The sequence below is a fragment of the Primulina eburnea genome, chromosome 9, assembly GCF_022965805.1.
Source record: "Primulina eburnea isolate SZY01 chromosome 9, ASM2296580v1, whole genome shotgun sequence".
In the NCBI taxonomy this organism is placed as follows: Eukaryota; Viridiplantae; Streptophyta; class Magnoliopsida; order Lamiales; family Gesneriaceae; genus Primulina; species Primulina eburnea.
Genome location: NC_133109.1, coordinates 3,855,172 through 3,927,260, shown reverse-complemented (window position 1 = coordinate 3,927,260; position 72,089 = coordinate 3,855,172). Strand labels below are relative to the sequence as shown.

Genomic DNA, 72,089 nt, shown 5'->3' with positions numbered 1-72,089 from the left:
ATTTAAATGTTAGTTTGGTATTACCAACCATTTAAAGTGGATGCCTTGATTTATTATATATGAATATATTATAATATTAAATTCTTGGAACCATTTAAATGTTTGTTTGGTTTTACCAACCATTTAAAGTGGGAACCTTGATTTACTATATATAAATATATCATAATATTAATTTCTTGGTATCATTTAAATGTTAGTTTTGTTTACCAACCATTTAAAGTGGGAACCTTGATTTAGTGTTTACAATATATATATAGCACAATAAATACTTTGACACATTTATAAATTTTGGTATATATTATATACTTATAAGATAATAATATATAACATAATATAAATATGATTATTTAATATATTGGAACCATTTTATTAAGTGGATTTCAATAATGTTCGTTAATGTTAACTTTATTAAAATACTAAGAGTGGATCCTTTAATCTCAACTACTTAATTAAAATTTGAACAATTAAAAATTACCAATTAAAGATTCAAACAACTAAAAAATAAAAATAAAAATAAAAAGACATTGTAGTGGACTTGTAATTACCTTAGCTTTCCTGTGGATACGATATTTGGACTCATCGAATTATACTACTTGTGGACAACCTGCTCTTGGGAGTGCAACAATCAAAGTCGCAACAAGTTTTTGACGCCGTTGCCGGGGAAGTATAATTTAATTTTGTTTATAGTTTATTTTTCTTTATTTGAATTTTTATTGCTTTTGTGTGTTTTTATTCTTTTGCATTTGCATTTTCATGAGCATTTGGTCACGTACACTTAGTGGCCCTTTATTTTTACAAAAAATGGCGGAAGAATCCATCCAAGAAAATGAAGATGAAATTCAATCTCAACATGATCATGATAGACGAAGAACACTTAGAGATCACATGAATCCTACACGTACTAGTGCACCTTCATGTCTAGTTTTCCCTTTAATGCATCTCATTTCAATTTTAAGCCTGGTATTATCCAATTTTTACCCAATTTTCATGGATTAGATTCTGAAAATCCATACATGAATTTACGAGAGTTTGAAGAAGTGTGCAACACATATAATGATCTAAATTGTAGCATGAACACAATTCGACTTAAGCTTTTTCCTTTTTCTTTAAATGATAAAGCTAAAACTTGGCTACAAAATCTTAGATCGGGATCCATTCGAACTTGGGATGAATTGCAACAAAAATTTTTGAAAAAGTTTTTTCCATCTCATAGAACAAATTCTTTCAAAAGGTAAATCATCACTTTCACTCAAAAACAAGGAGAAACTTTTTATCAGTGTTGGGATAGATACAAAGAATTGCTTAATCTTTGTCCACATCATGGTTTTGAAATTTGGAGAGTTGTTTCTCAATTTTATGAAGGCTTAACACCTAAAGACAAGCAAATGGTTGAATTTATATGTAATGGAACATTTGAAGATAAAGATCCAAATGAAGCAATTGAGTATCTCGATTCATTAGCTGAAAATGCTCAAAATTGGGACACTATAGGTACAATCGAACCATCAAACAAGATTCAATCTCCTACATCTGGTGGAGATATGTACACTCTCAAAGATGAACATGATCTTCAAGCTAGATTTACCTCTTTGGCAAGAAAAGTTGAGGCACTTGAATTGAAAAAGAATGGTCAATTAAAATCTGTTCAAGAAATTGCGTGTCACATCTGTGATTCAAGTGATCATTTTACATAAGATTGTCCCACTTTGCCCTTTTCTTAAAGAATGTCTCCATGAATAAGCCAATGTTTTGAACAATTTCAAAAGGCCAAATTTTGAACATGTTCTCAAAATTACAATCCAGGTTGGCGAAATCATCCAAATTTTAGTTTGAGGAATGATAATGCTGCACAATTTTCACAACCACATTTCCAAAATCAACAAAATTTTCAAAATTATGCACCTTATGTTCCTCCACCTAAAAGAAATTTGGAAGATACATTGAATTCTTTCATTGCAAAGCAAGAGTCTATCAATACTCAAACTGCTCAAACCATGACAGATTTGAAAGATACTCTTGTTAAATTTGAATCTGCACTTAATGTTCATGAAAAAAAGGTAAATTTCCTTCACAACCTCTGCATAATCCCAAGGATCATCATTCAGAAACTGGAGCTTCTGGAACTCAACCGATGGATCGGGTAAAATCTGTTATTACCCTTCGAAGTGGTAAGGTTGTGGAAAAATCCATTCTTGAACCTTGTGAAGATGATGATAAATCAACTCCAAAGGGTAAGGAAGTGGAACCCATAACTTGCGAAGAGGAGGTTCAACAGACAGTGTCACCATCATTCTCTCATGCATTGAAAAATACAAAAAAATAAAATTTGAATTCTGATATATATGATATTTTTAAACAAGTAAAAGTTAATATTCCTTTATTAGATGCAATAAAACAGGTACCATCATATGTCAAATTTTTGAAAGACTTGTGCACTGTGAAAAGAAAATTGAATGTGAAAAAGAAAGCATTTTTAGCCGAACAAGTAAGTGAAATCATTCAAAATAATAATACTTTGAAATACAAAAACCCTGGTTGTCCTACTATTTCATGTATTATTCGAGAACGAAAGATTAAAAAAGCCTTGTTTGATCTTGGAGCTAGTGTGAATTTACTTCCATATTCAGTTTATCAAGAACTCAATCTAGGCGAGTTAAAAACTACTTCGTTAACACTTTTACTTGCCGATAGATCTGTTAAGGTGCCAAGAGGTATGGTAGAAGACGTGTTGGTCCAATTTGATAACTTTGTATATCCTGTCGATTTCATAGTTTTAGATACATGACCTATCGAAGCTTGTAATGCAATTCCTGTAATTTTGGGTCGTCCGTTTTTAGCAACTTCTAATGCTCTAATAAATTGCAGGAATGGAATAATGAAATTTTCATTTGGTAACATGACCTTGGAGCTTAATGTTTTTAATCTTTGTAAGCAACCACATGACAAAGGAGATGAAAGTGAAGATGAAAATATTATTGAAACTCTTGTGGAAGAAAACATTCAAGAAGGGACTACTCGTGACCAATTAGATATTTGTTCAATTGATACTGTTAAAGAAAATATTGAAATTGATCTTGATGATTTTATCAGGTATCACTCATTACCAAGATCAGAGAAAGAATTTGATGCAAAATATGAGAACAAAGACGAACCACCCATATTGGAGTTAAAACCCTTGCCAGAAGAATTGAAGTATGCATTTCTTGGAGAAGATGAAACATATCCGGTGGTAATTTCTTCCAAACTAGAAAGCGATCAAGAAGGTAAATTAGTTGATATGCTTAAAAGACATAAAAATGCAATTGGTTGGACACTAAAAGATCTCAAGGGCATTAATCCACTAATTTGCACTCACAAAATTCACTTAGAAGAAAATGCAAAAACATCTCAACAACCACAAGGGAGATTAAATCCACACATGAAAGATGTTGTGAAAACTGAAGTTCTTAAACTAATTGATGTTGGGATTATCTACCCTATTTCTGATAGTAAGTGAGTAAGCCCAACAAAAGTAGTTCCAAAAAAATCTGGCATCACAGTGATAAAAATGAAAAAGGTGAATTGTTAACAAGTCGAGTCTCATCTAGTTGGCGGATGTATATTGATTATAGAAAATTAAATGACGCCACTAGAAAAGATCATTTTCCATTGCCATTTTTGGATCAAATTTTAGAAAGAGTAGCAGGTCATCCATACTACTGTTTTCTTGATCGATATTCAGGTTATTATCAAATTCCCATTGCACTCGAAGATCAAGATAAAACTACATTCACATGTCTTTTTGGAACATTTGCATTTAGAAGGATGCCATTTGGATTATGCAATGCCCCAGCAACATTTCAAAGATGTATGCTAAGCATTTTTTGCAACAAGGTTGAAAATTGTTTGAAAATTTTCATGGATGATTTAACTGTTTTTGGGAATACATTTGATAATTGTCTTGAAAATTTGGAAAAAGTTCTAAAAAGATGCGAGGAAAAAGGTCTTATTTTAAATTAGGAAAAATGTCATTACATGATTATTTCTGGGATTGTTCTGGGACATGTCGTGTCATCTCATGGAATTGAAGTTGATAAATCCAAAGTTGATGTCATTTCCAATTTACCCCCTCCAAAAATCATTAAAGAAATTCGCTCATTTTTGGGACATGCTGGATTTTATAGGAGGTTTATAAAGGACTTTAGTTCAATATCTAAACCCATTTGTAACCTCTTAACAAAAGACACTGCATTTGAGTGGACTCAAGAATGTCAAAATGCTTTTGATGAAATCATTCGACATTTAACATTAGCTCCTATCATGCAACCTCCTGATTGGTCTTTATGATTTGAAATCATGTGCGATGCGAGTGATTATGCAGTCGGTGCAGTACTGGGTCAAAGAAGAAACGGTAAGCCTTACGTGATATATTATGCAAGTAGAACTTTAAACAATGCTCAAATGAATTACTCCACAACTGAAAAAGAACTACTTGCTGTAATATTTGCATTAGATAAATTCCGTTCTTATTTGATTGGATCAACGACTATTGTGTTTACTGATCATTCTGCTATTAGATATTTGTTGACCAAACAGGATGCAAAGCCACGACTGATACGATGGATTTTGTTGCTCCAAGAATTTGACATTGTGATCAAAGATAAAAAAAGAAACCGAGAATGTCGTAGCCGATCATTTATCGAGACTAGTAACAGGATCATCTTGTGAAGTGACACCAATTAACGATAATTTTCCTGATGAACATCTATTTTCAATTACTACTACACCTTGGTTTGCTAATATAGTAAATTTTCTTGTGACAGGAAAAATGCCACCGCAATGGAGTTCCCAAGATAAGAGAAAATTTTTGAATGAGGTAAAAAAAATTTATTGGGATGATCCGTATTTGTTCAAGTACTGCCCAGATCAAATTTTTTGACGTTGCATACCCGACAATGAGGTAAGTAGTGTCATTAAATTTTGTCATTCAGAAGCATGCGGAGGACATTTTTCTTCAAAGAAAACGGCTGCAAAAATTTTGCAGTGTGGATTTTATTGGCCCACTTTGTTTAAAGACACCCACGAAATCTGCAAGATCTATTAAAATTGTCAAAAATTGGGTGCAATTTCAAAAAGAAACATGATGCCTTAGAATCCTATCATTGAAATTGAAATCTTTGCTGTTGGGGAATTGATTTTATGGGACCTTTTCCACCGTCGTTTGGATACTTGTATATTTTAGTTACAGTTTATTATGTTTCCAAATGGATAGAGGCAATTCCATGTCGAACAAATGATTATAAAATCGTCATCAAATTTTTGAAAGAAAATATTTTTAGTAGATTCGTAATTCCTCGAGCTATAATAAGTGATGGAGGAACTCACTTTGTTAATAAACCATTTGCTTCATTAATGAAAAAATATGGTATTACTCACAAAGTAACTACTCCTTATCATCATCAAACAAATGGACAAGTGGAATTAGCTAATAGGGAGATAAAGCAAATTTTGGAAAAAACTGTTAACTCAAATAGAAAAGATTGGTCTCTGCGACTTAATGATGCACTTTGGGTATATCGAACAGCTTTAAAACATCATTGAATATGTCTCCCTATAGGTTGGTTTACGGAAAATATTGTTTTTTTCCTGTGAAATTTGAACATAAAGCTTATTGGGCGATCAAAACTTTTAATTCAAGCATGGATGATTGCAACAAATTGCGCAAATTACAACTTAATAAACTTGATGAACTCATAAATGATGCGTATGAGAATTCAAGGATTTATAAAGCAAAAATTAAATCATTTCATGTTAAAACAATTCTTAGAAAATCTTTTGAGATTGGTAAAAAAGTTTTGTTTTATAATTCTCGACTTCACATATTCCCAAGAAAAATACGATCAAGATGGACAGGCCCATATGTTGTAAAGCATGTGTATCTGTAAGGCCCGAGAAATTTATCATGTTAATCCAAAATGATTTGACGATGATTATTCTAATCGGACACGATTTTTGGATAATTGACATGATTGAGGTTATACGAACTTGAATGAAGAAGCCGGGCGTCGTCGCATTGTGAGCCAAGATTTTTGGCAGAATATGTGGCGCTCGGGCGGTAGAAAAACACCGCCCAAGCGCCGGTGTTTATCGAATAATCGTTGCGGGCAGAAGAGTTGGCGATCCCACCACTGTCAGGCACTTCTGTCACAAGATTACTCGTCTAATACCTGCTATCTATTCATCAAGAAAACAAGCATATCAATTCATTCATTGCAAATATATCTGCAATAAAATAAATTATGTGATTTAGGGAAACTCGAGTCAAACCTCACTCGAGTTGTGCAATCCTAACTCAACATGAAATTATACCTTTCGTTTGCAGTTTTGATCTTGAATACAGACTCTGTCAATCCCTCAATCTGGCAATGGCAATATCAATAATATCATATCATTATACCGCTATATCAATATACCGCTCAAATCGATACCAATCTGATTAATAATTCGAATCAACGGTATAACCGCCCAATCCCGATATCCCGGTCAATACAACACCACTAGATACAATAACCTAACTCATAACCATCAAAAATTACAAACAATAACTCCAAAAATCTGCACTGCCCTCATTCGAACAACATGCTGAATTTTTCAAACCAATTCATACAATGTCCGTTCTTCGATCCGGTTTCGATTACATGATCATTGTTATTTCAAGAACACATAATATCAGTCAAATTATGATTCCTCCAATACATAAATTTCAAAACATGTCAGAAATCAATGAAACTTACATCCTTTGGAAGCTTTTGCCAAGAAAAGCACGGAACTAGGCTCAGATCAAAAATCAGACGGCCAGATCTTGCATAATAAATTTTTTGAAATGAAAAAGAGCTTGAGGGGAAAGCTCTCGGTTGCCTTGCTGCTGAAATTTCTGAATTGTGTAATGAAATGGGAAAGAATCACACGTACAAATCAAATTGCATGGCTAGAGACATGTGTCAACTTTTCCATAATTGCACTTTAGTCCCTCAACTTTCCACTATTTGCAATTTGGTCCCTCAATAATTACGAAAGTGCCATCAAATTTAATTCAAATCTTTTTCCACTTAATTACCAAATTGCCATCAAATTTAATTCAAGTAGTTTTCCACTTATTTACAAAAATGCCATCAATAATATTTTCTTTTCGGGGTCTCGTACAATTGATAACATCTCGGGCCTTACAATTCTCCCCCTCTGAGACATGATTTCGTCCCCGAAATCACAAGCAATCCATTTTTTTTATATACAGATAATCATATTATATCTCAAATCAGATATAAGAAGGAGATGTACATAAACCACCATAACTTCATATCCACAAAATCACTCATGATAGAATCAATCTCAGAACAATGGCTATACAACATCCGTATATACCCATCAATAGTTCTTAATAACTCAATCTCGGCTTCAAATACCGACAGTCATCACCTGACGTTGGCATATTTCATATCAACTTCCGAGCTATTTTCATTTTTTTTTCCGAATCAGTTTCATTTTCCTCATCAGATTTCTAATCCTATCAGATTCAGTTTCAAGTATCATTGATATATAAATCACCATACAACGGAGATTAACAGTTCTCACTGTACAACATCTCAAATGATGTCATCTTAATACTCATCTGATAGCTCTCGCTGTACGAAAATTTATAAATGACAATCAATCCTGTCAACTAGTGCTAAAATCCAGCACTACAGTTCCTGGATATCTTCCAACATTAAGATAGTTCGTTCCGACTATCTTTCAATCTATAATTCATAGATGAAAAATCATGCTTAATATTCTGCCAAAAGTACAAAATTGAACGAAAATCACAGTCTGACATAGTCAACTTTGGCATTCAATACAATCTAACCTCTGTTTCTGACATAAATCCCCATCATCTGGTCATGTCTGTACCTCCTCCTGTATAATATAACATGTACAGATTTTAACAATCGTTCAATCACAATCACTATCTTGGCAAGATTGCAGTAGTGTCATCACACAATCCATAGAAATGTACTCTCATTTCTATTTAGAAATCAAGATCATTAATCTAAAAGTTTCTATCTTTCTGTCTTCATCTATCAGCGATTTAGACATTTCAATACAAATTTCGACATAACTGATTTCATCTGTTTATATCAAAACGAAATGAAGGGACACTTCTCTCAGTGACGTTTGCTCTGCCGAGCACCAGACTTACCTTTAATCATTTCAGAATATGTTTCTGTCTTCTAAACAATCCAATGGTTTTGCTGTTCAAATCAGTTATCTGATGAAAGTAAAAGGATTAGTGGCTGATGACTCTGAGAGGACATCGAAATTTAAGGTGTTCAATGCAAAGAACACGATGCCAATCAAACCCAAATTGGACATAACTCCTACTCAGTTTGTGCGAATCAAACAGGAAATTGGGACTCAGTTAGCTACTCCCAAATCAGTTAAGAAAGCCAAAACGTTGGCTCAGCTGAAGGTTGCCAAAAGGAAATTGGTATTGAGTGCATCAGAGTCAGAGAAGACTCCATCTCCTCAGATAGCGAAGAAGCCAAGAACTCAAAGGGTTAAAACAACTTCTGAGGTATCCATTCCTATAGATGCAATGATTTCCTTAACTGATCAGCAGCCTATAGAAGCAGTTCCTCTGCAGATCATTTCACAAGCTGCTTCAGTTGGTACTAAAAAGGAATCAGTTAGGACTCAAGCTCCTGTTATTCAAATATATCGACCTATTGGTGTAGCACATGCCAGACCCAAAGGCATAAAATTTGTAGAGCAGGTGGAATCTACTCGAACAGGACTGGAAATTCCTCATATCATGAGTACTGATAAAGGGAAAGGGAAATTGATTGTAGAGCCCAGACCCTCCAACCCAATTCAGACTCAAATTGACCTTGTTTGGGCAAAGGTGAACAGTTTTGCTGCTTCAAAGATTATATCCTATGATGCTTGGGTGGCCTTTCGTACTGAGGTTTTTGCCAAGCAATTGAAGAAGAAGTCCGAGCTGAGCAAATTCATCAAGCTGGAGGCCTTTGTTCTCCGAACAGTCAAAGCTGCCTCTATTGCTCAAGCTATGGAGAGGAAGAGTTACTTATTTGATCAGATGAGAGCGAAAAAGTTGGCTCAAATTGTTGCCAAGCTAAAAACCAACTACTTGCCTACTGGCCCTACTGTCTACGCTGATCAAGCTGTAATTACTCAGCTAGACACTGATCTTATAGGGCTACTATCTCAAATCAAGTTTTGGGAATTGAATCAAGAATTGGTTCTCTATCAAGGAAACTCGGATGATGACAACGAGGAAACACTTGAAGAAGCATCCTCTGACAAGACAGAACCATCATCAGCTTTAGTTCTTGTTCCAACTGAAGAGCCAGTTTCTGATAAGCCTCTTTCACCGCCAGTTGAACAACAACTGTATACTGAAGTTGAGCTTTATTTCGCTCATATTGATGAAGTGATTCAAGCTGTGGTGGAGGAATCTCATTTAAGTGAACCCGTTTCTGACAAAGTTGATCACTCTGCTGATCAAACTAATCCAGAGGTCACTATTTCTTCAGAAGAAACTGTTCAACCAGATCCATCTGCTGATCAGGTCATACCAACTGATGTGCCAGTCGATTCAATTAATCACCCTTTAGAAGCACCAGTTCAGGTTATGTCACCATCTACTGAACAGAATCCTTCCTCAGCACCTCGGGATCAAGAAGAAATCCCTGCTGCTGATAATTCAGTTCGAGATGCTGCTGAAACGATTTCAACTGATCAAACATTGATCATTTCTGAACTTACTACAAGTGAACCAAGAACTTCTCGACAATCTCATCCTCCATCTTCAGCAGATTTTGATCTCATTTTTGAAGAAGTCCAACATATGTAGGACAGTATGAGTCAAATAATTACTGCCATTTCCAAGATTCAAAATACGCAATTATCGCACAGTCTGAAGTTGGACGATAATCAGGAGTCTTTAAAAAGACTGAAGGATATACAATCTGCTGTTACCGCTCTTTCATTTGCAGTTGGTGATATTCAGAAGAATAGAGGCATTATTTCAAGTCTGACTGCCACTCAAAATTCTATTAGCCAACGGGTTGACAGTGTGGAATCTCTTATGACTCGAAAAATTGAACTACTGCAAGTCACAATTTCTACTGCTATTGAAAGCATGTCATCCTCTGTCAAGCTCCTTTCTACTGACGTTCGAAAGCTATGTTTCAAGATGGAGCTGTTTGACAAAAAGGGGGAAGAGATCAAGGAGATATTAGAACAGCAGAAGAAATAATAAGAGCAGTATCTACTGTATTTATCTGAAGAAATGAGAATTCAGCTGATTCAGTTTATTCGACATCTTATTTTATCTACTGTGAATTCAATCTAGTGTCACTTTCTATAGTTTTGTCAAACACCATAAAGGGGGAAATTGTTGGAAACGAAATTCCGGCGTTTGACAAAAGATTGACCAACTGATTCTAGCAACTGAATTGGACCAACTGATTCACGCAACTGAACACGTCATCAGTCAACTGATCGCTTCAACTAAAGTCTATTCCATCGTCAAATGATCTTTACCAGCTGATCTCTCAGCTGTACACGTCATCAGTTGAAAGCGACAACCGACAAATAGTACAGTCACCTGTGAACTGGTAGTGGCTCGCCGCATTTCAGAAATGAACAGTGTACTATTGTCAGGATATATTGACGTGGCAATCAACGGTTAGAATATTCAAATATCTTTAATGTTACCGTTGAGAGGGAAGCCTATAAATAGTCGAAGGCAGCAGCTGAAGAAAGAATCGCATTCTCAGTTATCTTACTTGCTGTTACGCTGCAAAAATATCCGCTCACATTCAGAAATCAAAGCTCACGCTTATCAGTTATATCAGTAGTATTCAAGACTACGTTCTAGAGCTTTCATAGCACTTTGTAATCGATTGATAGATTTTATAAGTTGTGCTAAGATCAGTTACGATCTTTAAAAGTGTTGTATACTAAGAGTTTCAGTATTGGCAAAGTGATAAGTCCAAACTGAAGTGGGTCAGTACACTGTTTTGTATTTGATCAAAGTCTTTTAGTGAATATCATATCTTCGTGATAGAAGGGGTGACGTAGGAGTTATTCAAGTCTCCGAACATCCAGAAACAAACTGTGTTGTTATTACTTTCAGTTATCATTTTCAGTTAGATACTCTATCTTTCAGTCAGTTAGTTTTCCGCAACTGTATAGTCGGTTTAAATGATTGTTATTGACCGACGGGATATTTAGATTCAGTTTGTAACACAACTGAAATCTGTTTGTCGAAGAATATTTTAAATTGAGCAGTGTTTATTCAACCCCTTCCCTTCTAAACAATCTTCACCCGATTCACCGATCCTTTCACGATGGTTTCAGCATGCATTCTTTCCATGTTTTCCGTCGTGTTATAAATGTGTTTCCCCATGCGTTCTCTGAAAGTTTGAGCGCCAGTGAATTCTGAAATGTTTTCACAGGACATTCGTTTGACTAAGTCAGACACGTTGTTGAGTTCTCATTGCAGAGTCTCAATCTGAAATTCCAAGTTGAATGTATCTGATTCTGGGGAGGGAGTTCGCTCAAGCATGCGTTGCTGAAACTCAATGAGACGAGAGTTCGTCTGAGTTAGAACAGGATGAGAGGTAGTCAATGCAGTAGAAACAAGATTAGTGTCCACCAAAGCAGTAGAAGAACTAGGGTCTGCTGAGCTTTCTTCTGGAAGTGTGGAGACAGTAGGTTCAGCAGCAACCAGTGGAAGAACAATTTCTTCAGTGGGAACGGCCAAGTCAGAGGCCAAAATTTCTTTTGTTGGTGCAATGACAGCCGGTGAGTCTGATGGTTCTGCAGTTGAAGGTGCAGAAGGCTGATCCAGAAGAATGTGCATTTCTGCTTGATGAGCAGCAGAAAATATCTCTAAATTTGGCAAGAGAGAAGTAGCATCTGGTTTTGCTATATGTTGCACTGGGGTCGGAGAAGGAGATGGTGGCAATGAAGTAGCCGGTGCTGCTTCCTGAGTAGTAGAGATCGTTGGAACAATCGACTCAATGACTTTTTCAACCGAAACCAGTTCATGTACAGATAACAGCGAAGAAGACGGAATGGGCCTTGTTGGAGAAGCAGGAGTACTGAGAGCAGAAGCCTTTGGGGAGGCTGTAGTCCTTTCCTCAACTGTCTGAATCTGTTGGAAGTCTGGAATAAGGCCAACGTGTTAAACAATAGGCTCGCCAAAGCCTTGTTCTTGAGCAAGAAGTTGCTCACGCATCTGTTTTAACTTGTCAGATAGAATCAAAATAACATTTTGATCCTGAACAGCGGTAGGAACAGTAGGATCAAAATTTGATTCAAGAACTTTCAGAACCGATTCTAGCTTCTGACATTTCAGCTGATCGAGGATGAAACTCCTTCTGCGCAAGGCCTCGATGATATTTTCCGTTTTTGCAAGCTGGAAAATTTTCTTCTTTGCGTTCATCATTTTGGCATAATTCCCTTTTGTCTTGAAGTAAGCAAAAGAATGGAAAATTTGGACCGTGTGCCACTCATCAAAGAAATTCATGTCATCATTTGCAGAGCTTTCGATTTCTGCCAGATGAAGATCAACACCGGTGGTTACAGTTGTTTTGTGTCCAAAAACTAGTGGTTCTTCGATCATTTTTCCTTTGCCTTTATCAGATGATGAAATAGGCACGATGGGTCGGAATGCAGAAGACCCGCGTGTTGATTCTCGAATTACTATTCCAGACGACGGCTTGAAAACAGAAACAGTAGATGGTGGTGGAATAGATGCAGTAGCTTGTACAGTCGTAGAAGCAATGGATCGAACAGAAGGAACCACTTCTGGAAATACCTGTCTGATAGGTACTTTCTCAATCTCAGACAGTGCTGCTGTCTTCTTGATCTTAAGAATGGTGCGAGCTTTCTTCTTGGTTGGAGTTGGTACGGGTGGTTGAACATCAGCAGCAGACTCTTCTGATGTTGTTTTGTCCGAATCAGTCGAAATGATCACTCTTTTCTTTGTAATTTTCCTTTGAGGTTTTTGAACCTCAGAAGCAGTTTCTCCAATTTCCTTTTTCAAGGCGACAAACTCCGCCACGGTTGGCTTAGGCCTTAAAGCAAGTACGTTCGCAGCATCAATCATAGTTACTGAAGCAGCATCTTGATCACTAGTAGAGGCGAAACCAGCATCCTTGAGCATTGCGCTGATTTGAACTGCGAATCCAGAACTTTTCCTGACAATCATATCCTTCATAATTCTAAAGAGGAAATGACTCCAGTCCACTTTTATTCCCTTAGTGATGGCAGTCATCACTTGAACCTTCTCCTTAGTCAACTTGTCGAAAGTGCCGGCTTTGATTAAAATGGTTTTTGCCACAATATCGGCCAGAATTTGATATTCCATTTTGAGTAATTTCTTGTGACAAGAGGGAGAAAATTCTTCTCCAGAGGCTGAGAACGAGTTGAGCGCAACAGACATATCTATCTTGGAGATATCAGATAGTTCAGAAATACCTGAGAGTGGAAGAATGAAGGTCGCTCCCAAAAGTGCGGCATCAATAGAGATGGATGCATCTCCTTGAGAATGAACAATCTTTCCTTTATGTACTGTCGCTTTAGCGTAAAATTCCAGGAGAGCATTTTTGTAAATCACAGCTGGTGCTTCCAGGAATTTTCTGAGTCCCGATTTCTCAATGTCTTGAAACATTTTTACGAGATTCTCATCCTTGATGTTGAGAACAGAAGCAAAATTTACTTGATAAGCGTTGAGAGTGTATGCTCCGGCCATTTCTGTATGAAGATAGAATCAGATATAATTTGCAGTAGTTAGAGATGATGGAGAGAAAGCAGTAGCTGAATAGTTATGAAACAGTAAAGATGAAAAGGTGAAATTTAAGATAAATATACAGCCGTCAAATAAACATAAAGACACGTGTCAGTATGTTTTTGGTTGAGTGTTTGAAAAGATTTGCAGAAACTGTCAGATATACGAATGATTTTGAAAATTTGAAAAAGGCGGGCTGTTCAGACGGTTACAAAAAAATCAGAAGAGGATTTGTCATTTTATGATAACGTCTGCTGGAAGTTTCAGGGTGCTGAAATATTTGAGCACTTTGACAAAAACCAGCAGACTTGTAGTTTATCGAAAAGACAAACATTCTATCTGTTTTCTGAAAAAAGGTGTCAAAATTTTAGTCTGACTAAGATATTGTTCCCCCTCGGTAAATGCAATTAATAAGTGGTCATTAAAGTGACAAGTGACTTTTGGCAATCTCTCAATCTGAACCGTTGAAAATGAACAGTCGCAAGAATCTTTGTTTCCTCTATAAATACCTGCACAACTTGAACGAAGTTAAACGAGTATAATCTAAAATGAAAACTCAAGTTAAAAGAGAGTTAGAGTCTGATCCAGGATTCGAAGCAAAAATGTTCAGAGAGAAGTTTGAGGATATCATTATTTACGTAATGATCCTTGGATCAAACTCCTGGAGTTGTAATATCAACAATCAAAAAGATTTGTTGATTCTATTTAGTCTGAGATGCAGTATCGATCTTGTCCAGAGGCTTTCTAATGCAATAAGAGAGTGCTGGTGGATCGATGATACTGATATTTTCAGTAGTACCCCTGCAAATCTTTTTCCAATACATTAGTGCTGACAAGACCCAAGCTTGCTAGATTCTTTCTAGGCTTTTAAGCTTGCTCGAATCTTTTCGGAGAAGATCATCTTTTTCTGTCGAAGATACTACGATCTGCTGATATTACTGAAAGCAAAAGTTAAATGTAAAGTTTTTGGTTAAGGAAGAACTTGTAGATCTACTGCTTTTATTTCTGCATCGTGTAATGTACTGAAATGGTTTCTAATAAAGTTTCAGTTTACGTATTTGACTTTTCCCTTCTGCTTTTCTGCAAATAACTTACTGTTAGTTCAATACGATAAATAATCGAGTAAGAATAAAACTTAACCAAGATAACAGAAGATAATCAAGTTAAATCTATCAAACCAAGAGAGTTACGAAAGTAAGAAAACTTATTTTCTGGTAAGGGTTTTGTGAAGATATCTGATGTTTGTTGATCAGTAGAAACGTATTCCAGACGAATGTTCTTCTTCTGCACATGATCTCTAATGAAGTGATGTCTGATGTCAATGTGCTTCGTTCTGGAATGAAGTATTGGATTTTGTGTGATTGCAATTGCACTGGTATTGTCACAGAATATAGGTGATTCGGAGGCTTGAATCCCATAGTCTCTTAACTGTTGCTGAATCCACAATATCTGAGAGCAGCAGCTTCCAGCAGCCAGATATTCTGCTTCTGCAGTAGATGTGGCTATGGAAGTCTGTTTCTTGCTAAACCATGATATCAGCCTATCACCAAGAAATTGACAAAAACCACTTGTGCTTTTTCGATCTAGTTTGCAACCTGCATAATCAGCATCTGAATATCCAATAAGATTTAACGATGAATCATTGGGATACCATAAGCCGACATTTTGAGTTCCTTTCAAGTACTTCAAAATACGTTTAGCAGCCATATAATGAGATTGTTTGGGGTTAAATTGAAATCTAGCACAAATACAAACAGCAAACATGATATCTGGTCTACTGGCAGTTAGATATAATAATGAACCAGTAAGACCGCGATACTGAGTTACCTCTACTGGAGTACCACTTTCATCTTTATCAAGTTTAATAGATGAGCTCATTGGAGTAGATGCAGCAGAGCATGCTTCCATTCCGAACTTTTTCAGAAGCTCCTTGGTGTACTTGGCTTGATTTATAAAGATTCCAGTCTCCAGTTGCTTAATCTGTAATCCTAAGAAGAATGTTAATTCTCTCATCATACTCATTTCGAATTTATCTTGCATCAATTTTCCAAACTTTGCACATAATTTGGGGTTAGTTGACCCAAAAATGATATCATCAACATAGATCTGTACTAAAAGAATATGCTTATTCTTGACTAATGTAAACAAAGTTTTATCTACTGCTCCAATGGTAAAGTCATGATCAATAAGAAACTGTGATAGAGTGTCATACCATGCTCTAGGTGCCTGTTTTAGACCATATAATGCTTTGTGTAATTTAAATACATGATGAGGTGAGAAATGATCGATGAAACCTGGAGGATGTTCGACGTAGACTTCTTCTTGTAAGAGACCATTCAGAAATGCACTTTTCACATCCATTTGATATACTCTGAAATTATTGAAAGCAGCAAAGGCTAAGAATATTCTGATTGCTTCGAGCCTTGCTACCGGTGCGTAGGTCTCATCAAAGTCTATTCCTTCTTCTTGTCTGAAACCTTGAGCTACCAATCTTGCTTTATTTCTCACCACTGTGCCTTCTTCATTGAGTTTGTTTTTAAATACCCACCGAGTTCCAATGACAGCTTGGTGAGATGGTCTAGGCACTAGAAACCAAACTTCATTTCGTTTGAATTGATTCAGCTCTTCTTGCATGGCTTCAATCCAACTAGGATCCAGAAGAGCTTCTTCAATTTTCTTTGGTTCATCCTGAGATATAAAAGCAGCATGCATATATTCATTAAGCATTTGCCTTCTGGTTCTCAAAGGCGCTGCTGGATTACCAATAACCAATGATGGAGGATGAGATTTTTCTCCAGATAAAAGGATTTAAAAGGACATCTTCCTGATTTGATATGTTGAGATTGTTCTCGACAGAACCAGTAGTAGGCTCTTTAGTGTCTTCTGCTGGTATTGGTAGATCCAAAGTCTGTACATCTGGTTCCACTATCGGAATGTCTGGTTCTGGATTTTGAAGATCTTTGATGTTTGCTTCTACATCATCTTCACTGTCAAGTTCCAAATGAATCTTGTCTAGCCTGTTACTTAAATCAGATATGTTAGAAATTTCAGCAGCACTGCTATCTTCATCGAAGACAACATGAATCGATTCTTCAAGATTAAGAGTTCTATTGTTGAAGATTCTAAAGGCTTTGCTTACAGCAGAGTAACCAAGAAATAGTCCAGCATCTGATTTTGAGTCAAATGCAGTTAAATGATTTTTGCCATTATTTAGTACAAAACATTTGCAACCAAACACATGAAAATAAGATACATTAGGCTTTTTCCCTTTCTATATTTCATAAGGGGTCTGATTGTGCCTTTTGTTGACCATAGATCTGTTTTGCGTGTAACAAGCAGTATTGATAGCTTCAGCCTAGAAGCGCTGAGAGATGTCTGCGTCTGCTAGCATTGTTCTAGCTGCTTCTTTTAGAGTTCTATTTCTCCTCTCAGCTACTCCGTTTTGTTGAGGTGTTCTGGCAGCTGAATATTCATGATGAATCCCCTGTTTATTCAAATATAACTCAAGATACTTGTTAGTGAAATCAGTACCCCGATCACTTCTGATTTTAATGATGGTAGTAGATTTTTCATTTTGAATCCTTTTCAGAAGCTTGATCAAGAGGCTACTGGTTTGATCTTTTCCTGCGAGAAATATTACCCAAGTGAATCTAGAAAAATCATCAATAACAACAAGAGTATATTTCATTCCCCCTAAGCTCATGATGGGGATAGGACCAAATAGATCCATATGCAGTAGTTCTAGACATCTTGAAGTTGATTTGCTATCTCTGTTCTTGAAACTGGATCTTATTTGTTTCCCAAGCTTACAAGCAGAACAAACATGATTTTTAACAAAATTAATATCAGGTAATCCATCAACTATATTCTGCTTCTTGAGATAATTGATTGACTTGAAATTTAGATGATTCAATTTCTTGTGCCATAGCCAGTGTTTATTGCTAAGAGAAGCAACTAAGCATGTAGGAATATTGACATGATTTGAGTTCCAAGAGACTCTGTAAGTGTTGCCTTCTCTTTTTCCAGTTAACACAGTAGTTTCAGCAGAATCTCTAACTATACATGAATGCTTCTGAAAAGCTATAGAATAACCATTATCACATAGTTGACTAATGCTGATTAGATTGTAACAAAGATTGTCAACTAATAACACATCATTAATAGTTATGTTACCATGGATAATCTTACCATTACCCATGGTTTTACCTTTTGAGTTGTCTCCAAAAGTTATCTTTGGTCCAGTACAACTCACTATCTCGGAAAGTAGGTTTTTCTGTCCAGTCATGTGTCTGGAACATCCACTGTCCAGATACCATGTAGAGTTACTGACTTCTGATTTCTTCTGTTTTTCCTGCAAACACAAATTTTAGTATCTGGTACCCAAATCTATTTGGGTCCAAGCCTTATCAGTCCTTTGGGGACCCACATTTGTACAATTCTTGGTGACCTTGTACTTCGGGTATCCAAAGATGTGTGTACAACAGAAGGTATGTTATTTCTAACAGTATGCATATTAAAATGTTGTTCCTCCCTTCAGTTTCTGTTTTCCAGTCTGTATCTCTTCTGAACAGGTTTAGAGTTGTAGTACTGGTAGTTTTTAACCTTCATAGGATGTTGTCTTCCAGAGTTGAATTCTTTTCTGAATCTAGAACTCTGGTCAACTTTTTCCTTAGGTTTAACGTAACCCAGACCATAGTGCATTCTTCTGTTCATCTGATTTACATTCCTTTCAACTGAAGCAGTAGGTACTTCTGTTTCTGTACCACACTGAATTTCACAAAGTGAATGTATTTCCCTTTGCACATATCCAGTGTTGGCTTAGTATTCGTTTCAGAAGTGCCTTCATTATTACAAAAACCGAGACCACTCCTATCTCCTGACTGTTTTTGTAATTCTTGCATCTTTTCCAGTGAAACGGAAGACTTGTTCCAAGCATTTACCAGTAGCGAAAACTTCTGGTTTTCAGAAAGCACCTTCTGGTAATCTGCTTTGCTCTTTCATTCTAAATTATTAATTTACTCATCTTAACTTGTAAATCATTACAGCTGTCTACTTGCAAGCAAGTTAACTTACTGTTCTGATTCTTTAAGTTCTGATTTTCGATCTTAACTTATTCAAATGATTGAGAAAGTCTGGAATACTCTTCTACCATGTCATGTAGTGCATCAATCAAATCAGTTCGTGTAAATTCGTTAGAGTCAAAATCAAATACCTCTCCAAATGTCGAGGTTGAGTCATTGTTTGCCATGAGACATTTGACTTCTTCTGCATCACTGTCACTGGAATAACTTTCTGAGTCAGATGACTCAGAACTAGAGTCCGCCCATTTGGATTTGCTTTCTTCGGCAATCATTGCTTTTCGATCTCTTCTGGACTTTTTGTCATTTCTCTTGTGATCCTTTCTCTTTTGGTCATCCTTCTTTGGTTTAGGACAATCAGCAATGAAGTGACCTATCTTTCCACAGTTATAGCATCCCATATCACCAGATGGTGAATCTTTCTTGAAGTTACGATTGGGACCCTGGTAAGTTCGATGGTTCTTCTTCATGAACCTGGAGAATTTCTTTACAAATAAGGACATTGCATCACTACTGATTTGTTCTGCAGTCTTCTCCAATGTATTGTCAATGATCACAGTAGGTAATGCCTGAGGTACAACTGTAGCAGCAGTAGAAGAGGTAGTGGCAGTAGCAGTAAAAGCAGTAGCAGTAGCAGCAAGAGCCTTGGTGGGTAGGCTTGAAGGCTCTTCTCCACTTCTTACTTCCAATTCGAACTCGTAGGCTTTCAGATCTACAAATAAGTCGTGCAGTTCCAACTTGTTCAAGTCTTTGGACACTCTCATAGCCATTGTTTTAACATCTCATTCTCTAGGTAAGGCTTTCATCACCTTGAGGGCTATTTCTCTGTTGCTATGCTCTTTACCCAGAGCTGTTAGCTCATTTACCAGGCTGCTGAATCTTTCATCAAACTCGTTTAGAGTTTCACCAGCTCTCATTTTTAGATTTTCGAACTTCTGCATTGCTACAAACAGTTTGTTTTCTTTCGTTTGCTCATTTCCTTCACATATCTGGATGAGCTTCTCCCAAATATCTTTTGCAGTAGATCACATTTTGATCTTGCTAAAAGTGTTCTTGTCGAGAGTTTTATACAATATATCCTTTGCCACATTATCAAGGTTGGCCTTCTTCTTATCTTCACTGGTCCATTCACTTCTTGATTTTTCAACCATCTGTGGTGCACACTCAGTAACAGCAACAGCTGTGTTAGGCTTTAATATTTTCAGTGGACCATCTGTGATGACATACCACATGTCATCATCTTGTGCTGCAAGATGAGCTTGCATTCTGATCTTTCAATCATCGAAATCTTCCTTAGAGAACATAGGGATCTTGCTGAAGTGTGCCATTTGTTGTAGTTTTTCACGAACAAGAATAACCTGCTTTGTACCAATTGTTGAGGATCGAAGTTGAGTTTAGAGAGGGGGTGAATAAACTCTACTCGTTCTTCTTTCTTTTCTGATGAGGTACTAAAATCCTGTTAGGGATAGTAGTTTATCTTGTGCGTATACTTTCACCTGGATTACAATAAATCGTGCGGAAACAATCTGATGAAGTAATTGAAAGACAATAAAAACAGTAGGCAGCAGTTGTTTATGGAAGTTCAAAGATAAAATCTTCTACGTCTCCCCTTCTTCTGTTTCCAGAAGGTATAATTAAAAGACTTTGGAAATTACAGTATAACTCTTGTACACACCCACTTCAGAAGGACTTACACCTCGGCCTACTGAAACTCTTAGTTACTCAACTCACAAAAATGCGAAACACAAAGTTCTGAAAAGACTCTTTTCAGATTACAAACTCTTCCTGATAAAGTATAAGTGATGTAAAGATTGTGAAGAGTGTAAGAATCGGTAGCACAAGATGATCTTCAAAGATCAGATATTAGCTATGAAGCGTGTGCTACTTTTCTTTGTGTTGAACTTTTAGTACTCAAGGAATTTCGAGATTTGTCTGATGAGAGAGAATAGCTTTGTTCTTGAAAGATGATATTATGTGAAGTGTCGTGTCGTATAAGGGTTTGATCCAAGTATATATAATCGACTGAGTTCAACGTTCATAATCAGAGGATGTCTCCAGATAACTGATACAATCAGCTTTATTACCAAAAGAGGTTCATGCAGAAAAGCTATAAAACAATCAATCTTGTTTTATACTTAATTGGGTAAAGTGCATTAAATGACTCCGTATAGTATTTAATGCTGCAATCAATACTAGTACTAGGAACTCTTAACGGTAACAATTAAGGTAGCAACGTTAGGCAACGTCTTCTACTGGTTTTTGTATTACTATCCTTTCTACTTCTTTAGTTTTATAAGACCAGTAGCTTCTGATAAGTTAGTCTACTGTTCTGGTCTGCTGGTTTTAGTTATCATCGCCACAATAAGATTCATGTCTAACATATGAACTAATAAAATCATATATTATATAGATATTGAAATATGATAAAAGATTTCTAACATCTAACATACATATATGTCACTTTCAATTGTGTGTTCCCCTATGTACCCTTATATTTCTAGATTTTACAATTTGGCTTCATGGAGGATTAATTTTTTCGCTGCTTACTACCATTTGATAGATATATGGGCTCATTTATTTCCTTCTCATTTATTTTCTTCCTACGTATACCACTTTTATTTGTGAATTTTCTTATATGTTCTTGTTCATTTATTTAATTTAAGTTAGCAAATAAATTAATAAGTTATCTTAAAGGTTTTTTTTTTGTAATTCATTGTTCTTCTTAAATGAATTTGGATATTAATACACATTCCTCTTTCTTCCATAACTTTTATGCCAAAAAATTTATTTATTTAAATTTTCTTGTTAATTTAAGTTAGCAAATTAAATTAATAGGTTTTTTTAAAAGTTTTTTGTAATTCATTGTCCATCTTAAATGGATTTGGACATTAATACACTTTCCTATTTCTTTTTAAAATTTTATGCCAGAAAATTTATTTATTTACATTTTTTAGTAAATTTTTTAACAAGTTTATTTTTAAATATGAACTAATAAAATCATATATTATATAGATATTGAAATATGATAAAAGATTTCTAACATCTAACATACATATATGTCACTTTCAATTGTGTTTTCCCTTATGTACCTTTATATTTCTAGATTTTACAATTTGGCTTCAAGGAGGATTAATTTTTTCGCTGCTTACTACCATTTGATATATATATGGGCTCATTTATTTCATTCTCATTTATTTTCTTCCTACGTATACCACTTTTATTTGTGAATTTTCTTATATGTCCTTGTTCATTTATTTAATTTAAGTTAGCAAATAAATTAATAAGTTATATTAAAGGTTTTTTTTGTAATTCATTGTTCTTCTTAAATGAATTTGGACAATAATATACATTCCTCTTTCTTCCCTAACTTTTATGCCAAAAAATTTATTTATTTAAATTTTCTTGTTAATTTAAGTTAGCAAATTAAATTAATAGGTTTTTTTAAGAGTTTTTTGTGATTCATTGTCCATCTTAAATGGATTTGGACATTAATACACTTTCCTATTTCTTTTTAAAATTTTATGCCAGAAAAATTATTTATTTACATTTTTTAGTAAATTTTTTAACAAGTTTATTTTTAAATATGAACTAATAAAATCATATATTATATAGATATATGATAAAAGATTTCTAACATCTAACATACATATATGTCACTTTCAATTGTGTTTTCCCCTATGTACCTTTATATTTCTAGATTTTACAATTTGGCTTCATGGAGGATTAATTTTTTCGCTGCTTACTACCATTTGATAGATATATGGGCTCATTTATTTCCTTCTCATTTATTTTCTTCCTACGTATACCACTTTTATTTGTGAATTTTCTTATATGTCCTTGTTCATTTATTTAATTTAAGTTAGCAAATAAATTAATAAGTTATCTTAAAGGTTTTTTTTGTAATTCATTGTTCTTCTTAAATGAATTTGGACATTAATACACATTCCTCTTTCTTCCCTAACTTTTATGCCAAATTTTTTTTTTTATTTAAATAATTTTTTTTTTTAATTTAAGTTAGCAAATTAAATTAATAGGTTTTTTAAAGAGTTTTTTGTAATTCATTATCCATCTTAAATGGATTTGGACAGTAATACACATTCTTATTTCTTTTTAAAATTTTATGCCAGAAAAATTATTTATTTACAATTTTTAGTAAATTTTTTAACAACTTTATTTTAAATATGAACTAATAAAATCATATATTATATAGATATTGAAATATGAAAAAAGATTTCTAACATCTAACATACATATATGTCACTTTCAATTGTGTTTTCCCTTATGTACCCTTATATTTCTAGATTTTACAATTTGGCTTCATGGAGGAATAATTTTTTCGCTGCTTACTACCATTTGATAAATATATGGGCTCATTTATTTCCTTCTCATTTATTTTCTTCCTACGTATACCACTTTTATTTGTGAATTTTCTTATATGTCCTTGTTCATTTATTTAATTTAAGTTAGCAAATAAATTAATAAGTTATCTTAAAGGTTTTTTTTGTAATTCATTGTTATTTTTAAATGAATTTGGACATTAATACACATTCATCTTTCTTCCCTAACTTTTATTCCAAAAAATTTATTTATTTAAATTTTTTTTGTTAATTTAAATTAGCAAATTAAATTAACAGGTTTTTTTAAGAGTTTTTTGTAATTCAATGTCCATCTTAAATTGATTTGGACATTAATACACATTCCTATTTCTTTTTAAAATTTTATGCCAGAAAAATTATTTATTTACATTTTTTAGTAAATTTTTTAACAAGTTTATTTTTAAATATGAACTAATAAAATCATATATTATATAGATATTGAAATATGATAAAAGATTTCTAACATCTAACATACATATATGTCACTTTCAATTGTGTTTTTCCCTATGTACTCTTATATTTCTAGATTTTACAATTTGGCTTCATGGAGGAATAATTTTTTCGCTGCTTACTACCATTTGATAGATATATGGGCTCATTTATTTCCTTCTCTTTTATTTTCTTCCTACGTATACCATTTTTATTTGTGAATTTTCTTATATGACCTTGTTCATTTATTTAATTTAAGTTAGCAAATAAATTAATAAGTTATCTTAAAGATTTTTTTTTGTAATTCATTGTTCTTCTTAAATGAATTTGGATATTAATACCCATTCATCTTTCTTCCCTAACTTTTATGCCAAAAAATTTATTTATTTAAATTTTCTTGTTAATTTAAGTTAGAAAATTAAATTAATAGGTTTTTTTAAGAGTTTTTTGTAATTCATTGTCCATTTTAAATGGATTTGGACATTAATACACATTCTTATTTCTTTTTAAAATTTTATGCCAGAAAAATTATTTATTTACATTTTTTAGTAAATTTTTTAACAAGTTTATTTTTAAATATGAAACTAATAAAATCATATATTATATAGATATTGAAATATGATAAAAAATTTCTAACATCTAACATATATATATGTCACTTTCAATTGTGTTTTCCCCTATGTACCCTTATATTTCTAGATTTTACAATTTGGCTTCATGGAGGATTAATTTTTTCGCTGCTTACTACCATTTGATAGATATATGGGCTCATTTATTTCCTTCTCATTTATTTTCTTCCTACGCATACCACTTTTATTTGTGACTTTTCTTATATGTCCTTGTTCATTTATTTAATTTAAGTTAGCAAATAAATTAATAAGTTATCTTAAAGGTTTTTTTTGTAATTCATTGTTCTTCTTAAATAAATTTGGATATTAATACACATTCCTCTTTCTTCCCTAACTTTTATGCCAAAAAATTTATTTATTTAAATTTTCTTGTTAATTTAAGTTAGCAAATTAAATTAATAGGTTTTTTTAAGAGTTTTTTGTAATTCATTGTCCATCTTAAATGGATTTGGACATTAATACACTTTCCTATTTCTTTTTAAAATTTTATGCCAGAAAAATTATTTATTTACATTTTTTAGTAAATTTTATAACAAGTTTATTTTTAAATATGAACTAATAAAATCATATATTATATAGATATTGAAATATGATAAAATATTTCTAACATCTAACATACATATATGTCACATTCAATTGTGTTTTCCCCTATGTACCTTTATATTTCTAGATTTTACAATTTGGCTTCATGGAGGATTAATTTTTTCGCTTCTTACTACCATTTGATAGATATATGGGCTCATTTATTTCCTTCTCATTTATTTTCTTCCTACGTATACCACTTTTATTTGTGAATTTTCTTATATGTCCTTGTTCATTTATTTAATTTAAGTTAGCAAATAAATTAATAAGTTATCTTAAAGGTTTTTTTTGTAATTCATTGTTCTTCTTAAATGAATTTGGACATTAATACACATTCCTCTTTCTTCCCTAACTTTTATGCCAAAAAATTTATTTCTTTAAATTTTCTTGTTAATTTAAGTTAACAAATTAAATTAATAGGTTTTTTTAAGAGTTTTTTGTAATTCATCGTCCAACTTAAATGGATTTGGACATTAATACATTTTCCTATTTTTTTTTAAAATTTTTATGCCAGAAAAATTATTTATTTACATTTTTTAGTAAATTTTTTAACAAGTTTATTTTTAAATATGAACTAATAAAATCATATATTATATAGATACTGAAATATGATAAAAGATTTCTAACATCTAACATACATATATGTCACTTTCAATTGTGTTTTCCCCTATGTACCTTTATATTTCTAGATTTTACAATTTGGCTTCATGGAAGATTAATTTTTTCGCTGCTTACTACCATTTGATAGATATATGGGCTCATTTATTTCCTTCTCATTTATTTTCTTCCTACGTATACCACTTTTATTTATGAATTTTCTTATATTTCCTTGTTCATTTATTTAATTTAAGTTAGCAAATTAATTAATAAGTTATCTTAAAGGTTTTTTTTGTAATTCATTGTTCTTCTTAAATGAATTTGGACATTAATACACATTCCTCTTTCTTCCCTAACTTTTATGCCAAAAAATTTATTTATTTAAATTTTCTTGTTAATTTAAGTTAGCAAATTAAATTAATAGGTTTTTTTAAGAGTTTTTTGTAATTCATTGTCCAATTTAAATGGATTTGGACATTAATACACTTTCCTATTTCTTTTTAAAATTTTATGCCAGAAAAATTATTTATTTACATTTTTTAGTAAATTTTTTAACAAGTTTATTTTTAAATATGAACTAATAAAATCATATATTATATAGATATTGAAATATGATAAAATATTTCTAACATCTAACATATATATCTCACTTTCAATTGTGTTTTCCCTATGTACCTTTATATTTCTAGATTTTACAATTTGGCTTCATGGAGGATTAATTTTTTCGTTGCTTACTACCATTTGATAGATATATGGGCTCATTTATTTCCTTCTCATTTATTTTCTTCCTACGTATACCACTTTTATTTGTGAATTTTCTTATATGTCCTTGTTCATTTATTTAATTTAAGTTAGCAAATAAATTAATAAGTTATCTTAAAAGTTTTTTTTGTAATTCATTGTTCTTCTTAAATGAATTTGGACATTAATACACATTCCTCTTTCTTCCCTAACTTTTATGCCAAAAAATTTATTTATTTAAATTTTCTTGTTAATTTAACTTAGCAAATTAAATTAATAGGTTTTTTTAAGAGTTTTTTGTAATTCATTGTCCATCTTAAATTGATTTAGACGGTAATACACATTCTTATTTCTTTTTAAAATTTTATGCCAGAAAAATTATTTATTTACAATTTTTAGTAAATTTTTTAACAAGTTTATTTCAAATATGAACTAATAAAATCATATATTATATAGATATTAAAATAAGAAAAAAGATTTCTAACATCTAACATTCATATATGTCACTTTCAATTGTGTTTTCCCCTATGTACCCTTATATTTCTAGATTTTACAATTTGGCTTCATGGAAGATTAATTTTTTCGCTGCTTACTACCATTTGATAGATATATGGGCTCATTTTTTCCTTCTCATTTATTTTCTTCCTACGTATAACACTTTTATTTGTGAATTTTCTTATATGTCCTTGTTCATTTATTTAATTTAAGTTAGCAAATAAATTAATAAGTTATTTTAAATGTTTTTTTTGTAATTCATTGTTATTTTTAAATGAATTTGGACATTAATACACATTCCTCTTTCTTCCATAACTTTTATGCCAAAAAATTTATTTATTTAAATTTTCTTGTTAATTTAAGTTAGCAAATTAAATTAACAGGTTTTTTTAAGAGTTTTTTGTAATTCATTGTCCATCTTAAATGGATTTGGACATTAATACACATTCCTATTTCTTTTTAAAATTTTATGCCAGAAAAATTATTTATTTACATTTTTTAGTAAATTTTTTAACAAGTTTATTTTTAAATATGAACTAATAAAATCATATATTATATAGATATTGAAATATGATAAAAGATTTCTAACATCTAACATACATATATGTCACTTTCAATTGTGTTTTCTCCTATGTACCCTTATATTTCTAGATTTTACAATTTGGCTTCATGGAGGAATAATTTTTTCGCTGCTTACTACCATTTGATAGATATATGGGCTCATTTATTTCCTTCTCATTTATTTTCTTCCTACGTATACCACTTTTATATGTGAATTTTCTTATATGTCCTTGTTCATTCATTTAATTTAAGTTAGCAAATAAATTAATAAGTTATATTAAAGGTTTTTTTTGTAATTCATTGTTCTTCTTAAATGAATTTGGACAATAATACACATTCCTCTTTCTTTCCTAACTTTTATGCCAAAAAATTTATTTGTTTAAATTTTCTTGTTAATTTAAGTTAGCAAATTAAAGTAATAGGTTTTTTTAAGAGTTTTTTGTAATTCATTGTCCATCTTAAATGGATTTGGACATTAATACACATTCCTATTTCTTTTTAAAATTTTATGCCAGAAAAATTATTTATTTACATTTTTTAGTAAATTTTTTAACAAGTTTGTTTTTAAATATGAACTAATAAAATCATATATTATATAGATATTGAAATATGATAAAAGATTTCTAACATCTAACATACATATATGTCACTTTCAATTGTGTTTTCCCCTATGTACCTTTATATTTCTAGATTTTACAATTTGGCTTCATGGAGGATTAATTTTTTCGCTGCTTACTACCATTTGATAGATATATGGGCTCATTTATTTCCTTCTCATTTATTTTCTTCCTACATATACCACTTTTATTTGTGAATTTTCTTATATGTCCTTGTTCATTTATTTAATTTAAGTTAGCAAATAAATTAATAAGTTATCTTAAAGGTTTTTTTTGTAATTCATTGTTCTTCTTAAATGAATTTGGACATTAATACACATTCCTCTTTCTTCCCTAACTTTTATGCCAAAAAATTTATTTATTTAAATTTTCTTGTTAATTTAAGTTAGCAAATTAAATTAATAGGTTTTTTTAAGAGTTTTTTTGTAATTCATTGTCCATCTTAAATGGATTTGGACGGTAATACACATTCTTATTTTGTGCACAAAGAAAAGAATCCTTACCATAGCCACCATATTTTCGAAATTGTGGAGGGTATTGAGATCAAGAATGTATCTCACAACTTTAGTAGCTGAATTTTCGAAAAAGAGCAAGGAATATTGGAGTCAACCTATGAGATTTGGCATGATTTTGGTATGATTTGAGTACCTAATTTAGCTCCCCTCCCTTCACCTATAAATATGTCATCACTCCCCTCCTCAACTCACCCAAATTCTCGAAAATTCAGAGCTGAAATTCCCGAAATTCAGCAACTCTCCCTAGCCGAAATATTGCCCAAAAATCGTCCCGAAGTTAGACCAAAAGTCGAAGCCGAGGCGCTGTCCGAGCAAGAGCAAGAAGCGATCCAATTCTCGAAGCCAAACACCTACGTTCCTAGCATAAATAAATACTGTAAGTGGGCTTGTTTGTAAAATTAAAATCTCGTTTTTTTATGCATACGTGATGTTCGGTTTTGGTTTTAAAATACGGTCGAGTACATGTTCTTTCCTACTCCTTTTCTTGTGTCGAATTGTCATACGGTTTTTAAAGCACTGTGAGGGGGTGGGAATCCCAACCATGACGTACCCTTACGCGGTGGGGGATATAACCGCTATACGGCCTCGCCCTCTTAGAGGAGTAAAAATTAGGGACTGACGTCAGTAAACCATAGAAAGTTAGATAAATCACAGTGGCTAGTAAAGTTTATGCATGTGTTATGAAGTACGTATGAAACTCATGATTTATGATTCGAATTTTATGCATGTTGTCTTTATCGTGCTCGATAATCCCCCACTTGCTGAGTATTCCCAAATACTCACCCCCCTTACAACCCTTCCCAGATAAGCCCGAAGAAGAACTCGAGGATGAGGAGTCCGAACAGTTCTGGAGATGGTGAACGCTAAAGGAATTTAGTTTAAGTTATTTTATTTCAGTCTTACGTTTCCGCATTGTAAACTCTGTCGTTTAGTGATTTTGGGTTGAAAAGACAATCTTATTTCATTTGAGATTATGATATATAAACTGGTTTCGGTTTAAACTGTGCTACAAAAGCTTGTTGTTTTCAATTGTGTGATTGTTAAACGACGTCGGTGTCAATCCCGAGTTTCGGGGCGTGACAGCTGTGATCCTCAATTTCTCTCTGTTATGTTTGTTTTACTTCTTCTACTTTTCATGGCGCAAGGTAGATGGTCGGTTGCCATCTCGGGATTTGTCTCAGGGTATGTGTTTCGCTCTCTTCCTTTCTCTCATGCTTGCTTTGTTGATGCCCCTTTGCATCTTCTGAGTTCCTGTATTTACTATGTGTTCTCCTAACGTTATTTTCCCTCTTAGCTATGTGTGTTATCTTAAAGAGTTTCATGTAATCATTTTAATTTGGCAGCGGCGCTGCTCAGTTTCAGTGTGTTGGTGGTGCCGGTTTATCTACTTCCAACGGTTAGCTGCTCTGTTATTTTCACCATGTTTATTTGCATCGATTGGATTGTTTTTCCCCCTTTGATCTGTTTATATTTTTTTTACCGCATGTGCTGTTGTCGTTCAATGATATAATTCCATCATACAGCACATATTGTGTCCATTCCTCTGGTGTGTTCTCCTATTTGTAAGTAATCTGTTGTTGTTTTCATCGTGCCTTTATTTTACTTGGATTTTTTTCTCGGTTTTCCTATGTTCATTTTTTCGCACCTGAAATACATGGGTTTTTTCCCCAATTGCATTTCTTTTTAAAATTCACATAATGAAGGAGATATTGTTGGTATCAGTGTCTTGCCAATGGTTCCTTCATGTCAATTTTGTGGAACACATAGATTCCTTTGTGAAGCTCCATCTTCTTGTTGCGCATGTGGTAAGATTAGATTGGCATCTACTATTACTCAGATTGCATTGCTGGAATTATTCAGGACCCATCGTCTCCCTTGGCTATTTTATTCCGCCGTAAAGTACGATTGTACAACAATGTTTTTTCTTTCACTTCATTTGGGGTTAGGCTTGACAAGGAATTGGCTTCTCTTCAACGTGGGGTATACACATTTCGTGCGCCAGGCTAGATTTTCCGTTCATTGCCACCACTTATACCTAATTCGGATGGTGCAAGGTATTTCCAACTTTATTTTTGGGACAACAATAATGAGTTGGAAAATAGGATGTCCATTTTCCCGGACACTTATGTTGACAGAGAACTCATGGTTTTGCTGATGGACATAATGAAACTAAGCCCTTTTGCACAACTTCTAAAGAGGATAAATCAGTATTCTTCACTCATAAACTTAAGATTGCATATTTCCAAAAATGTTCCCGTTGACCAGAGATGTTATGACAGCCCATCCGCTGATCAAGTTGCGACTATTTGGACCGAAGGTAATGATGATGCTAACATTCCACATAACAAGGACATAGTTTCTTGTGGTCGTGATGGTCAAACCCATCAAATACAACATTATTATGGTTATTATGATTCTTTGCAATATCCGTTTTTTTCCCCGTATGGGGACAATGGGTGGCAGCAGAATATTCTGAAGGTAAAAAATGGGTATGCCGATGTTGATGTGCATGAGAGTGTGCTACCACTTGCAGATGTTAATTCCTTCTATCGTATTATTTCTGGTGAAAGTCGTGGTGCGTTTTTAATCTTTTACCTCTTACTCAATTTTAGTAATTATTTCTTGCAATTTTCCCCAAACAAACAAGATAATGGTTTTTTTTTTCATGCAACTAATTTGTGTGTATTTTATTTGTTTCATACAGTTGTTCGTGGAAAAAATGATAGGATGGTTTCTTGTAGGGAGTACTATTGTTACATGTTGCAAATTCATGGCAGCAACACTTCGTTAATCTTGTATGGTGGTCGATTATTGTAGAACCCGGAATTTAGACTGCGTACAAGCCATGCATAATTCTATTATTTTAAAAATTTAATTGACTTCATTGCATGATTATTTTCAAGGCATTTCTTTGAAGTTAATTATTTTATTATTTCATGCAGTAGTTTGATTTTTTTAGCATTTCAGTTATTTCAGTGAGGTCGGACCGGAGTTGGAGTTTAGAGATAAATTTAAGACTTCAGAAAATATATCCAGAACTTTATTTAGCTAGATAGTAAATTAATTTAAGTTGAAATGAAGTTTGAGGAATTATTTAAATTAAGTTGAGATAAGTAGTAAATTGGGTTCATTAATTAATTCCTTAATTCTTTAAATATTTATTTAGTAGATAAATCACTAGAGGTTTAAAATACAATATCTAAGAAATGTTTCCCTCATTTTATTTAATAAAAATCGGCTACCATTAGATGAGCAAACAATCCATTTGCCTTATCCCCCTTTATCTTTCTTGATTTTTAATTAGTGGATAATTCTTGGATAGTATTTTGGGAGCACCATTTAATTATTAATTAAGAGCTTATCCTAGTCTAAATTACCAAGCATAAATCGGCCACCCCTTCTAGATACATCCACCAACTCATTTGATATCAAACAACATTTCAAATTCAAATTTTGTGGAGACTTGGCCACCCCTTTTATCCCTTTTATTATGGATCTCCCCTCACTATCTTAAACAACCTTCTCCCCTCTCCCTACCACCAAAATTCAGCTGCCATTTCAGATTAAAAATCGTGAGGTTCATAGCTTTTAAGAAGAGTGACAATCGAGTAGAAGAAGAAAGGAAAGAAGCGCTCCACTCCTCCGCGTCGCGTCGTCGTTGTTTTATTCGTTTTTCGTTTAAAACGAACCAGGCATGTCTAGATCTCTTTCAAACCTCAATCAAGCCATAGTAGTAAATTTTCTTACATCAAACTCACGAATTTACTGCATGAAAACCGAAATAATGACAGCAACATTCAAGAAAAATTCTGCACAGTTTTTGGTTGGTTCTTCATGCTTCACGTTTGGTATGTTTCTTTTCGATTTCAGGGATGGCTCGTTCCAGGGGCTCGAAGCTGCATATAGACATGTATTAGAACATGTTAGAGTCAGGATAGAACGTTGGTTCCAGTCCCATAATCGCTGGAATCACAGAGTTGACAGCAACCGCCCATGTGTGTCCTTATGAGTTTCGGAAATTCAGATTTTCTGTCCAAGGGTAACGATCTGATCACGGCTGCCCTAGGGGCCTGTAGCCATGGTTGGATCACTCCCCTAGCATGTCTAAGACGTGACTAAGTCGCCCTTTTGGTGGCTTGGTCCATGGCTCATCGGTTTTTAAATAAAACACCAGAATCGCCCCCTCCCCTCTCGGCCCTCAGTTTTTGACAGCAAGTTTGTTTCGAGTTTGGTGGCTTGGTGTGGATCTTGGTTGGCCTATGGCCCTTAGCCACGGTTCATATCATGCCCTTGTATGTCTAGATCGTGCCATGGTCAAGCAAATGGCCTCTGGAACGACGCAAGACATCGATCTAAGCAAACACTACACACGCATGCACGTTGGTTCTCGGTTGGCGTTTTGGTTTTGTTTCTGGTATGGTTCGAATTGTGGCTGGCCAAAAGCCCTTAGCCATGATGCAAATCATTCCTTAAGACGTTGGTAAGGGTCTCTGGTCGGTGGTTCACGCCCCAATGGCCGGCGGACTCGAAAACGACGCAAGAAAAGCGCATGCACAACTGCTGGAATTTGACAGCAAGTTGCTGCGTCGGTGCGAAGGCTCGTTTGAGTTCTCGGTCGGCTTTTAGCCTATGGCCTTGGACTGGACAGTGCCCTATCAAGTTAGGAAGGTCATGTTTTTGACCGTTTGTCATTCGGATCATTTTTGAGGTCGTACGAGAATTTACGGTGCGATGTGCCAAATTGACTCTCGAAAGAGCGTTTCATGTTTGGCCTCCATTTCACCTAGATTTCGACCCTTATTATTTTAGGATCATAAATTCATAATTTTAAGTGTATTTTAATCATGACATCATGTTGGTTCAGTGTTGGTTCGGGTTGGTTCAAAGTCATGATTAAAATACGAAGTCGGTAGACGTAATTGTCGCATTTTCAAACTTAATTGCATAGTTTGGTCAAGAAAATTTTATTGCATGTTTTCATGGCATATTTAGGTTCCAGTGAGCCTGGGGACGATCCAATCCAATCCAGTTGGTAAAATTACAGGAATTTTCATTATGCCAGTTAAATTATATTACGTGCATGAGAATAGAAAATGATTATTTTTTTGAGATTTATGCGATATGGCTTGTGGTTCATTCACTATGTGGGAGTGATATTTTATTCGGTCGCCAGTGACCGCTCAGTTCAGTTTGGTACCATCCGGTCGCCAGTGACCGGTCAGATCAGTTTCAGTTTCAGCCTCCCCGATAGCCAGTTACCGACCAGTTTCAGCTTAGTGCAATGGCCACAGGCGTAAAACATAATCTCAACAGAAAATTTTATCAGTTATTTCAGTACAGGCTCCAAGGAGTAAATATTTTTACTGTGATTATCAGTTCAGTTATGCACGTATTATAATTGCTCAGATCAGTTGATTTTCAGCATGAGTACAGATTATTTTCAGTATGCCTCATGATATGATATTTTACCCATGCATATTTTTACTTCAGATTTTACTCGTTACTTGCGATATGCATGCTGAGTCTTTAGGCTCACTAGACTTGATTGTTGTAGGTCCTGATGAGGTCAGGGCCGAGGGCGGGGACCAGTGAGCCAGCTTGGGTCGGCAGTAGTGGCACCCGAGGACCTCAGTGCAGCATTGTTTATTTTATTCCGCAAACTAATTTTTATCAGTCATCGAACATTTTTAAATTGTTGTTGTTGGAAAATAATTATTTTATTCCGCTGCTTTTATTTTAGACATCGAACTCGATTCATCAGTGATTTTATGAATGAGGCCAGTGAAGTTCTTTTAAAAAGAAAATTTTTAAATTTCCCGCAAATTTTCAAGCTAGAAGTTTTAGGGCCTTTAAAATTGGTATCAGAGCCAGGTTCTGTATAGGGTTACACTACTACTGACCGCGAGAAGCTCACGAAGCCACGTCTTCGGTCTGTAAGTTTTACAGTTCAGCATTTTGTTCAGCAGTTTATTTAAAGCATGAATTTAATTTGTCAGCATGCTTCCAGATTTTCAGTATTTCAGTGTTCAGTTATAATAAATTATGGAATTATGCATGTTAGTTACGTATGGGTTATGTTTGGAACAGTATGCCTCCTAGACGCCAAGTAGGACGCCCGAGAGGGGGCTGTGCGTACCGTCATGAGAACGAGTTTGATCAGAGTCAGGAGAGGCAGGCACCTCCACCTCCTCCTCCGCCAGACATGAATGCCCAGATGCTAGCTGGGATGACGCAGTTCTTCGCACAGTTTGCGGGGAACAATGCCGCAGCCGTAGCCGCAGCCGCAGCCAGGCCGACAGGGCCTGAGGCTGTTTATGAGAGGTTTATGAAGATGCGCCCGAAGGAATTCTCTGGGACATCTGACCCCATGATTTCCGAGGGATGGATCAAATCCCTCGAGGTCATCTTTGAGTTTATGGAGCTGGGAGACGCAGACCGAGTCCGATGCGCCACTTATCTGTTCACTGGAGACGCCCGCTTATGGTGGGAAGGAGCTTCGGTAGCCTTGACTTTGGCTACACTTTCTGGGACCCGCTTTACGGAGGTTTTCTACTCCAAGTATTTTGATGAGGAGGTTCGCACCAGGCTGACCACCGAGTTTATGAGTCTGAGGCAAGGAGATATGACGGTTACGGAGTTCATCCGTAAGTTCGAGAGGGGCTGTCACTTTGTGCCCCTGATCGCGAATGATGCCAGAGCCAAGCTGATGCACTTCCTGGTGGGTTTACGGCCGATCTTGCGCCGGGATGTTAGGGTATCTGACCCTGCTACTTATGAGATTGCCGTCTCCAAGGCCCTAGCCGCAGAGCAGGATCTGCGGGATATCGAGAGGGATCGCCAGGGCAAGCGCCCAGTCCAAGCACAGCACCGCCCTCCTCCTCATCAGCATCAGCAGCAGAATAAGAGGCCTTTTCATGGACCGCCCAGGAACCGAGGCCAGCAGCAGCAGCGGGGACGCCTAGCCCCGAGGACTCAGGAGCACCCAGTCTGTCCGAGGTGCTCTCGTCGCCATCCTGGAGCATGTATGGCTGGCTCAGAAAAGTGTTTTAAGTGTGCAGTACAGACCACATGTTGCTGCAGTGCCCTCAGAGGAATCTGCCTACTCAGGGCAGAGTTTTTGCTCTCCATGCCGCAGAAACCAACCCTGAGACCATGTTGTTGACATGTACCTTTAAGCTTTGAGTTATTATTGAATTTCCGTGTTTTTGGGAATCGGGATTTAGATTTGAACTTAGAATTTCAATAGGGTTGCATGCTCTACCTAGTGTTATTTTCGGGACTTAGATAGAAGAACTTTGACCTTTGCATGTCTATAAGCTTAGCTCTTGTGACCTTTGGGTTCTGCTTAGTATTCCAAACTTTCAGGGATAATTTTCATAGCCGGCAAAGCCACCAAGGCCTTGATAGATTCAGGGGCCACTCACTCGTTCATTTCGGAGATCTTCGCAAACTTTCTGAAGATCAAGACCATTGGGCTAGACATAGCCTTTTCAGTAGTGTTGCCGTCAGGCGAGGAGATGGCAGCCACCAATGTTATCCGAGATATAGACCTTGAGCTGCACGGTAAGCTTGTATATGCGGATCTGATTGTGCTACCGATGCCGGAATTTGACATCATCCTAGGGATGGACTGGCTACTGAAGAACAGAGTGTTGATAGACTTCCAGCGGAGATCTGTTCTTGTCCGACCGCCTGGAATGGAGCAATTCTTATTTGAGCCGGACAGGTACTTTTCGTTACCGCGCATTATTCCATATGTTCAGGCTAGGAAACTCATGCATAGAGGGTGTCGGGCATTTCTAGCAACCTTTTTATCTGTCCCCAAGGAACCCAGCCAGTCAGCCTCAGATGTTCCGATTGTCAGAGATTTCTTAGACGTTTTTCCTGAGGACGTCTCTGGTATGCCACCTGAGAGAGAGGTGGAGTTTTCCATTGAGCTTATGCCAGGTACGGCTCCGATATCCAAAGCGCCGTACCGATTAGCACCGACAGAGATGGCAGAGCTTAAGAAGCAGATTCAGGAACTTCTGGACAAAGAGTTCATTCGCCCGAGCTTTTCTCCATGGGGCGCGCCGGTCTTATTTGTAAAGAAGAAGGATGGCTCGATGAGGCTTTGCATTGACTATCGGGAGTTGAACAGGGTTACAGTTAAGAACAAATACCCACTGCCGAGGATTGAGGATCTGTTTGACTAGTTGCAGGGAGCTTCGATTTTCTCCAAGATAGATTTGCGTTCTGGTTATCATCAGTTGAGAGTGAGAGATGCTGATGTCTCGAAGACTGCTTTCAGGACTCGTTATGGTCACTACGAGTTCCTTGTGATGCCGTTCGGTCTGACGAATGCGCCAGCGATCTTCATGGATCTCATGAATCGCGTATTTCAGCCATACCTCGACCAGTTTGTGATAGTGTTCATAGATGACATTCTCGTCTACTCCAAGAGTCGGGAGGAGCACAGCAGGCATCTGACCACAGTGTTGCAGACATTGCAGAAGCACAAACTATTCGCAAAGTTCAGTAAGTGCGAATTCTGGTTAGAGAAAGTGGCGTTCTTGGGCCACATTGTTTCCAGCAGTGGTATTGAGGTAGACCCAGCGAAAGTTGCAGCAGTCAGAGATTGGGTTGTGCCTCAGAATGCATCCGAGATCCGCAGTTTTCTTGGGCTGGCAGGATATTACAGAAAGTTCATTCAGGGATTCTCTTCCATTGCCGTTCCACTCACAGCACTGACCAAGAAAAATGTGAAGTTTGTGTGGAGCGATGACTGTCAGAAGAGCTTCGATACTTTGAAGCAAGCTCTTATTTCAGCACCAGTTTTGGCCGTACCGTCAGGATCCGGTGAGTTTGTCCTTTATACCGATGCTTCGAAGCTCGGTCTTGGTGCAGTTCTGATGCAGCATGGGAGAGTGATAGCGTATGCTTCTCGACAGCTGAAGGTCCATGAGAAGAACTACCCTACCCATGATCTGGAGTTAGCGGCCGTAGTTTTTGCCTTGAAGATTTGGAGGCACTATTTGTATGGAGAGAAATGCCAGATCTTTACCGACCACAAGAGCCTCAAGTATTTCTTTACGCAGAAGGAGCTGAACATGCGTCAGAGGCGTTGGTTGGAGCTTGTGAAAGATTACGACTGTGACATTAGCTACCACCCGGGTAAAGCTAATGTAGTTGCGGATGCTTTGAGCAGAAAAGTCGCAGTGATGGCTCATTTGACGATGCAGAAACCTCTTCAGATTGAGATGCAGAGGTTTGATCTGGAGACTTATCCTCGAGGTAGAGTTCCTCGTCTATCTACCTTGACCATTCAGTCTTCTCTTTTGGACCGTATTCGCAGTGGTCAGGCCGCAGATGAGCAGTTGGCACAGTGGAATAAGAGAGATGAATCCAAGGGCAGCGTTTTGTATTCAGTCAGCGACGGTATTGTGAGATACCGAGATAGGATATGAGTTCCTAGCAGTGATTCTATCCAAGCCGACATCTTATCGGAGGCCCATACGTCCCCGTACTCCATTCACCCTGGGAGTACGAAGATGTACAAAGATCTGCAGCTATTGTATTGGTGGCCGGGTATGAAGAAGGACATTAGACGGTTTGTGTCCGAGTGCCTGACCTGCCAGTTGGTGAAGGCCGAGCATCAGAGACCAGCAGGTTTGCTCAAGCCTCTTCCTATTCCCGAGTGGAAGTGGTAGAACATTACCATGGATTTTGTGACCGGATTGCCGAGGTCAGCCAGAGGATCGAATGCCATTTGGGTGATTGTAGATCGTCTTACCAAATCAGCGCACTTCTTGCCTATTAAGACGACTTTCACCATGGTTCAGTATGCAGAGTTGTATAACCGGGAGATAGTCCGACTTCATGGTGTTCCAGTTTCTATCGTATCCGACAGAGATCCCAGATTCACTTCCTCATTTTGGAAGAGTTTGCATTCGACTTTGGGTACGAAGTTGCTGTTTAGCACAGCTTTCCATCCGCAGACAGATGGGCAGTCGGAGCGAGTTATTCAGATTTTGGAGGATCTTCTTCGCGCTTGCGTCATTGATTTCTCAGGGAGTTGGGAGTCGAACTTGCCACTGGTTGAGTTCACCTATAACAACAGCTTCCAGTTTTCCATTGGTATGGCTCCGTATGAAGCGCTGTATGGCCGCAAGTGTAGATCTCATGTTCATTGGGATGAGGTAGGAGAGAGAGCAGAGTTGGGTCCAGAGATTGTTCAGCAGGCAGCAGAGGTAGTAGTCAAGATCCGTGATAGGATGAGGACTGCTCAGAGCCGACAGAAGAGCTATGCAGATCAGAGGAGGAGAGACTTAGAGTTTGCAGTGGGAGATCATGTCTTTGTGAAAGTGGCACCTATGAAGGGTGTCATGAGATTTGGGAAGAATGGGAAGCTCAGTCCGAGATTCATTGGACCGTTTGAGATCCTTGACAGAGTTGGGACGCTTGCTTATCGTGTGGCTCTTCCGCCGAATCTGGCCGGAGTACACAATGTGTTCCACGTCTCCAGGCTGAGGAAGTATATGGCAAATCCTTCGCATGTGCTGAATTTCGAGCCGTTGCAGCTTACTCCGAACTTATCTTATGAGGAGAGACCAGTGCAGATCCTAGACAGACAGGAGAAGAAGCTTCGGAACAAGCTGGTTAAGCGAGTCAAAGTCAAATGGCTCAATCATTCAGAAGAGGAAGCTACATGGGAGTCTGAGCCGGAAATGAGAGATCGATACCCTGAGTTATTCGGTGAGTTCTAATTTCGAGGACGAAATTTCTTTTAAGGGGGGAAGGATTGTAGAACCCGGAATTTAGACTGCGTACAAGCCATGCATAATTCTATTATTTTAAAAATTTAATTGACTTCATTGCATGATTATTTTCAAGGAATTTATTTGAAGTTAATTATTTTATTATTTCATGCAGTAGTTTGATTTTTTTAGCATTTCAGTTATTTCAGTGAGGCCGGACCGGAGTTGGAGTTTAGAGATAAATTTAAGACTTCAGAAAATATATCCAGAACTTTATTTAGCTAGATAGTAAATTAATTTAAGTTGAAATGAAGTTTGAGGAATTATTTAAATTAAGTTGAGATAAGTAGTAAATTGGGTTCCTTAATTAATTCCTTAATTCTTTAAATATTTATTTAGTAGATAAATCACTAGAGGTTTAAAATACAATATCTAAGAAATGTTTCCCTCATTTTATTTAATAAAAATCGGCTACCATTAGATGAGCAAACAATCCATTTGCCTTATCCCCCTTTATCTTTCTTGATTTTTAATTAGTGGATAATTCGTGGATAGTATTTTGGGAGCACCATTTAATTATTAATTAAGAGCTTATCCTAGTCTAAATTACCAAGCATAAATCGGCCACCCCTTCTAGATACATCCACCAACTCATTTGCTATCAAACAACAATATTTCAAATTCAAATTTTGTGGAGACTTGGCCACCCCTTTTATCCCTTTTATTGCGGATCTCCCCTCACTATCTTAAACAACCTTCTCCCCTCTCCCTACCACCGAAATTCAGCAGCCATTTCAGATTAAAAATCGTGAGGTTCATAGCTTTTAAGAAGAGTGACAATCGAGTAGAAGAAGAAAGGAAAGAAGCGCTCCACTCCTCCGCGTCGCGTCGTCGTTGTTTTATTCGTTTTTCGTTCAAAACGAACCAGGCATGTCTAGATCTCTTTCAAACCTCAATCAAGCCATAGTAGTAAATTTTCTTTTATCAAACTCACGAATTTACTGCATGAAAACTGAAATAATGACAGCAACATTCAAGAAAAATTCTGCACAGTTTTTGGTTGGTTCTTCATGCTTCACGTTTGGTATGTTTCTTTTCGATTTCAGGGATGGCTCGTTCCAGGGGCTCGAAGCTGCATATAGACATGTATTAGAGCATGTTATAGTCAGGATAGAAGGTTGGTTTCAGTCCCATAATCGCTGGAATCACAGAGTTGACAGCAACCGCCCATGTGTGTCCTTATGAGTTTCGGAAATTCAGATTTTCTGTCCAAGGGTAACGATCTGATCACGGCTGCCCTAGGGGCCTATAGCCATGGTTGGATCACTCCCCTAGCATGTCTAAGACGTGACTAAGTCGCCCTTTTGGTGGCTTGGTCCATGGCTCATCGGTTTTTAAATAAAACACCAGAATCGCCCCCTCCCCTCTCGGCCCTCAGTTTTTGACAGCAAGTTTGTTTCGAGTTTGGTGGCTTGGTGTTGATCTTGGTTGGACTATGGCCCTTAGCCACGGTTCATACCATGCCCTTGTATGTCTAGATCGTGCCATGGTCAAGCAAATGGCCTCTAGAACGATGCAAGACATCGATCTAAGCAAACACTACACACGCATGCACGTTGGTTCTCGGTTGGAGTTTTGGTTTTGTTTCTGGTATGGTTCGAATTGTGGCTGGCCAAAAGCCCTTAGCCATGATGCAAATCATTCCTTAGGACGTTGGTAAGGGTCTCTGGTCGGTGGTTCACGCCCCAATGGCCGGCGGACTCGAAAACGACGCAAGAAAAGCGCATGCACAACTGCTGGAATTTGACAGCAAGTTGCTGCGTCGGTGCAAAGGCTCGTTTGAGTTCTCGGTCGGCTTTTAGCCTATGGCCTTGGACTGGACAGTGCCCCATCGAGTTAGGAAGGTCATGTTTTTGACCGTTCGTCATTCGGATCATTTTTGAGGTCGTACGAGAATTTACGGTGCGATGTGCCAAATTGACTCTCGAAAGAGCGTTTCATGTTTGGCCTCCATTTCACCTAGATTTCGACCCTTATTATTTTAGGAGCATAAATTCATAATTTTAAGTGTATTTTAATCACGACTTCATGTTGGTTCAGTGTTGGTTCGGGTTGGTTCAAAGTCATGATTAAAATACGTAGTCGGTAGACGTAATTGTCGCATTTTCAAACTTAATTGCATAGTTTGGTCAAGAAAATTTTATTGCATGTTTTCATGGCATATTTAGGTTGCAGCGAGCCTGGGGACGATCCAATCCAATCCAATCCAGTTGGTAAAATTACAGGAATTTTCATTATGCCAGTTAAATTATATTACGTGCATGAGAATAGAAAATGATTATTTTTTTGACCTCAGTGCAGCAGTGTTTATTTTATTCCGCAAACTAATTTTTATCAGTCATCGAACATTTTTAAATTGTTGTTGTTGGAAAATAATTATTTTATTCCGCTGCTTTTATTTTAGACATCGAACTCGATTCATCAGTGATTTTATGAATGAGGCCAGTGAAGTTCTTTTAAAAAGAAAATTTTTAAATTTCCCGCAAATTTTCAAGCTAGCAGTTTTAGGGCCTTTACAATTATTGCAGCAATTTGTTGTCGATATGTACATTAAACTAGAAACAACGAGATTAGATTACTACAGAAGGCACCAAAGCGAGATAAGGTCGGAATTGTGCCGGGGTGTGGTTGACATTGTAGCCAATGGTGAATCACGTGGGAGTGAGGTCGAGCAACGTGTTGTTTTACCAGCATCTTTCATAGGAGGTCAAAGAGATATGCGACGTCGATATCTTGATGCAATTGCATTGGTTCAGAAATTTGGAAAACCTGACTTGTTTATTACGATGACTTGCAATCCGGATTGGAAAGAGATTCGAGAAAATTTATTTGAAGGTCAGCTTGCTCGTGATCGTCCAGATTTGGTCTCTCGAGTGTTTCGTGCAAAATTACTTGATCTTAAGGACCAGATTCTTAAAAAGTCTATATATTTGGCCCTGTTGTTGCTTATGTTTATGTTATCGAGTTCCAGAAACGAGGTCTACATTATTATCATATGATTATTATCCTGCAATCTAATTATAAGATTAACTCGCCTGAAAGGTTCGACTCTTACGTTGTTGCTGAGCTTCCAGATAAAGACGTTTTTCCTCGATTGTTTGGTTTGGTCTCACGACATATGATGCATGGACCTTGTGGCACGTTAAATTTAAAATGCCCATTTATGGTTAATGGAAAATTCAAAAACCATTATCCTCGCCCTTTTTTAGAACATTCTGTTCAACGATGTGATGGTTACCCTATATATGTACAAGAGGAGAAACGATGGTCGCTCTGTTGAGGTTCGGGATTGTACAATAAATTCTCAATGGGTTGTTCCTTATAATCCTTATCTACTCTATCGATATGATTGTCATATCAATGTTGAAATTTGTTCTGGGCAAACGGCTGTAAAATATTTATACAAATATATTTACAAGGGCCATGACAAAATAAGTGTTCATTTATCACCACATAGTTCTAACTCATTTGTAGATGAAATACGAGCATTTCAGGATGCTCGCTGGGTGTCTGCTTCAGAATCAGTGTGGCGCATTTTTGAATTTGATCTGAATGAAATCTCTCACGCAGTTATCAATTTGCGTCTACATTTATTGGACAAGCACATGATCACCTTCTCAAATTACCAGAAATTGGGCAATGTGTCTCCAAAACTATGTTGATTGAATTTTTTAAAACTTGTTCTCACATTGTGGAAGCAACAAAGTTCTTATCTTCTGAATTCCCAGAGCATTTTGTTTGGGATCGACCAACTAGAACTTGGAAATCAAGGAAACAAAGACAGGTTATCGGACGTGTTAACTCGGCAAATCCGACAGAAGGTGAGAGGTATTATCATCGTTTATTACTTCTTCATGTTCGAGGCCCTAAATCATACTCTGATTTGCTCACTGTTCGTGGAATATTTTGTTTCACTTTCAAAGAAACAGCACAACGTAGGGGACTATTAAAAAGTGTGATGAGTAATTTTGAGTGTTTAAATGAGGAAGTTTTCACATGCCTATTGCTTTGCGTAGGTTGTTTGCTATGATCTTAGTCCATTCTGTAATCCTTTGTTTTGTTGTTTGCAACCTTAACTGAAAATTATTATCGTACTATATCTTATATAGACACGATGTCTTATTATTATATAGATTTATATCTCTATTGCTTAGTTTGAAAACTTTTGTCAATGAATTGCTTACTCTATAATATTTATTGCACAATTATTGAAACATATATCTCCACGTGCATCGCACGTGCACCTACCTAGTTACCCAAACATAAAACGGTTCTCTTTGATTCATAATCTAAGATACCACAATGTCCCAACAAGTTCGAGGATGAGACTTGTGGTGACAACTATCTTGGGCACATACAAATAGGGAGCAATCCCGGAGCGGACAGAAGGAACATATTCACGACTTCTATCAAGTTTCTTGGATTTGACAATTACGCTTCCGCTCAAATCATTGGACAGTTTCTCTTGATTGATTCATCTGATGTTGATTCCTCTGGCTTATTCAAAGTGTGCAGATTCATAGAATCGTCCTCCTGTAAAAAACAAAATTGTGAAAAAAATAATTCTTAGAATGGGCTTTACTGTTAATATTTGGTCATTTGTGCGGTAAAAGTTCTCACCTCAGTCACTGCTGACTCTTCCTCATCTTTCACTTTAATGTCATTTGAATCTCCACGAAGGGGGCACTGAGCCGGTTCAATTTCCAATATCATCTGCAAATGCATTCTCCTAGGAGCAATTCCATGTTCAGCAGAATCATGGGCATTTACTTGATTCGATGTTTGGCGTGTCCTCAACATGATTCCAGGTCTGGAAGAGCTGTTTCTGTCCACTGCAGGGCAATACCCACCATATTTTTCTACAGTCGGCGCACAGCTCGGCTCCTCTGGATAATTTAAAATAGAGTCCAAGAAGATGTCAATATCAGAAGCATTTGTTCCATATTGGAAAGGAATAGTATTTGGGTCGTCATTAATTTCCCCAGAGAAGCTATCGGTACACAAGTATGGGCTTCCAAGCTCCATTTGCATCTGTGAATGCATTGGAGAGAAGATTTTCCATTCCAGTGACTCCTGAATAGGTGGACACAAGCCCAGTAATTTTTCCAAGTCTGGGTAGGGCTGTAGAAAAATATTAGCAAAAAGAAATGAAGAGCACTAGCAGCGACTCAAATATCAATCACGATTCAGATCAAGTTAGAAGTTGGGTGGTTTCAAGTATGGCTCTTTAGCTTACTGGGAAATATGATGAGTTTGAGTCTGTAATTGGAAATTTTTACTCAGCTCGAGGTTGCATTTCAATGCTGCCGCCACACGCTTTTATAATAGCTTCTGATTGTTCATCATCAGCAGAAGACTTTGTGACAGTGGGAGAAGACTGAAGAGGCAATATCCTCAACTTCTTCGAGCTTTGAACTTTTCGGTAGCATCATCTCGTTTGAGATCGCCCTTTTTAAACAGCCAGCAGAGTACAAAGGCCCCCTGTTAAAGGAATTCATACAACAAACCATCAATACACGAAAAAGAAACATGAAGAACAGCAAAGGTTAAATCAAATAATATTTTAAAACCCACGTCATCTGTTCTATCCAGAACTTCGAATTAAAGTGACTCTAAACAAAGTGATCCATGTAATATTCGTTTCTTTAAGGCCATCTAACCCTGAAATTGTAAACCATTTTGGTGCAGGGTTTCTCTCCAACGATACCTAGTTGACGCCAAACTAGTGGAGTGCTACAGGTGCACCAAATTGGGTCACACTGTAGCTAAGCGTTGTGTTTTGGTTTATTTTTTTTTTTTGTAATTTTTTTTGGTCATTTTACTTAACTTTAATATAATAATAGTTTATAACCAATTTAGTTATAAAAATGTATTATTCAAAATTTTAAAAAGTGAATTTAAAAAATTTGGATTTTTACTTTAATAGTATAAAATTTGCCAAGAATATCTTAATTATGTAGTTATAATTAAATTAATTAATATTGAATACAAAGATACAAGTACAAAAAAAATTAAGATTTCAAACACTATTTTTTTGAAAATCAAAGAAAATGATACAAAATTAAATAAACAAACATAAAAAACACTAAATTATTAAAATTGACATTACAATACAACATAAAATAAAATAAGATGACAACACTTCAAATCAAAGATAATGATACAACATAAACGTAAAGAAGATAATAAACAACAAACTATTAAAAATCATACCACAATACAATAAAATAAGGATGACAAGCACTTAAATTTAAAACGGAGGTAAATTTAAAATTGCCCAACAGCATGGGCAGGACAATACGCGGGTCGTAGTGGTTCTCCGACCATTATTTTGGAAGCGGTTGCTGATTATGATCTTTGGATATGGCATGCATTTTTTGGTATGCCAGGATCTAACAATGACATCAACGTTCTTGAGGCATCAAATCTTTTTTCAAATCTTGCGCAAGGTATCGCTCCTCCAGCAAATTACTTTATTGGTGGAAAAGAGTATCATCAAGGATATTACTTAGCCGATGGTATATATCCTAAATGGTCAACTCTTGTGCAAACAATTCATGATCCACGCGGTCCCAAAAAAAAATATTTTGCAATGAAACAAGAGTCATGTAGGAAAGATGTCGAACGCGCATTTGGAGTACTTCAATCACGATTTGCAATTGTAGCATCTCCAGCACGTGCTTGGCAGAAAAAACACTTGCAAGATATAATGACTGCATGCATTATAATGCACAATATGATTATCGAAGATGAGCGTGACTTGGATACACCAATCGAAGATGCGTTGGAAGCACCAACTCCAAATGTGGAAATGATTACGGATCAAAATATAAGATTTCAAGAATTTCTTGCTCGGTATAAAAACATAAGGGACAGAGAGGCTCACTTCGCACTACGAGATGCACTAATCGACCATTTATGGGATTTATATAGTAATTCCGTTAATTAAATGTTGGATATTTGTGTGTCATTTCTATTTTATATGGATCATTTGAATATTGGTTGTATGTTAGTAATTTATGTTCAAAATATTTACTTGTGTGATTGTAATTTTTTTGAATGATTAGTTAATTACATTTAATCAAGTAATAAGTTTAAGTATTGAAAATGAATATTAAATATTAAAAAATTTTAACGTAATTATAAATAAATATTTAATTAATATTTTAATTCAGTAATATATATAATGAATTTTAATATAGAAATGATTTTAGATACTAGTGATATTTTAATTGTTGTGTTTATAAATATTTTGTGAAGTAAATTATTTTTTGTTAATAAAATAATAGAGAATATTCCGAGAATATTCTTTTTAATGTAGAGTTTAGAGTTGATGGGTTGGAGATGAATTTTATATTTGGTGTAAGAATTACACTATTTTAAAGTTAGTGTGACACTAACATAGCGTAATGGGTTGGAGATGGCCTTAAGCAAATTAATGAAATATTCATTATTTCATTTCCCACTGCGGAGGTGATTTTTGAATTAAAAAGCTGCAAATATAAGCCACCATCTTGACTAATGTTTTGTTATTCAGCCCCAACCAAAACACTCGTAAAAACCTAGGAAACATTTCACTGTAACCCAAAACAAGATTTATGGCAAACAATGACGTTCCGACCTGACCAGGATGAGTTCCATCCAGCGATTTATCGGTAGCACGATACTCGTGAATCACCCAATTAGTCCTCTTGCCGTCAGGTGCACGGCCGCTGTAGAAAACGAGTCTCTTTTTCATCCCAATCTTCGCCCCCTTCTTAGAAACTATATTTCTATCTTTACCAGTAGCTTTCCAGTAACCTTTCTCGGTTGCACGGTTGGATCTCTGGCTGTTCTGATACTTGCGATCTTTGGGGCAGAAAAAGAACCACTCGTTGTCAATTGACGGTATCACCGACAAATCTGCAAGAAATGACCTTTAACCCCCAGATTTGGAAATGTAAAGATTTCATCTTTCGCTATTTGACCAAATTTAAACAACTCGTCCCGCTTCAAAGCACACAGACAATCTTAACACGAATAGCAGTGACTTCTTTATTACGTCCATTAATTTTATTCCTCAAATAGTGATCGATCAACTCCAAATCCGTCGGCCGGAATCTGAAGCCGACCGGTAATGCTTTAAACGGAAGCACAGCCATTAAAGTAAAGCAGAGTGCTTTTACAAAAGTTGAATAAATGAACCAAAGAGAGAGAGAGAGTTGGGATTCAGGGATGACGTACTAGTCACTTTCCCCCTCCATTGTATATACCGTGTGAGAATATAAATCTGTGTTTTTGTTTAGACTCTATACTTTAATTTTAGATTATGTTACTATAATTAATATATTACAGTAATTTTATCCATATATGTGAACGCGTGGTTATGCAAGAAAGTCAATCCTGGCCTTAATGCTTAAGGACACCCACAATGTATTAATGGGTGATTATTAACACCCATTAATATTCATGTATCAATGTTGTAACGCCCCGAAAATTTAAAGGTCCACGTAAACCACATACATGTAACTATTAAATCCTCTTGTATTTTAATTAAATGTTTTAATTGCATTAATTAATTATGTTGTGCATATTACATGTTTAAATATATTTTCTACATGGTTGCATTAAACTGTATTTTTAAAAGGTTATTCGAGTTGCGATCGAGGAACGGGGACCGAGGGCTGAAAAATAGAAAAATGTTTTTATTAAATAATTATTTTTAATTATTTAAATTATGGGTGATGTTTTTTCTTATTTTTTTTGAAAATATGGGGTTTTGAGGTGATTTCATACGCCGAGACGTAAATCTTACCTGTGTTGGTTTTTCAACAAAAATACGAACTTGTTGGCAACCCGGCTATTAAATTCACAAATTTATTTAAACAAAACTATTATCATATTTTAATTAAATCCTAACTAAGACTAATGAGCCTAATTTAGTGGCTTATTAGGCCTAAAGCCTTGTTAGTGACTTAATTATTATAAAATATACAAATCCCACCCCAAAACCCTACCATTGTACATGCCTCCCTCTCATTAAAATATTCAGAAACTCTCCCCACCCTAGACACGACACACACGAAATTTGGAAGGATAAATCAAGCAAGGTTGGGAAGAAAAGCATCCTAAAGTCTCCTACGTCAAAGTTCCTCGCATCGTCAACGTTTAATCGTGCGTTTAAAACGCAAAGGCACGCCATATTCTCCTTTTACTCGTCATCACACCATAGTATATTTTTATGCATGAAAAGAATGGAAATCAAGTGGCACTTTGTGTTATTTTCGGATTTATGGCATATGTCAAGTTTTAGCTTGTATTTTCTTTCAAAAAAATCATGTTCTATATGTTTAAGAGGGCTGCCATGATATAGGTATTGATCAAACATTGTTTTACATGAATTTAAAGTCTTAAATCATCACCTAAAACCCTATACAACGAAAAGGAAAAGAAAAAAAAACGTAAGCTGGAAGCATGGGGCTGTCATGTGTGATCTAGGGTGCGGTTGTTGGTTCTTCACGGTTCGGCTGGGCTGTGTCTGGGACCAAGGGCTAGCCAGGGCCGTGGGGGAGTCAGGGGTAGAGTCCTAGCCATGCTAGGACTCGAGCTAAGTGGGCTGGGAGGAGTCCTTGACAACAAGGACCCCCACCCGAGAGAGGCAAGGAAAGTTGCGCAGGTTTGCAGGTTTGTACAGGGAGATTAGGTTCGGTCCAGGGGTCCTGGGATGGGTTAAATCAACCCTTTGGGGTCCTAGTTGAGTGAACAACAGGCTGGTTCAAGGGGTGGCTCGATGGTTAGATCCTAGCAACAGAAAAGTAGGGTCCTACCATGCAAGGGATTCTCGGCCAAGCTGCAAGCATCTGGTGCAGTGCTTCGTGCGCTGGTTTCAGGACTTGGGTTGGTCTGGGCTTGGTCTTGGCGTGGTCCAGGGAAGGGTAGGGTCATGGGTGGTCGGTGGTTAAGGGCTGCTAGAGTCCTAGGCGGCTAGGAGTCCCAATACAACAAGGACACTATAAACACACACACGTGCAGAATTTTAGGTCGACTTCCAGGATGTTTTTGGTCGGGCTAGGGCTGGTTTTTTGAGCTGGGCTTCATCAGTAGGGTCCCTAGGTGGGTTGGTTAGGTTTTGGTTGAAGGTGGCTTGGGCGTGGCTCGAGTAAATTGGGAGATGGCTCGGTGTGTTCGTCGATGTGTCAAAAACGAGATTTTAAAGACAAAAAATGAATCCAAGGGTCCACGGGGGTGGCTCATGACTTGGAAGGGTAGATTAAATCATAAAAAGGTTATGTTGAAAATTTGGGATCAAAATAATGAGTTTTGGATTTATTCGGGATTTAATCGCTGCACGAAACGCTAATTAACGAATTAATTGAAACGCCTAGTTTTATGCTTTATAAAATTATGAAAAATTAGGTTTAAGCTTAAATAAATATTAAAATCCTAATTTTTTAATTTGGGAATTTTATATTAAGGTTTGGGGTAATTCGGGATTAAAACGCATTAATACGTCTCCTTTAAAGATTAATTTAAAAGTCCTAGATTTAAGCTAAATAAAATTATGAGAAATTTCATGTAGGCTTAAATAATTATTTGGGACATGTTAGAGTCAATGAAATTAAGAAAATGTCAAAACCGTGGAATTTTACGTCCAGGGGTAAAACGGTCTTTTTACACCTAGAAATTAGTAAACGTCATGGCAGTGTCGTAAATGCTATTTTATATGCTAATATGATTATTTTCAATGATTATGGATGTTTATATGTTAATATGTCAATTTTAAATGTTTATGAATTTTTAAGATGTTTAAACGTTTATTTTAAATGTTTACGAATTTTTATTATGTTAAATTGTTTATTTTAAACCGTTTATGTTTTTTTATGATTTTTATATGTTAAAATGTTTATTTTAAATGTTCATGGATATTATGATTTAACGTGGACATTTAAAAGACATGTTGCATGCTTGGTTTAAAAGAAAAATGTTATATGCATGTTTAAATTTTATGAAGTGATGAGATTATGAAACGTTGAAGGAAGTAAATTAATTGTGACTAATAAGATTATATGTTGGAAATTTCGTGAGGGTTATGGTCCCAGTGGGAGCCCGACGATCGTGTTTCCTTGGATACGGACATGTAGATGTATACGATGATATGTTAATACGTAAGGCCAAGGCCCAGTTGACCGGTGAGAGTGTTGCTGGTGTCCCCTCCGTCCAGTACTGTGGTTACATGTAGATGGATCCATCGCCCAACACGTAGACGTAGACGTAGATGAACACGAAAGTCACAATTAACGATCTAAATTCAACGAAAGTAAAAAGGAATACGTATATGTTGATGATAATATGAATATGAATATGCTGAGGATGTGTAATAGCCAAGCCTGGTGTACGGTACGGTTTAAGATTTTGTATGTTTATTGACTATTCAGGTAAGTTTAAGTATAGTTTTGATGTTAAGGATGACGATTTATGATTTATAGTATGGTTGGTTATAGATGATGTGTGGTGCAGTTGTAGCGGCGTTGCGATTAAATTCATGATAAATTGTATATTGATCCAAATAAGGTGAGGCCTTTTCCATTAGAAAGATAAGACATAAGGCTATAACTTTTTTGTTTTGGGTTTTGTTCAAATCATTGTGGAAGATAAGCCAAAAGAGCCCCGAAGTGTGTCGTGCGTTTCGTCGTTCCTCCAGTGACACATGTTGGGTGATTTGGTATACCTTTTTACTCAGACCTCCATATGCTCTGAAATTTGGGGAGCTTCAAGAAAAGACATAGGGCTACAACTTTGTAGTTTACAACTTTTTCTAATTCGGACGGGACGAGGCATATCTGAAGCGATCTTTAACAGGGCAGTGCGCAGAGCGGCGCCCGAGCGGTAATGTTTGACCGCCCGAGCGCCACCACTTCTGGATTTTTGGTTTTGGGCAGAAACGTTGGCGCCCGAGCGGTAATTTTTGACCGCCCGAGCGCCGGGCGCAGTACCAAAAGCGTGTTTTCGAGATTTTTATGATATAAGGCATAGATTTGTTCACTTCTCCTCATTCTTTTCTCCTCCATTCTCGATTTCTTCATCAAAGGGAGAGCTAGGGTTCCATTCTTCTCATTTCCTATCTTTGATTCAAGCTTCTAGTTGGATTATTGTTGTGAGAGGTTCTCTTGGATTCTAGGAGCTAAGGTAAACATTTTGGTATAGTTATTTCTTGGTTTGGTGTTGGGAGAGTTCTTGGGTTTGTGGATTGTGTTGGTATAATGGATTTATTGATATTGTTGTTAGATTATTGGGTTATTGATGGTGTTATTTATGGGTTATTGTTGTAGGATTGCTATCAAAGAGATTAGATTCAAGGTTCCAAGTGACTTAAGTGGAATTTCATTCCTTGTGCTCACATGATATTATATGTATTGTGTTTCAAAGGTTTTATTGTGCTATTCCCTTCAATTACTTCATGATTATGTATTGATACACTTGATATATATATTGGAGGCATTTTATGTCTCAATTGTGTTGAAAGAGAATACAAAGATTATAGTCTTCAAGGCGTTTGATGAAATGCCAAAGAGAGAATTTAAAATGTTTTATGGATTGATAGATACATAGTCAGAGATTGTATGCAATTAGTTGATCAACGACCACATGCTTATATCCCTCAGAGTTATCGATTTGTATCGATGGGATATAGGTACACAGAGACAGAGTTACTATATAGATATCAATCCAACAGAGAAAAGAGAAATACCATCATTATTGTTATTCCTACTATGATATTCATGTTTCAGAGTTGATGGTATTTAATGTTTTTAAAGTCATGATTTTCAGAGTATGTTATGTATTCATTGCTATGTAAGAATTTCACTTGCTGAGTTTTATACTCATTTCAGTTATTTTCATGTGATGCAGATAAGAGCGATGAACCGGGACGTTGATTGGGGCCGGAGTCATATGCATAAAGATGGAAGAAAGAAGGCCATTTTGTAAACATTTTGGACATGATCATGGGAATGATATTTTGTATTTTGTTATATCATTTGAATGATCTTGTATTTACTCTTGATTGTAAATGTTTTATGGTAATATATTTTGAATCCTTCTTTCCTTCAAGAAAAATTTTAAATTCCGCTGTTCTTTTATTAAATCGGGTTAGAGGTGTCACATTTAGTGGTATCAGAGCACCGTTCTTCGGACCATTGCATATGACTTCGTCTACTTTCAACAGTCCGGGTATTTCTTCTTCTACATCTATTCATTGTTATCTATTGATTTGTACTGTGTGAGCACATTGTAGGAGTATGTCTCCTAAGAGAAAGGCTGTAGAGGGTGAGGATAGTTCTTCCTCTAGAGTTGTCGATGAGTTCGGCAAGTTGTTGAAAGAGCAAGCCAAGGTCCATAGTGAGCAGATCCAACAGTTGCTTCGTTTGCAAGGTGCAGGCCAAGGTAGAGGTCAAGTGAGAGGCCAAGTGGCTCAAGCAGTTGGTACTGATGGGATTTTTACTGCCTTTAAGAGGATGGATCCTCCTGAATTCGCAGGAAGCACTGATCCGTTAGTGGCCGTAGAGTGGATCAAAGCACTTGAGGCGATTTTCGATCATCTTAACATGAAGATAAAGACAGAATCAGTTTTGCAGTATTCATGTTGGTCAAGGCTGCACGCATTTGGTGGAATGCTACCAAGGTTGGTGTTGATGTACCGGCATTGAAGTGGCAAGAGTTTACTGATCTTTTCTACGACAAGTACTTTCCAGACGCACTTCGAGCTAGGAAGGTGACTGAATTCTTGGAGCTTCGACAGGGAGGTATGAACGTTGATGAGTATATTCTCAAGTTTGAGGAGGGCTGTCTGTTTGCCCCTTATATTGCTTCCAACGACAAAGACAAAGGTGCTCATTTCATCAGAGGCCTTAGAGCAGAAATCAGAAGGATTATCAACATGTCGAAAGCTGTGACATTCAAGGAAATTGTAGCTATGGCCTTGTTGGCCGAACAAGATGAGAAAGACATTGCAAGAGAGAGGCAAGCGAGACAGCAGGCCATTGCTCAGAGAGGCCAGGGTTCGAATCAAAGAGGAAAGGATCGTTTCAAAGGAAAAGACAAGTTAGAGTCGAGTCCTAAACCACCGGCCGTTCCATTTGATCCCGAGAAGCCGTTGTGTCCCAATTGCGGTAGGAATCATAGGGGAGAGTGCAGATTTTGTACTCACACTTGCTATTGTTGTGGCACTGCAGGCCATATTGCCAAAGACTTTCCAAGAGGAGCGAGTAAAGAGAAGGTGCAGGGTCGCATCTTTACCATGACAAAGGAAGGTATAAACCATGATTCTTCTGTGATCTCTAGCACTATTTTAATTTCAGGTAGAGTAGCTACGACATTGATTGATACATGTGCTACTCATTCTTTTATGTCTGAACTATTTTTGAGATCTTTTGGTATAGTTCCTTCTGTTATTCCCCTCCAGTTTAATGTTGTTTTGCCTTCGGGGGATGTGTTGTGCCCGACATCTATTGTGTATGCGTGCTCTGTTCAAATTGATGAGCGAGTGGTCTATGTTGATTTGATTGTTATCCCGATGGTTGCATTTGATATTATACTTGGCATGGATTGACTATCGACCTATCGTGCAGTGATTGATTGCGTTGCTAAGACGGTGAAATTTGCAGATGATGGCAATAGGGAAGGTATGCTCGCCAGTGCAGGTACTTCGCTGGTCCTACCTTTTATTTCCTGTCTTGAGGCTAAGAAGTTGTTGTTTAGAGGTTGTGATGGGTTTTTGGCTTCGATTGTGGATGTGGATAGAATGGTCAAGTTGAATATTGATGATATTGATGTGGTGAGAGAGTTCTCTGATGTTTTTGAGGATGATGTGCCGGGTTTAGCGCCGGACAGAGATGTGGAGTTTGTGATTGATCTAGTTCCGGGTACGGTTCCTATTTCTAAGGCTCCGTATAGAATGGCCCCTACAGAGATGAAGGAATTGAAGACGCAGTTGCAGGATCTTTTGGATAAAGGTTTTATTCGACCGAGTTCTTCGCCTTGGGGAGCTCCGGTTCTTTTCGTCAAGAAGAAATATGGGTCTTTGCGGCTTTGCATTGATTACAGAGAGATCAACAAGGTGACTATCAAGAATAAATATCTGTTGCCACGGATAGATGACTTGTTTGATCAGCTGCAAGGGGCTACAATATTTTCAAAGATTGATCTGTGATCTGGCTATTATCAGTTGAAGGTTAGGGAGTCTGATATCCCTAAGACGGCGTTCCGGACTAGGTACGCTCATTATGAATTCCTTGGGATGTCTTTTGGTCTGACCAATGCTCCTTCAGTCTTCATGGACCTGATGAACCGAGTGTTCAAGCCATATTTGGATAGTTTTGTCATTGTTTTCATTGATGACATCTTGATCTATTCCAAGACCAGAGAGCTTCATGCAGAGCATCTCAGAGTTGTTCTTCAGTTATTGAGAGAGAAGATGTTGTTTGCTAAGTTGAAGAAATGTGAGTTCTGGTTGGAGCAGATTTCTTTCTTAGGCCATGTCGTTTCGAAGGATGGTATAGCTGTTGATCCAGTGAAAATCGAGGCGATTTAGAAGTGGCCTATTCCTACCACTGTATCTGAAGTACGCAGTTTTCTTGGATTGGCGGGTTATTATTGTCGTTTCATTTCAGATTTTTCCAAGATTGCCCTGCCATTAACCAATTTGACAAGGAAGACTGTGAAGTTTGAGTGGTCCAATGAATGCCAAAGTGGATTCCATGAGTTGAAAGACAGATTGACGACAGCTCCGGTACGTGCACTACCCAGTGGTACAGAAGACTTTGTTGTTTATACCGATGCGTCGAAGAAGGGTCTTGGTGCAGTGCTGATGCAACGTGGAAAGGTTATAGCCCATGCTTCTCGTCAGTTGAAGGACTACGAGAAGAATTATCCTACGCACGATTTGGAGCTGGCAGCTGTGGTTTTCGCCCTGAAAATCTGGAGACATTATTTATATGGCGAAAAGTGTGAAATTTTCACGGACCACAAGAGTTTGAAGTATTTGTTTTCTCAGAAAGAACTCAATATGCGACAAAGGCGGTGGTTAGAGCTTGTCAAAGATTATGATGTGACTATTAGTTACCACCCAAGGAAAGCGAATGTTGTAGCGGATGCTTTGAGCCGTAAGTCGAGTTCTTCATTGAGTTCTTTGATTCAGAAGCCGTTGTTGCTTGATTTGCAACGAGAGGAGATAGCTTTGGTGGTTCCGGGAACCATTGCTCGTTTGTTAGCGTTGGTCATTCGGGCTATACTGATGGACAAGATCCGTAGAGAGCAGGCCAATGATTTACAGTTGATAGAGATGAGAGCTAGAGCAGAGGAGAGAGGTAATTCAGAGTTTGGGATGAATAGCAATGGTTTGATGACCTTTAGAGGCCGTATATGAATTCCTACTGGTGATGATATTCGGCGAGACGTCTTGACAGAGGCACATACCGCGCCATATTCGATACATCCAGGTGGCACCAAGATGTATCAGGATCTTCGTAGACTCTATTGGTGGCCAGGTATGAAGAAAGATATTGCCATGTTTATTTCTCAGTGCCTAACTTGTCAGCAGGTGAAGATCGAGCACCAGAGACCTGCTGGGACATTGTTGTCATTGCCGATTTCTCAGTGGAAATGGGAGCATATTACGATGGACTTCGTGACTGGTCTTCCCAGAACGCAGAAAGGTTTTAATTCCATTTGGGTTATCGTTGATCGATTGACCAAGTCGGCGCATTTTCTTCCAGTCAAGACGATGTACTCAATGAACCAGTATGCCGAAGAGTACATAGCAGAGATTGTTAGACTTCATGGTGTTCCTGTGTCGATCGTGTCTGATCGTGACCCTAGATTTACTTCAGAGTTTTGGAAGAGTTTGCACAGAGCTATGGGTTCACGGTTAGCATTTAGTACAGCATATCACCCCCAGAGTGACGGTCAATCAGAGAGAGTTATTCAGATTCTAGAGGATATGCTCAGAGCTTGTACCATTGATTATCCAGGTAGCTGGGATTCCAAGTTGCCTCTTGTTGAGTTCACGTACAATATTAGCTACCAAGCGACAATTGGCATGGCACCGTATGAAGCACTTTATGGGAGGAAGTGTAGATCGCCCTTGTATTGGGACGAGATTGGCGAGAGGAAGATGTTGGGTCCAGAGTTGGTCCAACAGACAGCCGATGTTGTTGCGGTTAGGGAGAGGATGAAGACAGCGCAGTCGAGACAGAAGAGTAATGCTGATGTGCGACGTAGACCGTTGCAGTTTGAGGTTGGCGACCATGTATTCTTGAAGATAGCACCTCTCAAAGGTGTGATGCGATTTGGCAAGAAGGGAAAGTTGAGTCCGAGATTTATTGGCCCATTTGAGATCTTGGATAGAGTCGGTGATCGAACTTATAGGTTAGCCCTACCGCCAGATCTTGACAGAGTTCACAATATTTTTCATGTTTCCATGCTCCGGAAGTATATTGCGAATCCTTCCCGTGTTCTTCACCACGAGCCATTGGATTTGACGCCGAATTTAACGTACCAAGAGATTCCGGTCCAGATTCTGGATCGTAAAGTTATAGTGTTGAGAAACAAAGAGATCGGCATTGTTAAAGTCCTTTGGAGGAATCATTTGATTGAAGAAGCCACGTGGGAACCAGAGGACGAGATGAGAGAGAAGTATCCCGAGTTGTTTGCGCAGTGACGTCAATTTCGGGGACGAAATTCCTCTAAGGAGGGGAGATTGTAATAGCCAAGCCTGGTGTACGGTACGGTTTAAGATTTTGTATGGTTATTGACTATTCAGGTAAGTTTAAGTATAGCTTTGATGTTAAGGATGACGATTTATGATTTATAGTATGGTTGGTTATAGATGATGTGTGGTGCAGTTGTAGCGGCGTTGCGATTAAATTCATGATAAATTGTATATTGATCCAAATAAGGTGAGGCCTTTTCCATTAGAAATATAAGACATAAGGCTATAACTTTGTTGTTTTGGGTTTTGTTCAAATCATTGTGGAAGATAAGCCAAAAGAGCCCCGAAGTGTGTCGTGCGTTTCGTCGTTCCTCCAGTGACACATGTTGGGTGATTTGGTATAAATTTTTACTCAGACCTCCATATGCTCTGACATTTCGGGAGCTTCAAGAAAAGACATAGGGCTACAACTTTGTAGTTTACAACTTTTTCTAATTAGGACGGGAAGAGGCATATCTGAAGCGATCTTTAACAGGGCAGTGCGCAGAGCGGCGCCCGAGCGGTAATGTTTGACCGCCCGAGCGCCGGGCGCAGTACCAAAAGCGTGTTTTCGAGATTTTTATGATATAAGGCATAGATTTGTTCACTTCTCCTCATTCTTTTCTCCTCCATTCTCTATTTCTTCATCAAAGGAAGAGCTAGGGTTCCATTCTTCTCATTTCCTATCTTTGATTCAAGCTTCTAGTTGGATTATTGTTGTGAGAGCAAGGTTCTCTTGGATTCTAAGGAGCTAAGGTAAGCATTTTGGTATAGTTATTTCTTGGTTTGGTGTTGGGAGAGTTCTTGGGTTTGTGGATTGTGTTGGTATAATGGATTTATTGATATTGTTGTTAGATTATTGGGTTATTGATGGTGTTATTTATGGGTTATTGTTGTAGGATTGCTATCAAAGAGATTAGATTCAAGGTTCCAAGTGTAGTAAGTGGAATTTCATTCCTTGTGCTCACATTATATTATATGTATTGTGTTTCAAAGGTTTTAATGTGTCATTCCCTTCAATTACTTCATGATTATGTATTGATACACTTGATATATATATTGGAGGCATTTTATGTCTCAATTGTGTTGAAAGGGAATACAAAGATTAAAGTCTTCAAGGCGTTTGATGAAATGCCAAAGAGAGAATTTAAAATGTTTTATGGATTGATAGATACATAGTCAGAGATTGCATGCAATTAGTTGATCAACGACCACAGGCTTATATCCCTCAGAGTTATCGATTTGTATCGATGGGATATAGGTACACAGAGATAGAGTTACTATATAGATATCAATCCAACAGAGAAAAGAGAAATACCATCATTATTGTTATTCCTACTATGATATTCATGTTTCAGAGTTGATGGTATTTAATGTTTTTAAAGTCATGATTTTCAGAGTATGCTATGTATTCATTGCTATGTAAGAGTTCCACTTGCTGAGTTTTATACTCATTTCAGTTATTTTCATGTGATGCAGATAAGAGCGATGAACCGGGACGTTGATTGGGGCCGGAGTCATATGCATAAAGATGGAAGAAAGAAGGCCATTTTGTAAACATTTTGGACATGATCATAGGAATGATATTTTTTGTTTTGTTATATCATTTGAATGATCATGTATTTACTCTTGATTGTAAATGTTTTATGGTAATATATTTTGAATCCTTCTTTCCTTCAAGAAAAATTTTAAATTCCGCTGTTATTTTATTAAATCGGGTCAGAGGTGTCACAGGATGATATGGTTAAGTTTACGAAAATGTTATTGTTTAAAGTTTTATGCATCGTGAAAATATTTATGTTTATGCACCTTCATGAAAATGACATTTTAAATATAAGTATTTTTCACTGTTATATGTTAACTGTATTACGTATTACTCGTTATCAAGAATATGACGTGTTGAGTCTTTAGACTCATTAGGTGTGTATGATGCAGGTGATATAAAGAACTATGATATTGGAGGTCTTGACGAGTGACTTGCTGGACTGTCGGTGCACATAACCCGAGGACCAGCGCTTCTATTTCCGCATTTAAGTTTACGATTTTAAGTTAAAGATTTTTACGACATTTTATTTTATGCTTTTTGAGAGATTTTGAGAGGTTTAGTATGGCTACACTTTTCAACATTTATTGTTTTTTAGGTTTGGTAAAACATGTGACGATTTCATTTTTATGACTATTTCACTTGATTTTTAAAATGCTAGTTGGATGATGTTTTATTTTAAAGGGTGTTTAACCCAAATAGTTGGGCCATTACCCAACTTGTAGTAATTTAGCCAAGTCTTGGAAGCCCAGAAGATACAGCCCAAACAGAGAAAAAGCCCAAGTGAAATTATAGTGGCCCAATGAAGAAACGTGATATCAGTTTGCTGCCACTGCCCGACGTGGAAGGAAGTGGAAGAACGTGGAGTGACGGGGGAAGGGAAAACTGTCGTACAGAATGGAACAAAAGTGAGTGAAGACGATCAGAAAAATCCCCCGACAAATCAACACAAAAATCTACAACAAAAGCTCTGCAGAATTCTATCATCTTTGTTCGCTCATTTTCTAGTTTTCAAGCAATCTATTTTCTTATTTCTTCAACTTTATTGTAAAAATTTCGATCAAATTCATAGCAGCGTAATGAATGTTGATGTTGTTTATGAATTCCACCTTTAATTTCAGTATATTCCTCATTTCATGTTCTTATTTTTGGAGCCATTTCGAGGGAATTAGAACGAACGATCGAATCGAGAAACACAACGTTTGGTAAACGAAGTCAGATTATTTCACATATTTGGCACGAACACGTGCCTGGCACGCCCGCAAATTTCGTGAAAAACAAGTTGGCACGCCCGGTGGGACCAAATGCCTCCAAAGCGTACTGAGAAGAATGAAGGAATTCCTTCATCACATGGAAAAAATTATCGTTCACAGGAGGAAGAGACTGATGTTGATGGAAGAACGGTGGAAAGGCTAGTACAACAGTTCGAGGAAGAGACTATGAAGGAAGGAATTGTTGTTTCTGGTGGTAATGGACCTTCATTGAACTTTATGTTAGCCATGGAGAAAAACATCCGCAGTGATCTCAAGGAAATGTCCCAAACTTTCTCTACTGTTATGATGGAATTTGTGACAGAAATGAAGGAATGGAGGAAGCCTGCAAAAGGAGAGGCTGTTACCCCAGAAATGTTAAACTCCAAGGAACTGACGTTAAGTTGCCGAAAGATCAAGGCCAAGGATCCGGGGTTTCTCAAGCAGGTGAAAATCGCCGCTTGATTGAAACACTGATTCCTGAATCTGCCAAGGAAGGAAGATATACTCCTCCGCACAAAAGAGATGAGGAGTTGGGGCTGAAATTCCAAAATTGCAACAACAGTAAACAAATGGCTGGTAATGTGTTTTCTGTGACGTCTCCTAACTTGCATCCAGTGATGTATTTTGATGGGGGAATGCGTGGGTATTCGGCGCCAGGTTTAGGGAATAACACTCGGGGGGCAATCTATCCTCCTCACCAGTTGAGACAAACTCCAACATTGGATTTTGAGATGGTACGTGATGTGATTCAAGAGTAGTATGGCCCAGGAGTGAGGCCAATCAACCGACCAGAATTCCACAAACCATATCCTGATGTTGTGGATCGTGACAACCCTTATCCAAAGGGATACCGCATTCCAGACTTCACGTTATATTCCGGGGAAGACGGTCAATCCAGCGTGGAACATGTAGCCAAGTTTACAATTCAGTGTGGGGAATTGGAAAATTTGGAGAACTTTTCTAATTACAAGTTACGTTTGTTCCCAAATTCCCTGACCAGTACTGCTTTCACATGGTATGCAACGCTGCCTCGGAACTCTGTTATGACTTGGCATGATATGGAACGTCAATTCCATACACAATTCTTCAGGACGGTACCTGAGATTAGTATAGCAGAATTGTCAAGGGTGGTCCAAAAACCCGGGGAATCTGCTAATGATTTCATTTGTAAATTCAAGAAGGTGAGAAGCAGGTGCAGAGTTTTCCTCCCTGAATCAGAATACGTGAAGATGGCACAGCGAGGACTCGATTTGAACTTAGAAAGAAGTTCCAAGGGATGGAATTCCGTGATTTTTATGAACTTGCAGCCAAAGTGTCAGAGTATGAGGAATTGTTACGAGAGGAGAGCCATAAAAGAAAATATACAGTTGGCTCTTATTTCCAGGAAGTGGAGGAAGTTGCGTTGGCAGAAGTAGCAAATTCCGGATCACAGACTGTCCCTTTGTTGAGGCGCAAGGTTGAAGAACTTTCCAAGAAAAACATGCCTCAAGTGCAAACTCCCTATACTTTCGATGCATCAAGGACGTAGGAAATCTTCGATCATTTAGTGAAGGAAAAATTTATAACATTCCCCCCAGATCACAAGCTACCCACCAGAGAGGAGTTGCAAGGAAGAGACTACTGTAAGTATCATAATTCCTTCAACCATAATACTAATGCTTGTTGGGCCTTCAAGAATGTCTTGCAGGAGAGAATCAACAAGGGAATTCTGAAATTTCCTGAGAAAAAAGAAGCAATGATAGTAGATGAAGATCCGTTTCCCCCGGTAGCTAATGTGAACATGAGCGGTACTGACTTGCGTTTTTTGATCAATGAGAGGAGAAGGAATGGAAACAGAGACATATCCTTTAGACCAGGAACTACTATAAAGAAATGTTGGGTGCCTCGGAAAATGATGTTTGAGGCTAAAGAAAATAAAATAAAAACGCTCCGTGGAATAGACTGCTACTACAGTGGCGATGCTATGTATTATAGTGGGAGGACTACGGGATATGGTTGGGAATCTATGGCCAAGAGGCCAGAGAACCAGCACTTCAGAAGAAGCTCACGTTCTTGGTCGATGAATGGCGAAAGGAGAAATGACCACAGTCGGTCCAGAAGATAATCCAGAGGCCAGCACCTCTAAGCACTGATAGAAAATATGAAAGGAAACCTCGTTTTGTTATTCCTCCCAGAGCAATCTCTGATGGTGTATGGAAGAGGGTATAACATCCAAAGTTCCCAAAACCTCTTTCTAGGACCCAAAAACGACGTTTGCTAAGAGAGAAAGCTGCTGAACGCAAGTCTGGAAGGGAGGAGTCGTTCAAAGAGAAGAAGAAATTTAGGAGGAAGGATACTGAGGATAATGAGGAAGAAGATGATGACTTGTTATCTGAGGAAGACAGTGAACCAGTCAAGAAGGCTACTCTCAAAGTGGGGCAAATTCTGATTTCGTTTGAATGTGCCACCGGCTCGTTAATGTTTCCAGAGGAGTTTAAACGCAAAAGAACATTTGAATCCAATGTATTCACTGGAAATCAAATTGGTGCATAATCCGTTCAATCCGATGTTGTGAATGAAAGTGTCGGTGTTTTTGTCGATGAAGAGAAAAGAGTGTTGATGAAGCGACCCACCAACGAAATGACTAAGCATATCAAACCACTCTATATTGTAGCACATGTGAATGAAAAACCGTTATCTAGAGTATTAATAGATAATGGGTCTGCCGTGAATATTTTGCCGTACAGAATTCTTCAGAAATTGAGGAAGAATGTGGAGGATGTGATTCCCACTGAAGTTTCCGTGGCAGCTTTTACTGGGGAGTCTACCAAAACTTTGGGAGTGTTGCCAGCAAACATCACTGTAGGGTCCCGATCTTTGTTATCAGCTTTTTTCGTGGTAAATTCCAGTGCAAGTTTCCATGCTTTGTTAGGAAGGGATTGGATTCACACCAATCATTGTGTGCCATCATCCATGCACCAGTTGCTATTGATGTGGAAAGGAGATGAGGTGGAAGTGGTACAGGCTGATTCACAGCCGTATCAGTCTAACTCCAACGCAGTAGAGGCTAGATATTATGATGGAGCCTTCGGACCTATCAGAATTCGTGATTACAAGGTGAATGGACATCAAGGAGCAGTCTACATGGACACCAAGAAAGTAAGGGAAGCAGTTGAAAAAATTCTCAAACCCAATGCCATGGTCTCTCCTAGACCCATGGTTTGACCTATTATCGAGGAGGTCGATGATTAAGTTCACTAAAGAAGAAATGGAAGTGGCTGCAACTTCCGAATGGAAAGTCACATTGCAGCAGCTGGTGAGTGAAGTACAAGCTCAGGAATTATGGGACATTGATGGAACTGAAGTGATATTTGAAGATGGATTTGATATTAGTGAGGAAACAGAGTTGCAGTTGGAAGGCATAGTCTTAGCTCCGGCTCAAATGGAAGATCGGAAGCCGGAGACTCAAGACCCTTTGAAAGAGGTGAATCTGGGAAATGTGGAATACCCTAAACCTACGTACATCAGTGACTTATTGGGGGAAGAGATGCAAAGGGAAATGGTGAAACTTCTCACAGAATTCAAAGATTGTTTCGCATGGGAATATGAAGATATGCCGGGTATAGACCGTAAATGGTGGAACATCGACTACCAATTAAAGATGGTTTCAAACCATACCAACAGCCGGCTAGAAGGATGTCCAAGGCGATTGAAGCAAGGGTGAAAGAAGAAATCAAAAAATTGCTTAAAGCAAAATTCATCCGTCCAATAAGGTACACGGAGTGGCTGGCAAACATAGTCCCTGTCATGAAAAAGAATGGGAAGCTTCGAGTTTGCATAGATTTCAGAGATTTAAATTGTGCCACCCCGAAAGACATTTATGTCATGCCAGTAGCTGATATGTTAATCGATGCAGTGTCAAAAAATGAGTTGATGTCATTTATGGATGGATTTTCAGGATACAACCAAATAAAAATAGCAGAGGAGGATGTATCCAAGACAGCTTTTAGATGCCCTGGAGCGATTGGCACGTTTGAATGGCTTGTTATGCCATTTGGATTAAAAAATGCGGGGAAACCTACCAAAGGGCCATGAATACCATTTTCCATGACATGATTGGTCAGTGCTTAGAGGTATACATTGACGACATTGTTGTGAAATCAAGAAAAGCAGCAGATCACCTTGGCCATCTTAAGAAGAGTTTTATAAGGATGAGGCAGCACAACTTGAAGTTGAATCCTTTGAAATGTGTTTTCGGTGTACAAGCTGGGAATTTCCTTGGGTTTTTGGTTCACCAGCGGGGAGTAGAGGTGGACAAAAATAAGGCTAAAGCCATTATGGCAGCGATGCCACCGAAAAACAAGAAAGAGCTACAAAGATTCCTCGGTCAGGTAAATTATTTAAGAAAATTTATTTCGAACCTGGTAGGTAAAACTCGTGAATTTTCTCTATTATTAAAGTTGAAAGAATCGGAGGAATTTAAATGGGAAAAATGTCACCAAGATGCCTTTGATAAAATGAAAGAGTATTTGTCTAAACCTCCTGTTTTGATGCCCCCAAAACATGGTTTTCCCCTCAAATTGTACATATCGGCCGCTCAGGATTCTATTGGGTGTCTTTTAGCACAAAATAATCAAGAGAATCATGAGCAGGCCATTTATTATCTGAGTCGATCACTAACAGAGGTGGAAGTTAGATATTCAGTCGTAGAAAATTTGTGTTTGGCGTTGTATTATTTATGTACTAAACTGCGGCATTACCTAATTCATTCAAGAGGTTATGTGATTTCACAGACAGATCTTGTCAAGTACATGCTTCATAGGCCTATCCTGACTCGGAGAATTGGCAAATGGTCGCTGGCATTGGCCGAATTTACATTGATTTATTTTCCCCAAAAATCCATGAAAGGCCAAGCCATTGCGGATTTTCTGGCAGACAACCATATGATTGATGCGGCAGGGAGTGCACCAGTAGATATCCCAGTATTATATGTTGATCGGCCTTGGATATTAAAGTTTGATGGCTCCAGCACAGAGAGGGCATCAGGGGTGGGAGTCGTGATAACATCCCCAACGGGTGTGAAGACTGCCTTGTTATTCAACCTAGACTTTTCTTGCACCAATAATCAGGCTGAATATGAAGCATTAGTGATTGGTTTGGAGATTTTATGAGATTTGGGCGCTAAAGATGTGTTGATTATAGGAGATTCCTAGTTGGTTCTCAAGCAGATGTCAGGGGAATATAAATGTTCGAGTTTGGCGTTGGCCCCTTACTTTACTGCTGCTTCATAGCTTCTTGATGATTTTGAAGATGTGACATTCCAACATGTGCCAAGGCAAGACAATTGGGAAGCTGATGAATTGGCTCAAATTGCTTCCGGTTTAAAGATGTCGCCCGAGCTCACCCACAAACTCTTGTTGATACAAAAAAGAAATCACCCTTCCATTCAATAGCGAGGAATACAAGTGGATACTTTCGATATTGATGTTGACCTCGCTGGAGATTGGAGGGATGAGATAAAAGATGTATTGAGAAATCCTGAACAGAAGGTGCATTATGGTTTGAAGGTGAGGATCTTACATTATATCTTGATGGGAGATGAACTGTACAGGAAAGGGGATGATGGTTTGTTGCTGCGATGTTTGGGTTTCCCAGAGGCCATGAGAGTAATGCAGCAAGTCCATGAAGGAATATGTGGGGCACACCAGTCAGGGGTTAAAATGAGGTGGTTAATCCACAGACATGGCCATTACTGGCCATCGATGCTGAAGGATTGTATAAGATATTCGAGAGGATGTCAACGGTGCCAAAAACACGGAAAAATCCAGAGAATACCAGCCGATGAATTTCATGCCGTCATAAAACCATGGCCCTTTCGGGGGTGGGCCATGGATTTGATAGGGAAAATTTATCCTCCTTCATCTAAAGGACATTCTTTTATAATTGCGGCTAACGATTTTTTCACCAAGTGGGTTGAAGCCCTTCCTATGAAGAAGCTGGAACAGAGAGATGTTGTTACATTCGTGAAGGAGCATATTATTCACAGATTTGGAATCCCGCAATCGATCACCACCGACCAGGGAACTATGTTCGTGGGGTCAGAAATGAAGGAATTTGCCGAGGATTATGGAATCCAGTTGATCAATTCTTCACCTCATTATCCCCAGTCCAACGGTCAAGCTGAAGCTTCAAACCAAGTATTGATCAAGATATTGAAAAAGATGATGGAGGATAATCCCCGAAATTGGCACCGTCTGTTATCAGAAACTTTATGGGCTTATCGGACATCAAAGAGAAGTGCTACTGGTACAAGCCCTTTCACCTTGACTTATGGGCATGATGCAGTATTGCCTATGGAAGTGGTAGTCCCTTCTTTGAGAGTAATGAAGCAGAATGATTTGGAACCAGAGAGTTACACGGAAGCTAAGATCATAGAACTTGAGGATTTGGATGAGCTGAGAATGCAGACATATAATGCTTTGATGCTGCAGAAATCCAAGGTGGCCAGAAGTTACAATAAACGTGTGAACAAGAAAATATTTGAAGAAGGAGACGTGGTTTGGAAGGTGATCCTACCTCTTGGATCCAAAGACAGGGAATTCGGCAAATGGTCGCCCAATTGGGAAGGGCCATTCAAAGTTCATCGAGTTTTAGATGGAAACGCATACTGGCTGTCCAGTCTGGATGGGAGGCCACATAGAAAATGCATCAATGGCAAGTATTAAAAACACTATTATCCCAGTAGTTGGGTAGAGATGTCGGAGCCGAAGGGTTCATGAAGCGGGATGCGAAGGAGTGCAGTACAGAGTAGGCTAAATGACCACTTTGTTTAGATCTGTCATAATTAATTTGTAAGGAGTTCATATGAATATGCAAGGAATCGGCTTTTAAGCCATTCCTTGTTGAACTTTTGTAAATAGTGATGAAGTACATGTAAATAAATAAATGTGGGCTCATGGAGTCCGTTGTAATTTGTTTAGGTAAAATGCTCATTGTGTTAGTGGGTCAAGTCTATGACAAAACGAAGTTCATTTAGTGCAGGACTTGAAACTTCGTTGAACTTTATTGGAAAAAATGTGGTTTGGCCGTTCATTGGGAATATGTGTTGATTTGCATTGGTTTGCGTCGTTATGAGATGTTCACTTTTTAGAAAAAATTTCGCAGAGTTTTCCTTGTAAATGTAGTATGCCAAAATATGAATACCTGCAAACAAACCCCAAGCAATAGATATCCAAACAACATTATATTCCAACAGCAAAATTGAGTTTCTAGTCATTCATCAACATTCTACGAAACAAAAGAACAAGCCAAATCATGACAAATAAGTGTAATATGTCAAGAAAACACTACATTAGTGTTCCAGAAAGTTCCCAAAAATGCCAAACATAAACTGAGATCGCCATAAAGATGAGACGGAGTATCAAGAAAGGTCAAGTTGGCGCAATTCTTCCCATTTGGACAGGCACTCGGCTCGAGTTTGTTCAGCAGCCTTCAAGTCATCCTCCCATTGTTGATAGGCTTGTTTCTGATTCATCAAATCATCACCCAGGCATTGAATATCGAGCTTGAGTTTATCGGAGGAAGCTTTTACAACTTCACTCTCGTGCAAAAGAGTGACCATATCAGCTTTGTGTTGAGCGAGCTCCGTTTCTAGTTTCTTCACCAGTTCCTCCTTGGCATCAAACTCTGCAGTCTTTTGATGCAAAATGGATAAGGCGGTTTTTCTCTCGGAGAGTAGGCTATCCAATCTTTCCTTCTGTCCCTTGAAATTTCTTACCTGAATCAATGTCTCGGAACAAGTGGAACTCGAAGCCTGAAAAGCAGAAAACATAGATGGCAGAGTATTCAGTATATCATGCAACGGGGATGGGGAGGAAAAATCATGGCTACTTTGCAGTATGGACATGGCAGACAGAATGGTGCTTCTCTGCATGGTTCCTAAGGCATCAAGATTTATATTTAGAAAATGCCGCAGCGAAGCCTTGGCTGTGGCTACTTCTAAGCCAGTAGGAATATTAGAAGAAGAAACCTTAGGCGAGGCCCCGGAATCTAAAAAGCTAAAGTCAAATTCCTGATTCTCTTCAACCAAAGAGACCATCGCCCTCCGTGCCGATAAATCCTACAAAGCCAAAGAGAAGGTGAGACCCAAACAATAACTGACAATGAAAGGGAGAGTAGAATGGCTATTACCAGACAGTGGGAGCCAGCCGAGGGAGATTTCTTTGCCACATCATCAGAATGACCCCCGAGAAGAACTTTTCTACGCTTGAATGAGGCCAGAGGAGTGGCCAAAGGGATGTGCTCATCCGACTCGGTTTCTCTGGAAGGACTGGAGGTTGAGGAAGAGTCAAGTTCTTCCACCGCCACAGGGCCAGCTGAAGGAATGGAGGTGAGTGGTTGGATTGCCCGAGACAAATGAGTGGTAGATCGAGTCCGCCGTCTCAACGGCGAAGGAACAGATACTTGTTTCACTTGAACAGACGGAATCACTGAGATAGGATTTGGCTTCCCCTCCTTGCCTTTTTTATCATTCCTTGCAACCGACAGATCCAAGGCTGGTCGAGGACTTTGGGGATCTACATATCCAAACACATAATATTTAAAATCTGAGAGTAGCAAATCATACAAAAGCAGGGGGGAAATATACCTGATATGTCCAGCTCTGCAGGGATAATACAATTGTATCTCGCAGTCCACCATGCAAGGTAGTCATCGGAGACTGAAATGGGGGCCTCCACAACATGATTCTTAAAATATTCGGCTTGCTCCGATAATTCGATCAACGATAGTGAAGTGAATTTTTTTTGAGACAACTCCGCTTTCATCATTTCGTTCAGGGGGCGAGGCAGATACAAAGCGTTTGAAGGCACGGTTGGACACAAACCTAGCTGGGAGGGGTACAAGGTTGGATTGTAAAACTCAAAAATATGGGTACTCTGATCACGGGGGGACACCCTGTCATGTACTAGGAAACGAGGATGTAGGATGGCAATCCGCACATTGTTAACCAAGGAAGATACGTCTGTCGCTTTACTGGTAGCCATATACCCAATCCACAGGTAATCCTCGGCTGTGATGGTGAGGAACGGAGGCCGATGAACTGCTCGAGAGAAGGGCAGAGATCGCATAAAAGTACACACCCCTGCAACAGTGAAAGTACTCCGACAAGCTATTAGTTCCTTCCATGACAACCTCTCAGAAAGAAAGCCAGGTGGGAATTTTAACTTAGGAAAATAAGAGAACAGCCACATCTGAAGAAACCACATCACCCCGTTAAGTCTAGAGAGGGGCACGTCATTCACGGCAACATTCAGCCAATGGTAGAGTGATCCCAGAAACATCACACCAGGACCGTGTACGTTTCCAATGCTCAGAGACCTAGCGAGGGCCAGATATTCCATAGTCGGCTTACCAGAAGAAGGACAGAAAAGATACTTACATATCAGTACCCACATAAAGGATATACGTTCCTCGCTGGTAGGGGAAGTCCTCTTGAGAGCGCTCCAAGACCTGATAATCTGAGAGTAAGAAGAAGGGCTCCAATACTGTTCAGGGAGTTGGGGTAAGTCCCGGGCATCTACCATGCTAGCAAAGTCGTTTCCTAGAATGGGAAGACTAGTGAGATGCAAAACATCTTGAAGAGTGATGGACATAGGGCCGCATGGGAGTATAAAGGAATTACAAGGCGGTGCCCACAGCCGAATGGCACCCTCGAGAAGGTCAAGATTTAAAGTACGGTCGGTGGTGGACATTTGGATGAATTGGTAAAGGCCTTGTTTTAGCCACATTACCCCATCAAACTTTTTCAACCTCTCCACCCAAACATTCCAGTTAACGTCTCCTCTGAGTAAAAATTTAAATTTGGCAAACTCAAAGGGTGGTACAACAGTGCGATTTAGCAGTAAAGCGTTTGGCTCAAGGATGGGCAGAGGAAATAGCATGTTGGTGGCCTCGGTGGATAAGGGAATATGGAGATAGGAAGGATCAATGGTATGATTACAAATTTCCACCAAATTTGAGTCTTCCTCGATGATCATTGAGGGTCTGCAAATGGCATTAAATTCAAAGTAAGATGAATTGGGACTTATCAAAGTACACCCAGATAATGACCAAACATACCCAGAAGTAGACATCCCGGTAACAAATCTGCTGTTGGAGGAAAGAGGTTGTCTCCTACGGGTAAAACGATAGGTGCTCACAAGTGAAGAATCACTGCTTGTCCCTGCGAGTTAATACACACGAGCTACTTCATATCTTAAATCAGGAAACCCCTTCAAGGAAAAAATTAACACTGACAGAAAAGAGCATTAAACGGCATGATGATTTTGTTACCACAAGTGCTCAAACAACGCCCACCTTAAGGTATCAATGTAAAGTTTCGAACAAAAACAGAGGGTGTCCACAAAATTAATTCCACCATATTTAATGAAGGGATGAGCCCAAGAACCTACCTGCTTCCTGGAGTTGCACGGGCAGCAAGTTGCGAGAAGGAGAAACCAAATTGCACAAAGGGAAGCCCACGTCAACCGAAGTGCAAAACCCAATGAGAGGTGGGTGATTCCCGGTATTCCCCGAAGATTATTGCGCAGAGGGTGAGTCGCGCGAAGGAAGAACGGACCTCGGTTGCGCCCAGATCGATCCACACTCTGAGGTTCGCAATCGACTAAATGCGTCCGGACAGTGGGCAAAATCAAGGAACGAAGGGCGGTAGGAAGGAGCGTTGTTTCTGTTTTCCAGCGAAGAGGTGTGGCGATGAGGATGAAAGGGATCGAATAAGGTGACCGAAAACGCAACGGAAGCTACAAAAATTTTCGAAAATCACATTTTCTTGCAAGGAAATTTTCGGCCACCTTGTGTACTAGTGTAGCATATACAAAAATCTCAACTTTCATACATATGGTGTTGAGAAAATATACCTATCAACCTCTTGAGGTTGATTATGGCTCCAACTAAGGTGTAAACACCTTAGCTCTTCAATGGATGAAGATCTACAAGCTCCACCTTTCTTTTGGACTCCTTTCTTCCAATCAAGCCCACCACCAACTAGGTAGATCCACCTTACACTTGCACTAGAAAATGTATGGCATTTTTCTTTGAGAAGTGAGTGTTATTCTCCAACAATTGAAGAACAAGAAAATGAGAGAAAAAGGAGAGAAAAATGCAAGGAATTTCGACCATGTAGAGGTTGAAGGAATGGGAGGGAGACTTGCCTTGGTTGTTGAAAAATTAGAATCACCTTTTTGCATTCTATGCTTTGAAAACACAAAAAATAGTCTCCCAACCTTTCACCTCCCATGCATGCATATTATATGGTTTTTAATCAAATTAAAAACCTTGGACTAAATTTTAATTATCTCAAACATATTTGAGACTAATTAAACATTACTTGAATTTACCCAAGTCCCACTAGTTAAATAATTATTTTAATTGAGCTCTACAAGACTCAATATTATTTAATTAATTCAACACTTGAATTAATTTAATTATTTGGACTCTACTATGTCCACTAGTATTAAATTAATTCAACACTTGAATTAATTTAATTTAGTCCATAATAATGTTTATGAAAATCACAATTTTCAAATACATTATTCACTTGGCCAATTTTAATTTAGGAACACTTCCATAAATTAAAATTTACATTTCTCTCATAGAAGTCATACTTCTATTTTTCTTTACACTTATAAACTCATTTATAAGTCGTTCAACACATTGAACTATTTTCTCCTTTATAGAAGTCATACTTCTAATTTTCCTTACGCTTATAAACTCCTTTATAAGCCGTTCAACACATTGAACTATTTTTACTTCTCAACGGGATCTAGAAAGCTAGTACTTGTGTGGCCCTCAATGGTTCATTGATACAACTAGCCGTGGGTTCACATCTTCATGTGATTCGGACTAAACATGTCCTTATATGAGCATACCCCAATTGCTCCATTCTTATTTATCAACACCTTGATAATAAGAACGTCAGAACTCAAGTCTGATAGTACCCAACCAATCATGTTAAACGCCTAGCAGCATCGCTTACATGATTCCCTAGGTATCAAATGATAGTGCCTGCAAGAACCATTCAATTATGGTTAGCGTACAGTACGGTCCCTTCAACTCATATATCCCGATCGATTCGACAACCATTGGTTTATCGAGAATTGTCAATGAATCGATACTATGTGTCATGTCGTAGTTGCATCGAAGGTGTAATCTATGAAACCCCTTTCATAATTACCACCATACTCTGGCCAGAGATTTCAACCTACATACACATGATAACACATAGGATATCCATACCCGAAGGTAAGCGGTGAATCCCCGACTACAATGCATCGACTC

At 37.5% G+C, this 72,089-nt stretch overlaps 3 protein-coding genes and 1 pseudogene across 3 annotated transcripts; 3 read left to right on the top strand and 1 right to left on the bottom strand.

Annotated features, from left to right (window-relative positions):
* The first annotated feature begins 801 nt into the window (after positions 1-801).
* On the top strand, positions 802-10,294 carry LOC140840668 (uncharacterized; annotated as a pseudogene).
* A 31,502-nt stretch (positions 10,295-41,796) lies between these two features.
* LOC140840667 (uncharacterized) lies at positions 41,797-42,915 on the top strand. Its single transcript, XM_073207839.1, has 2 exons — positions 41,797-42,088; positions 42,728-42,915. Exons 1-2 carry the CDS (start codon positions 41,797-41,799, stop codon positions 42,913-42,915), a joined length of 480 nt encoding a protein of 159 aa, XP_073063940.1.
* Positions 42,916-43,485: 570 nt separating this feature from the next.
* Positions 43,486-47,549, bottom strand: LOC140841135 (NAC domain-containing protein 91-like). Its single transcript, XM_073208339.1, has 4 exons — positions 46,875-47,549; positions 44,490-44,734; positions 43,874-44,374; positions 43,486-43,786 (listed from the first exon to the last, which is right to left on the bottom strand). The coding sequence occupies exons 3-4, from the start codon at positions 44,294-44,296 to the stop codon at positions 43,697-43,699; spliced, it is 513 nt and encodes a 170-aa protein (XP_073064440.1). The 5' UTR covers positions 44,297-44,374; positions 44,490-44,734; positions 46,875-47,549; the 3' UTR covers positions 43,486-43,696.
* On the top strand, positions 45,636-46,202 carry LOC140840666 (uncharacterized). Its single transcript, XM_073207838.1, has one exon. It carries the CDS (start codon positions 45,636-45,638, stop codon positions 46,200-46,202), a length of 567 nt encoding a protein of 188 aa, XP_073063939.1.
* Positions 47,550-72,089: the final 24,540 nt, after the last annotated feature.

What these genes read in the sequence shown, in the direction of transcription:
- LOC140840667 (XM_073207839.1), top strand. Translation starts at nt 41,797, where the DNA reads ATGTACATTAAACTAGAAACAACGAGATTAGATTACTACAGAAGGCAC. An exon ending in TCGAGAAAATTTATTTGAAG is followed by an intron (nt 42,089 to 42,727) that starts GTCAGCTTGCTC and finishes ACTCATTTGTAG; the next exon opens with ATGAAATACGAGCATTTCAG.
- LOC140841135 (XM_073208339.1), bottom strand. Translation starts at nt 44,296, where the DNA reads ATGCATTCACAGATGCAAATGGAGCTTGGAAGCCCATACTTGTGTACC. An exon ending in AAGAGTCAGCAGTGACTGAG is followed by an intron (nt 43,787 to 43,873) that starts GTGAGAACTTTT and finishes TGTTTTTTACAG; the next exon opens with GAGGACGATTCTATGAATCT.
- LOC140840666 (XM_073207838.1), top strand. Translation starts at nt 45,636, where the DNA reads ATGCCAGGATCTAACAATGACATCAACGTTCTTGAGGCATCAAATCTT.